General features: G+C 46.5%; 5 protein-coding genes across 6 annotated transcripts in view; 3 read left to right on the top strand and 2 right to left on the bottom strand.

Annotated features, from left to right (window-relative positions):
• The first annotated feature begins 18557 nt into the window (after window positions 1–18557).
• Window positions 18558–19655, top strand: LOC125505989 (early nodulin-like protein 17). Its single transcript, XM_087521779.1, has 2 exons — window positions 18558–18874; window positions 19072–19655. Exons 1-2 carry the CDS (start codon window positions 18706–18708, stop codon window positions 19398–19400), a joined length of 498 nt encoding a protein of 165 aa, XP_087377905.1. The 5' UTR covers window positions 18558–18705; the 3' UTR covers window positions 19401–19655.
• Window positions 19656–23002: 3347 nt separating this feature from the next.
• On the bottom strand, window positions 23003–26680 carry LOC125510652 (Ankyrin repeat family protein). The gene is made up of 5 exons (XM_087521778.1): window positions 26364–26680; window positions 26121–26259; window positions 24883–25007; window positions 24294–24440; window positions 23003–23518 (listed from the first exon to the last, which is right to left on the bottom strand). The coding sequence occupies exons 1-5, from the start codon at window positions 26553–26555 to the stop codon at window positions 23384–23386; spliced, it is 738 nt and encodes a 245-aa protein (XP_087377904.1). The 5' UTR covers window positions 26556–26680; the 3' UTR covers window positions 23003–23383.
• Window positions 26681–29765: 3085 nt separating this feature from the next.
• Window positions 29766–34193, top strand: LOC125528364 (beta-glucosidase 5-like). Its single transcript, XM_048692837.2, has 13 exons — window positions 29766–29998; window positions 30093–30156; window positions 30469–30527; window positions 30608–30683; window positions 30775–30846; window positions 30995–31082; window positions 31210–31468; window positions 31546–31661; window positions 31760–31974; window positions 32733–32761; window positions 32973–33075; window positions 33168–33255; window positions 33604–34193. Exons 1-13 carry the CDS (start codon window positions 29834–29836, stop codon window positions 33833–33835), a joined length of 1566 nt encoding a protein of 521 aa, XP_048548794.2. The 5' UTR covers window positions 29766–29833; the 3' UTR covers window positions 33836–34193.
• A 4965-nt stretch (window positions 34194–39158) lies between these two features.
• Window positions 39159–44530, bottom strand: DND1 (Cyclic nucleotide-regulated ion channel family protein). 2 transcript variants are annotated; one of them, XM_087521776.1, is made up of 6 exons: window positions 43511–44530; window positions 42562–42666; window positions 41665–41880; window positions 40646–40971; window positions 40233–40344; window positions 39159–40116 (listed from the first exon to the last, which is right to left on the bottom strand). In XM_087521776.1, exons 1-6 carry the CDS (start codon window positions 44216–44218, stop codon window positions 39289–39291), a joined length of 2295 nt encoding a protein of 764 aa, XP_087377902.1. In that variant the 5' UTR covers window positions 44219–44530; the 3' UTR covers window positions 39159–39288. The 2 variants fall into 2 exon arrangements, with proteins under 2 accessions (XP_087377902.1, XP_087377903.1); XM_087521777.1 differs by lacking the exon at window positions 42562–42666 and having other exon boundaries at window positions 43511–44518.
• Window positions 44531–70221: 25691 nt separating this feature from the next.
• The window catches only part of LOC147972966 (uncharacterized), an 847-nt gene continuing 91 nt past the window's right edge, over window positions 70222–70977 (top strand). Inside the window, exons 1-2 of the mRNA XM_087524517.1 lie at window positions 70222–70504; window positions 70584–70977. The exon at window positions 70584–70977 is cut by the window's right edge and continues 91 nt beyond it. Of these exons, the coding sequence (XP_087380643.1) occupies window positions 70222–70504; window positions 70584–70977 (677 nt within the window). The remainder of the gene's footprint in view (window positions 70505–70583) is intronic.

The following is a 70977-nucleotide window of genomic DNA, read 5'->3' as shown; positions in this document are numbered from 1 at the left end:
TCGGTGATTTGGATCACGACGAGTACGACTCCATCAACCCCGTTCTCTTGAACGCTTCCGCTTAGCGATCTTCAAGGGTATGAAGATGCACTCCCTCTCTCTCGTTGCTAGTATCTCCTAGATTGATCTTGGTGACACGTAGGAAATTTTTGAATTATTGCTACGTTCCCTAACAGTGGCATCATGAGCCAGGTCTATGCGTAGATTCTATGCACGAGTAGAACACAAAGCAGTTGTCGGCGATGATTTGTTCAATTTGCTTACCGTTACTAGTCTTATCTTGATCCGGCGGCATTGTGGGATGAAGCGGCCCAGACCGACCTTACACGTACGCTTACGTGAGACTGGTTCCACCGACTGACATGTACTTGATGCATAAGGTGGCTGGTGAGTGTCTGTCTCTCCCACTTTAGTCGGATCGGATTCGATGAAAAGGGTCCTTATGAAGGGTAAATAGCAATTGGCATATCACCGTTGTGGTTTTGCATAGGTAAGAAACGTTCTTGCTAGAAACCCATAGCAGCCACGTAAAACATGCAACAACAATTAGAGGACGTCTAACTTGTTTTTGCAGGGTTTGCTATGTGATGTGATATGGCCAAAAGGATGTGACGAATGATATATGTGATGTATGAGATTGATCATGTTCTTGTAATAGGAATCACGACTTGCATGTCGATGAGTATGACAACCGGCAGGAGCCATATGAGTTGTCTTAATTTATTTATGACCTGCGTGTCAATGAAACACCATGTAATTACTTTACTTTATTGCTAACTGTTAGCCATAGTAGTAGAAGTAATAGTTGGCGAGGCAACTTTATGAAGACACAATGATGGAGATCATGGTGTCATGCCGGTGACGATGGTGTTCATGCCGCGCCTCGAAGATGGAGATCAAAGGCGCAAGATGATATTGGCCATATCATGTCACTTTATGATTTGCATGTGATGTTTGTCATGTTTTTACATCTTATTTTCTTAGAACGACGGTAGCATAAATAAGATGATCCCTCGTTAAAATATCAAGAATTGTGTTCCCCCTAATTGTGCACCGTTGCTAAGGTCCGTTGTTCCGAAGCACCACATGATGATCGGGTGTGATAGGTTCTAACGTTCGCATACAACAGGTGTAAGCCAGATTTACACACGCAATACACTTAGGTTAACTTGACGAGCCTAGCATGTACAGACATGGCCTCGGAACACGGAAGACCGAAAGGTCGAACATGAGTCGTATAGTGGATACGATCAACATGAAGATGTTCACCGATGATGACTAGTTCGTCTCACGTGATGATCGGACACGGCCTAGTTGACTCGGATCATGTATCACTTAGATGACTAGAGGGATGTCTATCTAAGTGGGAGTTCATTAAATAACCAGATGAACTTAATTATCATGAACATAGTCAAAAGGTCTTTGCAAATTATGTCGTAGCTTACACTTTAGTTCTACTGTTTTAGATATGTTCCTAGAGAAAATTTAGTTGAGAGTTGACAGTAGCAATTATGCGGACTGGGTCCGTGAACTGAGGATTGTCCTCATTGCTGCACAGAAGGGCTATGTCCTTAATGCACCGCTCAGTGTGTTGAACCTCGAGCGTCGTCTGTAGATGTTGGGAAACATCTGACATACACGTTTTGATGACTACGTGATAGTTCAGTGTGTAATACTAACGGTTTAGAATTATGGCACCAAAGACGTTTTGAAACGTCGCAGAACATATGAGATGTTCCAAAGACTAAAATTGGAATTTCAGACTAGTGCCACCGTCAAGAGGTATGAGACCTCTGACAAGTTTCTTAAGTCTGCAAACTAAGGGGAAAAAGCTCAATCGTTGATCATGTGCTCAGATTGTCTGAGTACTACAATCGTTTGAATTGAGTGGGAGTTAATCTTCCAGATGGGATAGTGATGGTTCTCCATAGTCACTGCCACCAAGCTATTGGAGCTTCGTGATGAACTATAACACATCAGGGATAGACATGATGATCCTTGAGCAACTCGCGATGTTTGACACCGCGAAAGTAGAAATCAAGTAGGAGCATCAATTGTTGATGGTTAAACCACTAGTTTCAAGAAGGGCAAGGGAAAGAAGGGATACTTCATGAAACGGCAAATCAGTTGCTGCTCTGGTGAAGAAACCCAAGGTTGAACCCATACCCGAGACTAAGTGCTTCTACAATGAGGGGAACGGTCAGTGAAGCAGAACTACCCTAGATACTTGGTAGATGAGAAGGCTGGCAAGATCGACAGAAGTATTTTGGATATACGTTATATTAATGTGTACTTTACTAGTACTCCTAGTAGCACCAGGGCAATAAATACCGGTTCGGTTGCTAAGTGTTAGTAACTCGAAATAAAAGGCTACGGAGACTAGCTAAAGGTGAGATGATGATATGTTGGAAGTGTTTCCAAGGTTGATGTGATCAAACATCGCACGCTCCCTCTACCATCGAGATTGGTGTTAAACCTAAATAATTGTTATTTGGTGTTTGCATTGAGCATAGACATGATTGGATTATGTTTATCGCAATATGGTTATTCATTTAAGGAGAATAATGGCTACTCTGTTTATTTGAATAATGCCTTCAATGGTCTTGCACCTAAAATGAATGGTTCATTGAATCTCGATCGTAGTGATACACATGTTCATGCCAAAAGATATAAGATAGTAATGATAGTACCACATACTTGTGGCACTGCCATTTGAGTCATGATGGCATAAAACGCATGAAGAAGCTCCATGTTGATGGATCTTTGGACTCACTTGTTTTTGAAAAGATTGAGACATGCGAACCATGTCTATTGGTAGATATGCATGAAGAAACTCCATACAGATGGATCATTTGGACTCACTTGTTTTTTGAATCACTTGAGACATGCAAATCACACCACCTGGGCAAGATGACTGAAAGACCTCGTTTTCAGTAAGATGGAACAAGAAAGCAACTTGTTGGAAGTAATACATTTTGATGTGTGCAGTCCAATGAGTGCTGAGGCACGCAGTGGATATCGTTATGTTCTTACTTCACAGATGATTTGAGTAGATGTTGAGTATATTTACTTGATGAAACACAAGTCTGGATTATTGAAAGGTTTAAGTAATTTCAGAGTGAAGTTGAAGATCGTCGTGACAAGAGGATAAAATGTCTATGATATGATCATAGAGATGAATATCTGAGTTACAAGTTTGGCACACAATTAAGACATTGTGGAAATTGTTTCACAACCAATACCGCCTGGAACACCATAGTGTGATGGTGTGTCCGAACATCATAACTGCACCCTATTGGATATGGTGCATACCATGATGTCTCTTATCGAATTACCACTATCATTTATGGGTTAGGAATTAGAGACAACCACATTCAATTTAAATAGGGCACCACACAATTCCATTGAGACGACACCGTATGAACTATGGTTTAGAGAAACCTGAGCTGTCGTTTCTTAAAAGTTTGGGGCTGCGGCGCTTATGTGAAAAAGTTTCAGGCTGATAAGCTCGAACCCAAAGCGGATAAATGCATCTTCATAGAATACCCAAAAATAGTTGAGTATACCTCCTATTTCAGATCCGGAAGCAAAAGTGATTGTTTCTAAAAACGGGTCCTTTCTCGAGGAAAAGTTTCTCTTGAAAGAATTGAGTGGGAGGATGGTGGAGACTTGATGAGGTTATTGAACCGTCACTTCAACTAGTGTGTAGTAGGGCACAGGAAGTTGTTCCTGTGGCACCTACACCAATTGAAGTGGAAGCTTATGATAGTGATCATGAAACTTTGGATCAAGTCACTACCAAACCTCATAGGTCGACAAGGATGCATACTACTTCAGAGTGGTACGTAATCATGTCTTGGAAGTCATGTTGCTAGACAACAATGAACCTACGAGCTATGGAGAAGCGATGGTGGGCCCGGATTCCGACGAATGGCTCGAGGCCATAAAATTCAAGAGAGGATCCATGTATAAAAGAAAGTATAGACTTTGAAAGAACCACTTGATGGTCGTAAGGCTATTGGGTGCAGATGGATTTTAAAAGGAAGACACACAATGATGGTAAGTGTCACCATTAAGAAAGCTCGACTTGTCGTTAAGATGTTTCCCGACAAGTTCAAGGAGTTGACTACGATGAGACTTTCTCACTCGTAGCGAGGCTAAGAGTCTGTTGGAATTATGTTAGCAGTTACTGTATTATTTATGAAATCTTGCAGATAGGATGTAAAAAAACATTGTTTCCTCTACATTTTTCTTGAGGAAAGGTTGTATGTGATACAACCAGAAGGTTTTGTCAATCCTGAAAGATGCTAACAAGTATGCAAAGCTCCAGCAATCCTTCTAAGGACTGGAGTAAGCATCTTGGAGTTGGAATGTACACTTTGATGAGATGATCAAAGATTTTGGGTTTATACAAAGTTTATGAGAAACTTGTATTTCCAAAGAAGTGAGTGGGAGCACTATAGAATTTTTGATGAGTATATGTTGTTAACATATTGTTGATCAGAAATGATGTAGAATTTCTGGAAAGCATGCAGGGTTATTTGAAAAGTGTTTTTCAATGGAAAACCTGGATTAAGCTACTTGAACATTGAGCATCAAGATCTATAAGGATAGATCAAAAACGCTTAATGTTACTTTCAAATGAATACATACCGTGACAAGATTTTGAAGGAGTTCAAAATAGATCAGCAAAGAAGGAGTTCTTAGCTGTGTTACAAGGTGTGAATATTGAGTAAGACTCAAGACCTGACCACGGCAGAAGAGAGAGAAAGGACGAAGGTCGTCCCCTATGCTTTAGACGTAGGCTCTACAGTATGCTATGCTGTGTACCGCACCTGAAGTGTGCCTTGCCATGAGTCAGTCAAGGGGTACAAGAGTGATCCAGGAATGGATCACATGACAGCAGTTGAACTTATCCTTAGTAACTAGTGTACTAAGGAATTTTCTCGATTATGGAGGTGGTAAAAGAGTTTGTCGTAAAGGGTTACGTCGATACAAACTTTGACACTAATCCGGATGACTCTGAGTAGTAAACCGGATTCGTATAGTAGAGCAGTTATTTGGAATAGCTCAAAGTAGCGCGTGGTAGCTGCATCTACAAGATGACATAGAGATTTCAAAGCACACATGGATCTGAAAGGTTTAGACCCATTGACTAATAAACCTCTCTCACAAGCAAGATATGGACAAACCCTATGGGTGTTGGATTCATTACAATCACATGCTGATGTGAACTAGATTATTGACTCTAGTGCAAGTGGGAGACTGTTGGAAATATGCCCTAGAGGCAATAATAAAATGGTTATTATTGTATTTCCTTGTTCATGATAATTGTCTATTGTTCATGCTATAATTGTATTAACCGGAAACCGTAATACATGTGTGAATACATAGACCACAACATGTCCCTAGTAAGCCTCTAGTTGACTAGCTCGTTGATTAATAGATGGTCATGGTTTCCTGACCATGGACATTGGATGTCATTGATAACGGGATCACATCATTAGGAGAATGATGTGATGGACAAGACCCAATCCTAAGCATAGCGCAAGATCGTGTAGTTCGTCTGCTAAAGCTTTTCTAATGTCAAGTATCTTTTCCTTAGACCATGAGATTGTGCAACTCCCGGATACTGTAGGAATACTTTGGGTGTGCCAAATGTCACAACGTAACTGGGTGACTATAAAGGTGCACTACGGGTATCTCCGAAAGTGTCTGTTGGGTTGGCACGAATCGAGACTGGGATTTGTCACTCCGTATGACGGAGAGGTATCTCTGGGCCCACTTGGTAAGACATCATCGTAATGAGCCCAATGTGACTAAGGGTTGGTCAAGGGATGATGTGTTATGGAATGAGTAAAGTGACTTGCCGGTAACGAGATTGAACGAGGTATTGGGATATCGACGATCGAATCTCGAGTAAGTAACGTACTGATTGATAAAGGGAATTGTATACGGGATTGCTTGAATCCTCGATATCGTGGTTCATCCGATGAGATCATCGTGGGACATGTGGGAGCCAACATCGGTATCCAGATCCCGCTGTTGGTTATTGGCCGGAGAGTTGTCTCGGTCATGTCTGCATGGTTCCCGAACCCGTAGGGTCTACACACTTAAGGTTCGATGACGCTAGGGTTATTAGGAAGACTTGTATGTGATTACCGAATGTTGTTCAGAGTCCCGGATGAGATCCCGAACATCACGAGGAGTTCCAGAATGGTTTGGAGGTGAAGATTTATATGTGGGAAGTTGTCATACGGTCACCGGAAAGGTTCGGGGGCATATCGGTATTGTACCGGGGCCATCGGAGGGGTTCCGGGGATCCACCGGGAGGGGCCACCTCTCCCGGAGGGCCTTATGGGCTGTAAGGGGAAGGGAACCAGCCCCAAGTGGGTTGGGGCCCCAACCCCCCAAGGGCCCATGCCCCTTGGCTTGGGGGGCAAGCCCCCTCCCCCTTGGTCGCCGCCCCCCCTCTAGATCTCATCTAGAGGGGGCCGCCCCCCTTCTCCCTTCCCCTATAAATAGAGGGGCAAGGGGAGGGTTGCACACCACATCCAAGGCGCAGCCCCTCCCCTCCCCAACACCTCTCCTCCTCCGTGTGAGCTTGGCGAAGCCCTAGCGAAGCCCTGCCGGAGAACTGCCACTCCATCACCACCACATCGTCGTGCTGCTGTTGGAGCTCTCTTCCTCAACCTCTCCCTCCTCCTTGCTGGATCAAGGCGCGGGAGACGTCTCCATTCCGTACGTGTGTTGAACGCGGAGGTGCCGTCCGTTCGGCGCTAGGATCATCGGTGATTTGGATCACGACGAGTACGACTCCATCAACCCCGTTCTCTTGAACGCTTCCGCCTAGCGATCTTCAAGGGTATGAAGATGCACTCCCTCTCTCTAGTTGCTAGTATCTCATAGATTGATCTTGGTGACACGTAGGAAAATTTTGAATTATTGCTACGTTCCCTAACAATTAAAGGTATAAGAAGTTTCCTTGGTCATGCCAATTTTATAGGAGGTTCATTAAGGACTTCTCTAAAATTTCTCGGCCTCTGACTAATCTCTTACAAAAATATGTTCATTTTGTCTTTGATGATGATTGTGTAGAAGCATTTGAAATACTTAAGAAAGCTTTGATTTTTGCACCTATTGTTCAGCCACCTGATTGGAATTTACCATTTGAAATCATGTGTGATGCTAGTGATTATGCTATAGGGGTTGTTCTAGTACAAAGAGTTGATAAGAAATTAAATGTTATTCAATATGCTAGTAAAACTCTAAACAGTGCTCAGAGAAACTATGCTACTACTGAAAAAGAATTTTTAGCAGTTGCATTTGCATGTGATAAGTTCAGACCTTATATTGTTGATTATAAAGTAACTATTCACACTGATCATGTTGCTATTAAATATCTTATGGAAAAGAAAGATGCTAAACCTAGACTTATTAGATGGGTTCTCTTCCTACAAGAATTTGATTTGCATATTATTGAAAGAAAGGGAGCTGAGAACCCCGTTGCAGACAACTTGTCTAGGTTAGAGAATGTTCTTGATGACCCACTACCTATTGATGATAGCTTTCCTGATGAACAATTAGCTGTCATAAATACTTCTCGTACTGCTCCATGGTATGCTGATTATGCTAATTATATTGTTGCTAAGTTTATACCACCTAGTTTCACATACGAGCAAACGAAAAAGTTATTCTATGATTTAAGGCATTACTTTTGGGATGACCCACATCTTTATAAAGAAGGAATAGATGGTGTTATTAGACGTTGTGTACCTGAGCATGAACAGGAACAGATCCTATGCAAGTCTCACTCCAAGGCTTATGGAGGACTCCATGCTGGAGATAGAACTGCACATAAGGTATTGCAATCCGGTTTTTATTGGCCTACTCTCTTCAGGGATGCCCGTAAGTTTGTCTTGTCTTGTGATGAATGTCAAAGAATTGGTAATATTAGTAGACGTCAAGAAATGCCAATGAATTATTCACTTGTTATTAGAACCATTTGATGTTGACCGTTTCCTTCCTCTAATGGGTACACACATATTTTAGTTGCTATTGATTACGTTACTAAGTGGGTAGAAGCTATTCCAACTAGTAGTGCTGATCATAACACCTCTATTAAGATGCTTAAAGAAGTTATTTTTTCCGAGGTTTGGAGTCCCTAGATGCTTGATGACTGATGGTGGTTCACATTTTATCCATGGTGCTTTTCGTAAAATGCTTGCTAAGTATGATGTTAACCATGGAATTGCATCTCCTTATCACCCACAATCTAGTGGTCAAGTAGAATTGAGTAATAGAGAGCTTAAATTAATTTTGAAAAAGACTGTTAATAGATCTAGAAAGAATTGGTCCAAGAAACTTGATGATGCATTATGGACTTATAGAACTGCATATAAAAATCTTATGGGCATGTCTCCGTATAAAATGGTTTATGGTAAAGCATGTCACTTACCTCTCGAACTAGAACACAAGGCATATTGGGCCATTAAAGAGCTCAATTATGATTTCAAACTTGTTGGTGAGAAGAGGTTATTTGACATTAGCTCACTTCATGAATGGAGAACCCAGGCCTATGAGAATGCCAATTTGTTTAAAGAAAAAGTTAAAAGATTGCATGACAAAAGGATACAAAAGCATGAGTTTAATGTAGGTGATTATGTTTTGCTATACAACTCTCGTTTAAGATTTTTTTGCAGGCAAACTCCTCTCAAAATGGGAAGGTCCTTACATTATCGAGGAGGTCTATCGTTTCGGTGCCATAAAAATCAACAACTTCGAAGGCACAAATCCGAGGATGGTGAACGGTCAAAGAATCAAACACTATATCTCAGGTAATCCTATAAATGTTGAAACTAATGTTATTGAAACCGTAACCTCGGAGGAATACATAAGGGACACTTTCTAGAACGTTTCAGACTCCGAAAAGGAATGGGTACGTGGTACGGTAAGTAAACCGACTCCAAAACAGTTCTAATGACAATTTTTCTCCGTTTTGGAATATTTAAGAAAATAGAAAAATAAGAAGTAGTCCAGAAAGGACACGAGGCTTCCACAAGGGTGGAGGGCGCGCCCTACCCCCTGGGCGCGCCCACTGCCTCGTGGGCACCATGTGTGCCTTCCGGACTCCGTTTTCTTGCACGATACTTCTTTTGGTCGGTAAAAATTCATTATATAATCTCCCGAAGGTTTTGACCACCGTATCATGCAAATATCCTCTGTCTTTGTTTCGAGCTACTTTTCTGACAGATCTAGATCGCCATGGCTTCTTCAAGTGCCCCAAGGACAAGTTCTTTGAGAAGGTCATCAACCCCTACCTTGCGGAGGTGCTGCAACACCCTCAAACCATTGAGATGCGTGAGGGGTTGATGCACATCCGCGATGTGGAGGGACCGAGGAGGACCAGAAGCGTGGAGACAAGACTCGAAGCAATGGAGCAACAAGTTTTCAAGTGCCAGGAGATGGTGGAACGTGGACTCGACTCCAATCATATAATGATCATGGAGTTCACTAACAACCACAAGCTGGATGACAAGAACATTGGGGAGGCCATCTTCAAGCTTCACGAGAAAATCGAGCGCCTCCAAGCCCAGATCTATGACCTGCAAAACCAAAACTGTGAGTATGAATATAGATTCAAGAGGATGAGTTTGGCTATAGATTTGAGGATCCCGGAGACTCGATCATCCTTCTATGATGGTGAGCCTATGCCTTGGAAGATGGACGACAAGCCCACATCATCACCACCTCCAAGGAAGGAGGCATAAACACATGGGTATGGGCACTCCCCTTGGCAACTGCCAAGCTTGGGGGAGTGCCCCGGTATCGTATCACCATTACTTTTATCTTTACCATTTGTCTTAGTTCGATCCTTTTGGTAATATCTTGATTTAGTAGAATAAAAGTTTTAGTATGATCGAGTTTTGAGTTTTGCTTTATGATCCTTCTATGTAATCGAGTCCGTGAGCTATATATAATAAAGATTAGTGTTGAGTCAAGGGCTTGGTTATCTTTCTATGATCTTGAGGGAATAAAAGAAAAGAATAAAAAGAAATAAAGAGATCATATGGATCTTATGGAGAGTAATGACTTCACATATAAAGAGTAGGATGAATAAAAGTTGTTGAGAGTTGACAAACATAGTTTTGGTTATCGTTGCAATTAATAGGAAGTAATAAAGAAAGAGAGGTTTTCACATATAAATATACTATCTTGGACATATTTTATGATTGTGAGCACTCATTAAAATATGACATGCTAAAGAGTTGAGGTTGGACAAGTAAGACAACGTAATGGGTTATGTTTTCTTACATCTGAGATAAATTATATTGTCATGGATCATCCAACATGTTGAGCTTGCCTTTCCCTCTCATGCTAGCCAAATTCTATGCACCAAGTAGAGATACTACTTGTGCTTCCGAATATCCTTAAACCCAGTTTTGCCATGAGAGTCCACCATATCTACCTATGGATTGAGTAACATCCTTCAAGTAAGTTGTCATCGTTGCAAGCAATAAAAATTACTCTCTAAATATGTATGATTTATTAGTGCGGAGAAAATAAGCTTTATACGATCTTGTGATGTGGAAGAAATAAAAGCGACGGACTGCATAATACAGGTCCATATCACAAGTGGAAATATAAAGTGACGTTCTTTCGCATTAAGATTTTGTGCATCCAACCATAAAAGCACATGACAACCTCTGCTTCCCTTTGCGAAGGGCCTATCTTTTATTCTTGTCTTATACTTCATGCAAAGAGTCACAATGATCTTCACCTTTCCTTTTTACATTTTATCCTTTGGCAAGCACAATGTGTTGGAAAGATCCAGATATATATAGCTAATTGGATGTGAGTTTTCATGAACTATTATTGTTGACATTACCCTTGAGGTAAAAGGTTGGGAGGCAAAACTATAAGCCCCTATCTTTCTCTGTGTCCTACTAAAACTTCATAACCATAAATATCACGTGAGTGTTAGAAATTGTGAAAGACTAAAAGATGGTTGAGTATGTGGACTTGCTGAAAAGCTCTTATTGACTCTTTCTATGTTATGATAAATTGCAATTTCCTCAATGACTGAGATTATAGTTTGTTAGTTTTCAATGAAGTTTATGATTCATACTTGAAATTATGATTGAATTGTTACTTTAATATAAGAGATCATATAACAATATATATGTATGATGCTATTATAATAATGATCATGATGCCCTCATGTCTGTATTTTATTTTATCGACACCTCTATCTCTAAAACATGTGGACATATTTTTCGATATCGGCTTTCACTTGAGGACAAGCGAGGTCTAAGCTTGGGGGAGTTGATACGTCCATTTTGCATCATGCTTCTATATAAATATTTATTGCATTTTGGGCTGTTATTACACATTATATCACAATACTTATGCCTATTCTCTCTTATTTTACAAGGTTTACATGAAGAGGGGGAATGCCGACAGCTGGAATTCTGGGCTGGAAAAGGTGCAAATATTGGAGACCTATTCTGCACAACTCCAAAAGTCCTGAAACTTCACGGGAGCACGTTTCAGAATATATAAAAAATATTGGGCGAAAGAAGTACCAGAGGGGGGCCACCCACCGTCCACGAGGGTGGGGGCGCGCCCTACCCCCTGAGCGCGCCCCCTGCCTCATGGGCCCCCTGGTGGCCCTCTGATATCCATATTTGGCTATATGGAGTCTTTCATCGAGGAAAAAAATCATAAGCTAGCTCACGGGACGAAACTCCGCCTCCACGAGGCGGAACCTTGGCAGAACCAATCTAGGGCTCCGGCGGAGCTGTTCTGCCGGGGAAACTTCCCTTCGGGAGGGGGAAATCATCACCATCGTCATCATCATCGATCCTCTCATCGGGAGGGGGTCAATCTCCATAAACATCTTCACCAGCACCATCTCATCTCAAACCCTAGTTCATCTCTTGTATTCAATCTTTGTCCCAAAGCCTCAGATTGGTACATGTGGGTTGCTAGTAGTGTTGATTACTCCTTGTAGTTGATGCTAGTTGGTTTATTTGGTGGAAGATCATATGTTCAGATCCATTATGCATATTAATACCCCTCTGATTATGAACATGAATATGATTTGTGAGTAGTTATGTTTGTTCCTGAGGACATGGGAGAAGTCTTGCTATAAGTTGTCATGTGAATTTGGTATTCGTTCGATATTTTGATGAGATGTATGTTGTCTTTCCTCTAGTGGTGTCATGTGAACATCGACTACATGACACTTCACCATTGTTTGGGCCTAGAGGAGGGCATTGGGAAGTAATAAGTAGATGATGGGTTGCTAGAGTGACAGAAGCTTAAACCCTAGTTTATGTGTTGCTTCATAAGGGGCTAATTTGGATCCATATGTTTCATGCTATGGTTAGGTTTACCTTAATACTTATGTTGTAGTTGCGGATGCTTGCAATAGGGGTTAATCATAAGTGGGATGCTTGTCCAAGTAAGGACAGTACCCAAGCACCGGTCCACCCACATATCAAATTATCAAAGTACCGAACGCGAATCATATGAACGTGATGAAAACTAGCTTGGCGATAATTCCCATGTGTCCTCGGAAGCGCTTTCCTTTATATAAGAGTTTGTCCAGGCTTGTCCTTTGCTAAAAAAGGATTGGGTCATCTTGCTGCACCTTATTTACTTTCATTACTTGTTACCCGTTACAAATTACCTTATCACAAAACTATCTGTTACCGATAATTTCAGTGCTTGTAGAAAATACCTTGCTGAAAACCGCTTATCATTTCCTTCTGCTCCTCGTTGGGTTCGACACTCTTACTTATCGAAAATGTTACGATAGAACCCCTACACTTGTGGGTCATCAGTAGCACACAAAGTGTTCCTCCGGTATTCGGGAGTTGCATGATCTCATAGTCATAGGAACATGTATAGTTATGGAGAAAGCAATAGCAACAAACTAAACGATCATCGTGCTAAGCTAACAGATGGGTAAAGTCAATCACATCATTCTCTAATGATGTGATCCTGTTAATCAAATGACAACTCATGTCTATGGTTAGGAAACATAACTATCATTGATTCAAGGAGCTAGTCAAGTAGAGGCAAACTAGTGACACGTTGTTTGTCTATGTATTCACACATGTACTAAGTTTCCAGTTAATACAATTCTAGCATGAATAATAAACATTTATCATGATATAAGGAAATATAAATAACGACTTTATTATTGCCTCTATGGCATATTTCCTTCAGTCTCCCACTTGCACTAGAGTCAATAATCTAGATTACATGGAGTCTTGGTGTTGATCATGTTTTGCTCGTGAGAGAGGCTTAGTCAACTGGTCTGCAACATTCTGATCCGTATGTATCTTGCAAATCTCTATGTCTCCCTCCTTGAATTGATCGTGGATGGAATTGAAGTGTCTCTTGATGTGCTTGGTTCTCTTGTGAAATCTGGATTCCTTTGCCAAGGCAATTGCACCAGTATTGTCACAAAAGATTTTCATCGGACCCGATGCACTATGTATGACACCTAGATCGGATATGAACTCCTTCATCCAGACTCCTTCATTTGCTGCTTCCGAAGCAGCTATGTATTCCGCTTCACACGTAGATCCCACCACGATGCTCTACTTGGAACTGCACCAACTGATAGCTCCACCATTCAATAAAAACACGTATCTGGTTTGTGACTTAGAGTCATCCGGATCAGTGTCAAAGCTTGCATCGACGTAACCGTTTACGACGAGCTCTTTGTCACCTCCATATACGAGAAACATATCCTTAGTCCTTTTCAGGTATTTCAGGATGTTCTTGACCGCTGTCCAGTGATCCACTCCTGGATTACTTTGGTACCTCCCTGCTAAACTAATAGCAAGGCACACATCAGGTTCGGTACACAACATTGCATACATAATAGAGCCTATGGCTGAAGCATAGGGAACACCTTTCATTTTCTCTCTATCTTCTGAAGTGGTCGGGCATTGAGTCTGACTCAACTTCACACCTTGTAACACAGGCAAGAACCCTTTCTTTGCATGATCCATTTTGAACTTTTTCAAAACTTTATCAAGGTATGTGCTTTGTGAAAGTCCAATCAAGTGTCTTGATCTATCTCTATAGATCTTGATGCCCGATATATAAGAAGCTTCACCGAGGTCCTTCATTGAAAAATTCTTATTCAAGTATCCTTTTATGCTATTCAGAAATTCAGTATCATTTCCGATCAACAATATGTCATCTACATATAATATCAAAAATGCTACGGAGCTCCCACTCACTTTCTTGTAAATATAGGCTTCTCCAAAAGTCTATATAAAACCATATGCTTTGATCACACTATCAAAGCGTATATTCCAACTCCGAGAGGCTTGCACCAGTCCATAAATGGATCGTTGGATCTTGCACACTTTGTTAGCACCTTTTGGATCGACAAAACCTTCTAGTTGCATCATATACAACTCTTCTTTAAGGTATCCATTAAGGAATGCAGTTTTGACATCCATTTGCCAAATTTCATAATCATAAAATGCAGCAATTGCTAACATGATTCAGACGGACTTAAGCATCACTACAGGTGAGAAGGTCTCATCGTAGTCAACACCTTGAACTTGTCGAAAACCTTTTGCAACAAGTCGAGCTTTGTAGACAGTAACATTACGCCAGTCTTCTTCTTGAAGATCCATTTATTCTCTATGGCCTGCCGATCATCGGGCAAGTCAACCAAAGTCCACACTTTGTTCTCATACATGGATCCCATCTCAGATTTCATGGCCTCAAGCCATTTTGCGGAATTTGGGCTCATCATTGCTTCCTCATAGTTTGCAGGTTCGTCATGGTCAAGTAACATGACTTCTAGAACAGGATTACCGTACCACTCTGGTGCGGATCTTACTCTGGTTGACCTACGAGGTTCGGTAGTAACTTGATCAGAAGTTTCATGATCATCATCATTAGCTTCCTCACTTACTAGTGTAGGAATCACTGGAACTGATTTCAGTGATGAACTACTTTCCAATAAGGGAGAACGTACAATTACCTCATCAAGTTCTACTTTCCTCCCACTCACTTCTTTCGAGAGAAACTCCTTCTCTAGAAAGAATCCATTCTTAGCAACGAATATCTTGCCTTCGGATCTGTGATAGAAGGTGTACCCAACAATCTCCTTTGGGTATCCTATGAAGACACATTTCTCTGATTTGGGTTCGAGCTTATCAGGTTGAAGCTTCTTCACATAAGCATCGCAGCCCCAAACTTTAAGAAACGACAACTTGGGTTTCTTGCCAAACCACAGTTCATAAGGTGTCGTCTCAACGGATTTAGATGGTGCCCTATTTAACGTGAATGCAGCTGTCTCTAAAGCATAACCCCAAAATGATAGCGGTAAATCAGTGAGACATCATAGATCGCACAATATCTAGTAAAGTACGATTACGACATTCGGACACACCATTACGATGTGGTGTTCCAGGTGGCGTGAGTTGTGAAACTATTCCACATTGTTTCAAATGAAGTCCAAACTCATAACTCAAATATTCACCACTATGATCATATCGTAGAAACTTGATTTTCTTGTTATGATGATTTTCCACTTCACTCTGAAATTCTTTGAACTTTTCAAATGTTTCAGACTTATGTTTCATTAGGTAGATATACCCATATCTGCTCAAATCATCTGTGAAGGTGAGAAAATAACGATATCCGCCGCGAGCTTCAATGTTCATTGGACCACATACATCAGTATGTATGATTTCCAATAACTCTGTTGCTCACTCCACTGTTCCGGAGAACGGAGTTTTAGTCATCTTGCCCATGAGGCATGGTTCACAAGTACCAAGTGATTCATAATCAAGTGATTCTAGAAGTCCATCAGAATGGAGTTTTTTCATGCGCTTTACACCAATATGACCTAAACGGCAGTGCCACAAATAAGTTGCACTATCATTATCAACTCTGCATCTTTTGGCTTCAATACTATGAACATGTGTATCACTACTATCAAGATTTAGTAAAAATAGACCACTCATCAAGGGTGCATGACCATAAAAGATATTACTCATATAAATAGAACAACCATTATTCTCCGATTTAAATGAATAATCGTCTCGCATCAAACAAGATCCAGATATAATTTTCATGCTTAACGCTGGCACCAAATAACAATTATTTAGGTCTAAAACTAATCCTGAAGGTAGATGTAGAGGTAGCGTGCCGACGGCGATCACATCGACTTTGGAACCATTTCCCATGTGCATCATCACCTCGTCCTTAGCCAATACTCGCTTAATCCGTAGCCCCTATTTCGAGTTGCAAATGTTAGCAACTGAACCAGTATCAAATACCCAGACACTACTGCGAGCATTAGTAAGGTACACATCAATAACATGTATATCAAATATACCTTTCACTTTGCCATCCTTCTTCTCTGCCAAATACTTGGGGCAGTTCTGCTTCTAGTGACCAGTTCCTTTGTAGTAGAAGCACTCAGTCTCAGGCTTAGGTCCAGACTTGGGTTTCTTCACTTGAACATATGCCTCATAGACGGGCCAGATCTAGCATGCCCGCCTCACCAGCACCTCATGTGCTGCACCTCCGTCATGCCCTAGAGCTCTGCACGCCAGCGACGTCCACGCGCAGCCTCGGGCCTCCCGACGCGTCGAACCAGTGCCCAGACGCACGCCATTGCGACCTGGCCAGCCAGACGCACCCAGGGCAGCCACATGAGCTATCTGACAGCGACCAACATGCCCTGGCCGCCAGCTCATGCCCCGCGTCATGCCCATGCAAAGCACATGTGCCGGGCATCGACCTCGCGACCCACGCCGGCCCAGCGTGAGCTCAACGTCCCGCACTGTTGTTGCCCTAGCGAGTGGGAAAAAAGGCCCCGTCGCTGTCGACGCCACGTGAGCTTTGCCCGATAATGCCCTTCGGTGGCGGCGAGGGAGAAAGGCCACGGAAGGTCTACGAGTGGTGGCGCTAGGGTTTGCTCTCGGGCCGCTCACGGAGCGACATCGAGAACGCGTTATTTTGTCCATGATTTAACCCCACGCGACGGGAATAGTTCAGTTAACTGAATGTTCACTCCAATACAAATTTCGGCATAAATTAAACATCAAAATTAGCACTAATTTTAAGCATGGATTAAACATTGTTTAAGCAGTGCACTGAACAGACACAAAACACTATACATGACCATTAAATAAAATTTCCGCAATATGTTTGCCGGAGCATTTTCCGACAGATCCCTCGATAGGGTACTATGGCTAGGCGGTATACTGAGGGGAAACCATAGAAGATTTACTCGGATTCAGGGCGTCAAAGTGGAGGTATATCCCTGCCTCCTACTCATTTGTATTGATTGGGTAACTATATTGTTATTGTTTATACCCACTAGCCTAGCCCCAACTTATATGGGCAACAGGGGCTAGGTTTACATGATCATACACTTTTAGGGTTACGAAGGAGTCCTCTTGGAAGGCAGCTTGTTTGTCGTGTACTCTCATGTCCTTCGGGTCTTCATTTTCTATGGGCCCATAGGTCGGTACGACTGCCCAGGGCATAAACCGGCCTAGGGGGCCGACCTGTTTGGACTGGCCTTTGGTACGACGAGGCACTCTTGAGCTGTAACATCGTCAATTTTCATAGAAGTTGCGTGTAGGAATAGCAATTCTGAATATTTTATATATTTGGCTTGTTTTGTATTTTGTGAACCTTCAAACTAAATATCGATCCTATTTGAAAATGAATGGACCGTTAGTTTCAAACAGGATGAGTTCTTTTGTATTCTGTTACTACTTGAAGTTACTTGATTTTGGTTAGTCAAAACACGTATTATAACCTGTCAACATGCGGTTGGATGGTTAGAAGAACAGTGACATTCTCAGTCCATCAAGGTTCAAGTCACCGGTGCTCGTATTTTTCTGAATTTATTTCAGGCCTTTCGGTGATGCACGTTCAGTGGGAGAAGATCTTTCTGTCGACTATGAAGACGTCTGTGACGACTTCGTCAATTTTAAAATAATGTCCCGGCTCAGTCTTTCAAAGATGCTCATAGGCGTATGATGTGCGTATGTGCGTTCATAAGGATGAGCTTATGTATGAGCGTCTGCGTCCGTAATGTATACAATGTGTAGAAGAAAATCAGCAAATCGAATCGACTTTCGAAATACGCTGGGATGGCCGCCATGCCTATCAAGCGTCCAGACCACTCCACCAGTGGCTACCTACCCTACCATGCGCAGGCTCCGTGTTGCGATGTTGCAAACCGACGCCGGCGGGCACACGCTCCCGCCCCAAAGTCAGTCACCACAGGCGAACGCACCACGGTAGATCTAGATCCCACGGGCGCACGGCCCCTCCAACCACGGATGCGCGCGCACCGGCCCGGCGACCGTGCGCCGAGACCGCGCCGCGCCGTGCGCAGGCACCACCCGACCGCACGGCGGCGACCCACCACCGCAGGATCCGCGAACGGGCGGCCACGATGGCGTCTCCCCGGCACACCGCCTCCAGAGTTCCAGACTCCTGCCTGGACCCCGCTCCCACGTGCCCCCTCTCCTCTTTTTAAGACCGCGGTCAGGCCGGCCACCGTCCCATCCCATCCCACCACCTTCCTCCTCTGCCCCCGCCCCCGCCCAGCGCGTTCCATTTTGAAGCAGGAAACAGCAGCGCGCACATCTCACTGTCCCTGGTTCGTCGTCCGACGAGGAAGAGGCGAGGGTGATGGAGCGGCGGAGGGCTGCGTGGGCCGCGGTGCTGGTGGCGGTGGCCGCGTGCGCGGCGCTGCCGGCGACGACGACGGCGAACAAGATCAAAGTCAACTGGCTGCCCAACACCAACTACTCCGGCTGGGAGCAGGAGCACGGGCCCTTCTACAAGGGCGACTGGCTCGGTACGTACTCTTTACGCCTTGGAGCTCGAGCTGGAGCCCAGCCGCCGCCAGCAGATCTGGTCGCCGGAGCGCGGCCGCGGAAGGAAATGCGAGGCCTTTCTTTCTTTCTTTCTTTCTCCGCCGCCGTATTACTCTAATCTCCGGCCGGCCGGCTGGCTGACTGACTGACTGACTCGGGGCGTCTTGTGCACATGCAGTGTTCTACTACACGGCGGGGCAGGCGGACGTGGTGGAGGTGAACGAGTCCGGGTACAACCGGTGCGACGCCAGCAACGCCATCTACAACTACAGCAAGGGCCGCAGCTTCGCCTTCGAGCTCAACGAGACCAAGACCTACTACTTCATCTGCAGCTTCGGCTACTGCCCCGGCGGGATGCGGCTGGCCATCAAGTCCCAGAACCTGCCGCCGCCGTCGCCGCCGCCCTCCGCGCAGCACCACCGCTCCGCCGCGCTCGCCGGGCCGCGCGCCGGGGTCGCCCTCTACGCCGCCGTCGCCGTCCTCGCCGCGCTCCTCAGGGCGGTCTAGTTTAGCCGATCCGGTGCTGGTTCTGAGCTCGTTTGTTTGTTGGATTGGTTCGGAGTTTCCCCATTTCTTCATTTCTTTGGTGCGTGTGTGCTAGGAGAGCTGAGTGGTAGTGCCACGGGCGTTCGTTCTTGGTTGATTATTAGCGGTGTGGATTTGCGGAACCAAATGGTTACCGGCGGATTGATTTATCAAGTGTGAAGAGTGCACTGGACTGGAGAGGAGAAACTGTTTCGATGCTACTGATGATTTGTTTAACTTTGTGTTCATCGGTTGCTCTGTGGAGAAGTAGTAGGAGTACTTTTTTTGGATGCTATTTAGGCCTCTATCTTTTTTGGATGCTATTTAGGCCTCTATCTCAAATCCTATGAATAGGAATAGGAAAAGAGATACGCTTTGAGGTCTTTTTTGATTCATAAGATAGGATTATCGTAGGAATAGGAATAGGAATTTTGTAGAAAATGAGATGGCATGTATCTTAAATCCTATGAGTAGGAATAAGAAACGAGATGTCGTTTGGTTGACACCAAAAGAATTTTTTCATTAAAAGTAGGCTCATTTTTATTTTTTTATGAAATGTGAAAGATAGGAACCAATCTTGCGTAGGAATAGGAATCTATTCCTATGAACCAAAGGGCTCTAAAAGAAAAAAATTCTATAAAAATCCTATCCTCTAGAATTTTTATAAAATTCCTCCAAATCAAAGGAGGCCTGATTCACATAATAGAATTTTTTTTTATTGAGTCTAGCCTAATGTTTATTTTCCTATGAAATGTGGAGGATAGGAAGAATTTCTTCATAAGAATATGATTTCATTCCTACAAACTAAAGGACTCTAAAAGAATTTTTTCTATAAAAATACTATCCTATAAAATTCCTACAAAATTTCTCTAAACCAAAGGGCTCTGTAGTGGTTTCGGCACGGCTGGCCCGTACCACCAGCCGGGATTTGCGCGCGTAAACAAAATTGCACATGCCGTGCGAGAAACGCTGCCGCATTTGGATAGGTCGCCGAGGCAGCACCGTGCAGAAAACGCTCGTCGAGTGCCGAAATTTCAACTCTGGACGACCGAACCAGCGCTGGTATGCGGCAATATGTGACTGATTATCATGTGATGGTTAGGATTTAGCTGCTACTGGGACCTATAGTCCAGTAGTCCTATCATGCGCTAACCGCCTGTCTTAAATAAGAAGCTCCCCACAGATCGGCCAGTGACTGGCCGGCAGAAGCCAGGGCACTAGCGGCGGCACGGTGCGAACCAGCCAAGCTAGCGGCAGGAGATCACATGCGTTCGCGTTGGATACCACATGACCCGGTTTCAATGCGGATCGCAGGGGACAGAGGATCCACCAGTTCCACATTTGTTTACGTCGCCACCCGTGCTTGCCCGTCTTCATTTGTGGGCTGGGCAATGGAGCATGGCGGAGCGTCTACGACACGGACTTGCGTTGCTCATTAACTCCTACCTACGGTCTTATATAGGAAATGTGGACAAACCAAGGCACCAGATGGTTAGAGCAACTCCAACAGGCAGACTCAAACGGACGGCGATTTCGTCCACTTTTTGTCCGTTTGAGTCGGCACCTGCGCCCAACGCTGGCCTGTAACCCATTTAGACGGCGTCAAAAAAAATGAACACATGCATATTTAAAAAAAAAGAAACTACATTAATTAAACATTAAAGCCGGCCACGAAGGCCGGTGAGAGTCCACGCGTCCACATTTGCATAAAAAACAACCTAAACTACGAGGAGGCGCGCTGCTCTAGGCGTCGTCGTCGTCCTCGAGGTCCGTGAGGTTGATGAGCGTCGGCGCCGACTCGGCCCAGGCGATCGCCGTGTTCCAGAGCGCTGCCATGTTGGGCTGTGCCGGCGCAGGCAGTGCCAGAGCGGGGGGCTGTGCGGCCGCCTGTGCAGCCACGGCCTGGCGCCTCCTCCTCGAGGTCGCGCTCGAGCATCTCCTCGTACTCGCCTTGCCGGCACTCCTCTGCCAGCCGGCGCTGGCGCCACATCTCGAGGTAGGCCTGCTCCTGCGCCGGCGTCGCCTCCAGCCAGACCGGTGGCGCGGACACCCACTCGCGCACCACTCCATTCCAGGAGAAGCGCGCGATGGGCTCGGGCTCCGGCTGCGGTAGCGGCAACGGCTTGATGGGGGACGGCGGGGCCACCGGCGGCACCATGCTGTCGCCCGTCGCGGAGAGGGCAAGGGCCTGCGCCATTGCCGCCTCGTAGCGGGCCTCCTCTTCTGCCTCCGCCGCCTCCGCTCTCGTCGTTCGTCCTCTTCGCTCTCACGGTAGACGGCCGCAAGGGCCGCCTGGTAGGCGTCCTCCGCTGCCTGGTCCTCCTCGCGGATGACCTGCGGCGTTGGCCTCCGGTCGACCTCGCGCACGCCCCGGCAACTCGCCTCCTCGTGCTCGAAGGCGAACCACCTCGCCCAGTTGGGCGTTGCGTAGGCGGAGTCGAGGCGCTGCTCCGCCGTCAGCAGCGCCCGCCGGCGCCGCACCTCCTCCGCGTGAGCACGAGCCGACCGCGGCACCGCCTGCACTGGGATCCTATCTGGATCCAGATGCCAGTCGTGCGGCAGCGTCACGTCGGGATACGGCAGCGGCTGGCGGTTCTGCCAGTGCCACTCCGCCTGGTGCACTGGCACGCTGACGCGCTGCCTCTGCCGGTGAGGCGCCGGCGGGGGTGGGAGAAACTCGGGGGGGGGGGGGGAAGGGGTGCCGGGGGACTTGCCCTTGGCCTTGCTGCCGTTGGCGCCGGAGAAGAGGCCCATCGTCGTTGTGGCTGCGATGGCTAGGGTTTGTCGACGACAAGGGAGCAAGGGTGGGCAGATGGGGACGGCGAGTTTGGATGAGGACGGCCCCGCCGCACAGTCGGCTTAAAAAAGGACGAACGCCGTCGCTGACACGTGGGCCCGTCGTCATAAATTAATCTAGCCGCGTGGGCAGCGGGTAGTTGGACGGCCGCCATGTGGGGACACGACGGATAGCGAGAAGGCGCGTGAAGCGTCCGTTCGGCGTCCGCGCCGACGCATTTGGTGCGCAAATTTGGGCCGCAAATGCGTCGGCGCGGACGTGATTTGGGTTTGAGTCGGCGCGTTGGGCCACCACTTTTGTCCGCGCCGACCCAAACGGACGCAGGCGGACGAAATGGGTCGGTCCTTTGGAGTTGCTTTTAGTAGGGACACTGGTAGACGTAGCAGAACGAGCTCTATAGAGTGTGTCTTGGCAATACAAGACGAAGGGTGCCATGCAAAAAAAAAAAAAAAACAAGACGAAGGGTGGATGCAGCAGCTATGCACGCCACGCCATAATGAAGAAGATTATTAGTAGCCGTACTACTAATTATGGGGAACACGACGCTCATGGCGCTGCGCAGATTACGGTCATTGGATGCCACCATCATTGGCTTAATGACAAAATCCTTGCTCCAGCTTTAACACGCAGGCTTCCAGTTCATCTGTCACTTGGTTGACAAGCTACGTTTTCATAGTCCGAAAGAAGCTACCAAAACATAGTTTTAGCAGGATAGTTTTGGCAGGGGACGGCACACAAAACATAAATAAGGGACTGGAATATTCGGTGACACAATGAGCACACAAAATTAGAGTAGCTGGAAACTACTGATAAACGTATGGTAAAGAAACACATACAGACCAAGTTCACATCTACTGAATGCAGGTGTCGCATAATACATATAATTCGCATCCTTTTAACACTGCCTAAGAAGTTCAGTTGGCAGAAGAGAACCAAGTTTTCATTTTTGCCCTGAACTATCACAGTCATCAGTAAGTCATCTGAAGAAAACGCAAAGGCAGAACATCCAAGTCAACACGAGAATCATTAACCACGAACAAAAAGTCTGGCTGGTCAATCTGATTTTGGAGGGAAACAGCTCATACTTATATCACGAGGTACACAACGACGGTTTTTCTGTTCCAGATGTTCTCCCATCTATCTTTTACCTTAGGGCAGCAAAACATCCTCAGCCTTCGAGCATTGCCTTGGCTGCATCAATCAGTGCAGGCCTGAAGCTATCAGAGGCCCGGCCAAGGACAGTGTAGCCCTCCTTGTCTTCAATGTCAACATCGGCACCATGTCTGATCAGCAGAAGGGCAACCTAAAATAGCGATTGTAACACAAGAATCAGCGATACAAGTAATCCACATCTATTTACAAAGGATATCAGAGAACAATTGACCAATGCAGATGGAAATTTTTTAAACGAATCAACTCGTGGAGATGTCAGGATTATTCCTTGACTTATGAAACTCAATGGGCTGCTAATGAACTAAGTAGTCTACATAGTTGAACACCAAGTAGGTGAAAATATTAACATCATTGTCCTCAACTTTTAACTAGTAGTACAACTTAAGTGAGCAGTTAAGGTGTACCTACGATGCAGCACATAAAAATATACACAGAAGCTGCAAGCCACCAATCATTTGAAAGAGCATCAATATAACCTATGAATACAATGAGGTGGTGCATCATTATAACACAATAATCAGCAATAGAAGTAACCCACATCCATTTACGAAGGAAATCAGAGGACAATTAATCAATGTACATGGAAATTCTGAAACAAATCAAAACTTGTGGGCATGTCAGGATTATTCAGACTTTCAAACAAACCAACAAGGGTGACCTTTGAACAAATCAACATGGGCCGCTAATGAACTAAGTAGTTTAATTAGTTGAGCTCCAATTCAGTGGAAATACCAACATCATTGTCCTGAACTTTTAACTACAACTTAAGTGAACAGTCAAAGGTGCACCTACCATCCAACACATAAACATATATATAGAAGCTCCAAGCCTCTAACCATTTGAAAGAGCATGAACGTAACCTATGAATACAATGAGGTGGTGCATGAAAGCAAAGGAAATATTACCCCTCTGTCCTCGCATATGACGGCATGCATTAGAGGTGATTGTCCTAGCTTGTCAACTGCATCAATATCTGCGCCTTCTTCAAGCAGGTATTCACACAGCTCAGCATTTCCAGTACTCGCAGCTCTATGCAGGGGTGTGCAGCCAAACTGACAAGATAGTAGTTCAATGTTTTACATGTTTGCCAAATTACTTCAAACACAACTGCACTGATAATGTACAAAGCAGTGGACAAATGTAACAGTTAATACTTTAAGTTAACATAATATTTGTAGATATAGATGGTTGTCTACACCATAGTCAACTTATATGCCCGAATGGCATCCAGAGGACAGCAATTTCTTGCAAAAGTAAATTTCTACAAATTTTTTTTTTAAAAAAATTACACTGTAAACATTTCAGCTTTCTCATACAATTTCATTTGCAGTTTTATATTCATAGATCATATCACAACCCTCCCGGTAAAAATATTTCATTCTCTTCATGGGCTTGAGGTGGTTGTACAACCAGCCATAAGCACTTAAATTACATGGAACCAGATTTGAGAGTCCATCCATGGTATTCCTTCTAGATCATTAGAAGTTTACAAACCTTATCTTTCTTGTTGACATTTGCACGATGAGCTATCAGCGTTTCAGCAATGTTAAGCCTTCCTTTACTAGCAGCATAGTGAAGAGCAGTTCGGCCAGCATCAGTAGTCAAATCAACATTTGCACCTGGCATATATTAAATTTATAACTCTAGTTATGTCTGTTACCAGGAACTCACAGAAAGGTGAAGATTAGACTATTGCGATATCAAATTCATACAGATGAATGGAGCGTAAACTCATTTAAGAACAGCAAGCATAGCATAATGCTTATAACAGAAGACATATCTACAGCAGGGAGGTTTTTTTTTTACAAAAGTAGCAGGATAGCTGATAATTTCATCACAATATACTGCAAATAAAGAACGAACAAGAAAAATGACAAACTGGTGTGGCTTCTTCAACCCCCTCCCCCCCCCCCCCCCCCCCCCCCCCCCCCCGCCCCCAACAAAAAAAACAGAAATGTAGGCACATATGGTCGTCTTACAGAAAGGATTTTCAAACAACATTTGATACCTAGTTAGGCCAATGTGTTATGCAGTGCCACAGACATCAGATAGAGCCACCTTTTTTCAGAAGGATTAAACTTTGCTAGGAAACTTATTCAGAAATGAAGATGTATAACATTCTGCTCCACATCAGTCCTATTCTTGCCATGCATATCAGCTCTATTTTATCTTCCTACATATATAAACTAAAGTGTCATATGATAGAAGAAGTATTGAATAAGAACTAAGAACAGGACATCAGCGATGTGTAGTAAAATTCATGGCAAAGTTTGCCTGAGAGAAAAAAGCAAAGCAGAAATAATGAGTTCTTATCACCACAATACCCTGCTGCAATCATTCTAGCTGTTCAAGTTACGTTGCATCCAAATACTGTATGAAACATGGCAAAGTCAACAGTTCCAAAATTGACGACCCTGTCAAATTCACCTTTATCAGCTGCACAGGAAGTTGAGCATATTCAAACAAAATCATGGAACCATCGGTCATCTAGGATAAATCAGTCAGGCAACGACAAATCGACCAAATTGCCCTATTAAGAACAAACATTTCCAGGAGCAATACCTGCTAATTAAGTGTAAGCTTGCTAATTATCGCACTAGGCAGAAATAACCCGTACAGGCAGTGTCATCAGAAGATATCAACCCATCATCCTACACCAATTTCACCAACTAATTGCAGAAGCTTGCACAAACAGCACAGTTTCACGCAAGTACAACGCCAGGGACTCGTACCGTGACCGAGCAGGATGTCGATGATCTGGGCGTTGCCGCTGCTGGCCACCGAGTGAATCGGCGCCCACCCTTCCTCGTCCTTCCCGTTCACGGCGCTGGCCAAGGCGTCGCCCCCCGCAGCCACAAGCGCGGCGACGGCCTAAAACATCAAACAGCCCCCCAAAGCCAAAAGGGGTCAGAACCCTAAACCCGGAGGGCGAGCAGATTTGGGGGCTAATCGCGCGGGGAAGCGGCGGCGCTTGCCTCGGGGCGGCCGGAGGAGGCGGCGACGTGGACGAGGGAGCGGCCGTCCTCGTTGCGGAGGGAGAGTGCTGCGGCGAGGTCGGCGGGGGCGAGGGAGGCGAAGACGCTGGCGTCCCCGGACTCCGCGGCGAGGAAGAGCTCCTTCTCCGACGGCTTCTCTCCGCCGGCGTCGACCTCCATTGCCGCGGCCATCTGGTGCGCGTGCTGCTCCGGCGAGTAAGCGAAGCTTGCGAATTCTGAGTTGGGTCGTCTCTCTCAGAGGTTCCGCAGTGCCGCTTCGGGTTGTTTGTGTGTGTCAATCTGAGTTCTTACGCCTTCCTCAAGAAAGAAAGTGAAAGCCGGGCCCGTCAAAAAAAAGAAAGAAAGTGAAAGCCGGGACTGGGTCGGGTGGGCTAGGCCCAAGGGGATTCTCGCTGCACAGCTGGCCCAGACGTACAACCGTGTGGGCTGCTGGAACGCATTTCCGGTGTATATGGTCCCTTTTCTGGATTCGGGCTGAAGTAGGTTATTATTATTATTATTATCATTATTACGAGCTAAATGCATGTGTAATTGCTAAAAAAACTAAACGTCCGTGCGTTGCAATGTAATAATAAATAAATAGAAGTACTAACTAACGTTGTTTTCTGTATGAGCATGTCATTAGAGAGCAATGTGTGTGTGATGTCTCACATGTCACAATAAAAATCTGGATTTTCTCTTGATGTCTTGCCATAGAGGGTGACCAACACACACCGTCATGTTCTTCTTTCTCCTAGCCGCGTGTCTCCTACATCCCCGCTTTCAAGCATGAAATATTAGTAAACCCCACAGATACCAAAACCATTAATAAACGTACTAAGCAACCAAACTGGATAAACTTTTAGTGAAGTCATTATTTTAATTCATGTGATGAGATAATTAGTGTATATCAATTTCCATGGGCATATTTGTAGCAAAGTTTAGTAGTTTAGTATGTTTATTAATTGTTTTTCATCTGGATTTTCTCCATGCGTGTTGCACGTGGAAAGAGAAAGAAAATGATAAACCCAAAAGATGTAAATAAATCAAGTGGAAACAGAAAAAAATTAAAAAATGTACAAATCATCATCTAAAATCAGATAGGGTGGCTGCTAGAGGAGATTTAGCTAATTCTTATTTATACGAGTTAAGAAATTCAAAATAATGGGTTTGTTGAAATTGATTTGGGTTGAGCAGGGCATTTTGGAGGCCGAGCACCATGGAGGCCTTGATTTTGAACTTTTTAAAATTTAAGCTTTTTAGTTAAAAAATTCCTACTCCCTCTGTTTCAAAATAGATGACTCAACTTTGTACTAACTTTGTACTAAAGTTAGTATAAAGTTGAGTCATCTATTTTGGAATGAAGGGAGTAAAACATATACACGTATACAAGGATGTGATGTACTCCCTTGGTTCGGAATTACTTGTCACAAAAATGAATGTATCTAGACGTATTTTATTTCTAGATACATCTATTTCCGAGACAAGTAATTCCGAACGAAGGAAGTATATGTGTATGAAGATTCATGACAAAATACAAGCTGCACAAAAAGTTTTATGATGTAATAACCTGAATTACGATATGGAAAATTCATGGAAGCGAGAAGTATGATGTATGTACATTATATCTCTGGAGATATATGTATTTTGTTCAATTTTTTTGAAACGCAGAAGTATGATATTTTCTTAATTAAGGCATCCATGGGGCTCAACCTTCATTTGGCATTTTTTTAAAAACAAGAAAAACTTTCAATCTATTCATTTTCAATCATGGTAGTACAACGAACACTAGAAATAACAAATATTACATCCAGATCTGTAGACCACCAAGCGACGACTACAAGTACTGAAGCGAGCCGAAGGCGCGCCGCCGTCATCGCCCCTCCCTTACCGGAGCCAGACAAAACTTGTTGTAGTAAACAGTTGAGAAGTCGTCGTGCTAAGGCCCTGTAAGACCAGCGCACCAGAACAGTAACCGCCGCCGATGAAGAGTAGCATAGATTGAAAGGATCCAACCTAAACACACGCGAACGTAGATGAACGATGAACAGATATGAGCAGATCCACTAGAGACAAATCCATCGGACACGCATCTCCATAAGCCCACCGACGATTTTAGATGCACAATCGGAATGGGGGCTAGGCAAGGATAACCTTATCCCATCTTCAGGAAGCCATCTGTCTCGCCTTTTCAAACAGGACACAAACCCTAACAAAATTTAAAGAAAAATCTAAAAACGGAGCCCTCCCGCTGGTAAGGGCCGAGATAACCGCACCCCTATGGTCCTAAAGCCACCCGAGACGAGTTGGACCGGCGACAGCGCCGACGGGAGGCGAAGAGACCCTAAGTTTTATTGGGGAGAGGAGCCTGGAGGCGGCGGCTGCAACTTTGGCATTTTCAATTTTGTGCTGCCTTATGAAAGAAGGAGGTGTATATGCAGACCTCAAGCTGTTCAAGTTCAACAACCGTCACGGCTCCTAACAAAAGGCACTTGACACGAATCAATATGTGGTTAGATGGTTAGAAGGACAGTGGTATTTGCAGTACACAAAGGTGCAAATATTGATGCTCGTATTTATTCTAAATTTATTTCAAGATTTTCGATGGTAATATGTTTTTTGGGAGCAGACGCTCAGTGTGCGTGTGTGCATTTATAGAGAGAATGTATGCGCGTATATATAGACGCATTCGTAGAGGAAAGGTATGCGCGTATATATGTAAGCGCTTGCGTTTAAAAAAACAAAACAAAAGGGACTCGACTATTTCCGTCGACTCGCCGGGCCATTGAATCGTCGTCTCGCCTCCGGCGGAGAGGTCACAAGCTACCACGGTAGGGACGGAGACCCCGTCGCATTCTTGTTTCCTCTGCACGCGTTTCCATTATCTGCAGGCGTGCTAGCGGAAGCGACTGCCAGTGGCTGTTCATTGTCAACTGGCCGTTTCCGCAGTTCCATGAGCGCGCGAGAACCTGGAGAAGAGGGACATATGCCGATGCTGGTGCCTGGTGGTCACCATCCATCCTACTGCTATGCCTGCTCTTAGTTTTTTTATGCACAACTATTCCTGCTCAATTCGGGGAATTCTAATTTCTAATAACGCGGTGGGTCTTTTATTAATCTGTGGCAACTACTCATACTGATCTGTGTTTGTTTATCCATCGGATACATGATGCATTTGTCCAAATTCTATTAACATGGCTCGTGGAGCGCTGAAGGGGCGGTTGAACGCAACCAGTTCAGCGAGCCGATCACTGAAAGAGAAAAGAAATGCCATGTGCATTCCAATAAAGGTTTCCACTGACTGAACGTGCAGGCGCACGCTGTAGCTGCACATATCATATCCACACCAGGTCTGAAGGCAGAGAAATGTTGTTTAATCTGGTTGATTCCACGAAGGTAAGGTTGGGGTTGCTGTTGAGATCATTCCCCTTTCTGATACATAAACCTTCTCCGAAGTGAACGAATCAGCTATGCACAGAAGAACACAGCCACAAATGGGTGGTGCCTCTGCTTCCTTCTTCTACCTCTTGTTGTCCCTCCTCTGGGTTCAGGATGCGGCCGCGACTGGTCTTGGCTCCACAAGAAGTGATTTCCCACAGGAGTTCGTCTTTGGAGCTGGAACCTCAGCATACCAAGTAAGCAATCTTATCTTGTTCGGGCTGAGAGTTCTGGCATGCTTAGTTCGTCGTCCGTTTGATCAATTTTGATGTCTGTTTATTTTGCCTGCAGTATGAGGGCGCTGTTGCTGAGGATGGCAGGAGCCCGAGCAGTTGGGACACTTTCACCCACGCAGGTTGGTTGCTACATGTCTCTTTGTGAAATTTGCCTCTGGTTTTCCGGTGCTGCATTTTGGTTTAGCCCGACCATGGATATTCCCAATGAGTAACAAATAGCACCTCGAGCAGTTTGTGATCAGTTTTCCTTATTAATGCGTCGAGTGGATATCTGGGACGAGTGCCCTCTTGGTGGAGCATAACTAAATTCAGAGAAATTATTGGCAATAGCCAAGACCAGAACTTAATGTGGTTGACCAATCACATTTAGGCCAATTTTTTTTGAGGAAATATTTAGGCCAATTTTGACAGCTAGAATTTTTATCTTGCAGGCAAAATGCCAGACAAAAGCACGGGTGATGTTGCTGCAGATGGGTACCACAAATACATGGTAAGAGGGGCCTTGCAAAATCTTGAACGTTTCTCTGCCTTAGTAATTCTGAAAGAAATTTGGCTTATCTGATTTTGCAGGAGGATGTCAAGCGCATGTATGAGACAGGCCTAGAGGCCTATAGGTTTTCCATCTCCTGGTCAAGGCTCATTCCAAGTACAAAAATTATCATGACCTTCATCAGAACAAATTGCTTTAATTAGTTTTCTAATTGATCTCATTGTTTCTGGAAATTTCGGGTTTGTAGATGGACGCGGAGCTGTCAATCCCAAAGGGCTACAATACTACAATAACCTCATTGATGAGCTAGTGAATCATGGCAAGTATTTTTATTAGATCCTTGGGCATATTAAATGTTTAACTGCAATCAATTGTTGGATTCATACTTCATATAATCGATGTTCCTTCTCAACAAATGCATGCAAATAAAAGTTTGAACCCTCTGGTCTCCGTGGTATTTATCCCAGGAATTCAAGTCCACATCACACTTCACCATCTAGATCTCCCCCAGATTCTTGAAGACGAGTATGGTGGATGGTTAAGTCCCAGAATCATGTAAGTGTATATATGATTTCACTACCAAACAGATAACTCTACCACAGTGGCGATTTTATATGCCATTGGCATATGCAGATGACATAATCATTTGTTCTATTCATATTTTCAAATCTGAAAAATGCAGCGAAGATTTCACAGCATATGCAGATGTTTGCTTCGGGGAGTTTGGAGATAGAGTTGCATCTTGGACGACGGTGAATGAGCCAAACATTGGCATATTGGCCTCTTATGATGTTGGTACATTCCCTCCTGGCCGTTGCTCAGATCCATTTGGAGCGACAAAGTGCACCGCCGGGGACTCTACTGTGGAACCATACATAGCAGCTCATAATACCCTTATGGCTCATGCATCGGCTGTCAGTCTGTACAGAAAGAAATATCAAGTGAGTGGATGATCTTGTACTTGAAAAGTTTTGGTGATGCTTAGGCTCATAAAAACTAAGGAACCTTTTGGACGTAGGCCATGCAAAAAGGAGTTGTTGGCATAAGTATCTACTCTTTCTGGAGTTATCCATTGACAAATTCCACTGTGGATTTAGCTGCAACCCGGAGATGCAAAGATTTCTTCTTCGGCTGGTATGATCGATATTGTACCTCAATTTTGTCACTGGAAGCATTTAAATTAACCTGCATAATACGTGCATTGTTGAGATCTTAAGTGCGGTACTTGGCAGGATACTAGATCCATTGGTGTTTGGGGACTACCCAGAAGTAATGAAGAAGATTGTTGGCTCTCGCCTTCCACCCTTCACGGAAGTTCAGTCTGAACTTATCAAGGGTTCTTTAGATTTTATTGGAATAAATCACTACTACTCTCTCTACGTGAATGATCGCCCTCTAGAAACAGGCGTTCGAGACTACAGCGCAGACATGTCAGTTATTTTCAGGGGTAAGTATCTTTGTTGATTAACTGCTCATAGTTATGTACTGTGTGGACGTGCAATTTGATTGGTTTTTTAGAGTTTCTTTTTCTAGGACATTCATTCTTCTTCTAATGGTTAATTAATCAGTTGCGCTCGAAATTGTGTGCAATAGTAGGCTTACTATTCATTTTTGTAGCAACGGTCACACAAGCAAACAAGGAGATTCCTTTTTTCGCGAATACGGCGTATCATTCCATTGATAGAAGAGAGAAAGAGTACATTGTTGGTAGCCCTAAAAGCCGTACACTAGAAGGCGGCATTAGGGCAACCGGTGAGCCAGGGAGAGGGGGTTGCTCAGCCCCAGGGTACAGAAGTCAGGTTACAGGAAGGATCCTATCTAATCCTTGGGCGCCGGTTCTAGCCCAGCATCGAGCCTCGTCCTTGATCGTGGCAAGGAGGTTGCCACTGGAAGGTTGCAGGCCATCGAAGACGATGCTGTTCCGGTGCTTCCAGATGGCCTAGGCTATTATGATGACCAGAAAAAGGCTAGCCAAGCTACTGTGAAACGATGTCTTGCTAATGCTAATTGCTAAGACGGCAAGCAACATTTCCAGATTCACCAATGACGTAAATTGGGTATTTCTCTGAGTGCGGTCTTGAATCATCCCTGGAAACACGTTTAATTAGTGCGTATTATGCGTTTCAAAGCATGTTTTTGCACACCAATGTAACAGAAAAGAGTTGAACGTACTGTTTTAACCAGTGACCCCTTTGTATGCTGCAGGTTCTAGGACAGACCCACCATCTGGTCAGGTAAAAAGAACACCATGTCATCAATGTGTTTTGCAAAGAAGCTACTAATGTTTAGCTAAAAATGCAACTATTCTGGTCATTAAATGTACATCCGTTGAATTATGTTATGTGTTTCTGAACTTCTTCAAGAGATTAGAAAGAAACACCCACTTAAAAACTGGTATCATAAGCTTGATAGTAACTGTCAGAGGTAATCTGTATTGGAGTGCAGGGCCCCCCAACAAGTGTTCCAAGTGATCCCAAAGGGCTGCAACTTCAACTGGAGTACCTGAAAGAAACCTACGGGAGCCTTCCGGTCTATGTCCAAGAGAATGGCAAGCAGAATTCCCAACCAGAAGCATGCCACTGTTGAAGAAGAAAGGTGCATCGTTGCTCTTGCTCATGTAGTCATGTGGTTTTGTTTCAGGTGTGGGATCTGCCGATGACAGCCTAGACGACACCGATAGGGTCGGTTTCCTGGGCAGCTACATGGAAAGCACATTAAACGCGATGAGGTGTGTCGAGATTACATACATACCCCGTTTTTTCATCATTGACTTTCAAAAAGCTCTGCCTGCTTATGCAGAGGCCGGGTGTGTGTTCATTTTTTGAACAGAAAGGCCCCCTCCCCCATTTTATTAAAACGGAGCAAAGCATTGGTGTGTGTTCTTTGTGTTTTATCCACTTAATGCATTATTTTGAATCAATAAAATCCATCTTTTGCCGGGAAAAAAATATCAACAACAACGGAACTTGTAAGTTAAAATTTCCATATTACGGTTCCGGGGACAAAGGGAAAACATTAGTTCCACCATGCATTACAACTGCGTGCGTGATGCTCTGCTTGTTTGTTTGTTGTGCAGGAACGGAGCCGACGTGAGAGGCTACTTTGCCTGGGCATTCATGGACCTGTTCGAGCTCCTGGCCGGGTACCAGTCGAGGTACGGGCTGCACCGCGTCGACTTCGCCGACGAGAGGCGGCCGCGGCAGGCCAGGCTCTCGGCTCGCTGGTACTCCAGCTTCCTCAAGCGCAACGGAACCACTGCACTCGTTTCTACGACGGCGGAGAAGCAGGAGCTGAGGGCCGTGTCCTGAATTGCTAATCTGGAGCAACCGTGCCTGCCTCCCTGCCTGCTGCGGGACTGGGAGAGATGAGGCGCGCGCTTGCCCGTATGCCTGTACAGATTCCGGTCAGAATGTCTGCTTCTTGTGTGAGCTATCGAAGAAAGGAACCCTCGAATTGTATTTTTGCATTTTCCTCCTCGCCGGCGTAACCCGGTCTCCGGTCGCCGGGACAGTTTCTCCTGTAGAAGGTAGCCTGGCGTATGATAGTACTCCCTCCATCCTTTTTAGTCTGCATATTTTTTTGTCTGAAGTCAAAGTATATTTAATTTGACAAACTTATACAAATAAGTACCAACATTCATAAAACCAAATAATATCATTAGATCCATTATGGGATGTAGCTTCATAATATATATATATATATAATGTTGATATAATTTAATACAAATTTGATCAAAACTTGTAAAGTTTGACTCAACATAAATTTTGTATGCAGAGTAAAAAGAAACAGAGGGGTACTAGTATTACCCTCGTAAGTGTACACAAGTCAAAACTCAACTGAAAGGTTGTGAACTGTGAATCTGGGGAGTTCGTCTCATGACTGATTATCGACATTCATCACGAGTTGCTAGACTGGCGGTCGGGGACGATGTAACTGGTAGGGCAACCCGGGTGTCGATAAGAGCAATTTTTATTTGTGAACCATACAGGAAATCGGCATGTCGATCCATTAAGAGAGAAAAGATACATCGTCATAGAAGACGTCACCCAAACAAAAGAGCTTAACGGGTTAAGAGCGTCTCTAACCAACCCCTTCTAATTTAGAGAAGTAAACAACCGAGTATCTTTAACTCTTTATAAGTTAATAAGGATTTAAAGGATGGTCGTTTCTAGCCGATCCCTTATATTAACTCCTTATAAGTTAATAAGGATTTAAAGGGAACAAATGCACACTATTTCATCAATCATTTGAATGATTCAAATTTAACGTACAAAATAAATCAACCATGAACATGCATACAGTTGCACAGATCGAGCAATTCAAATTAAAACATGCATAGAATTCAACCAAAAGGTACCACATCGATCAAGTTTGATCCAAAATCACCATAACATAGCATGTCTTATATGTGGATCGAACTGAACCAAACACATGCAACACGAACTCAAACACCATCATCACCAAAGAAATCATGACCACCTCCAAGGACACCACCATCCTCACGGCCACCACCATAAACATGATCACCCCCACTATCCATACGGCCACCAGCACCATTCCGAAAAGAGACCTCTGTTTGGTTCATGATCGTTCTTCGGCCTTCTTCTCTTTCACAAGCCTCTCCTCCTCGAGTGCAAGCCTATGCTCTCCCGCCTTCAACTTCCTCTCTTCGGGCGCCAACTTCGACCTCCATTTCTCATTATCCAAAGACTCGAGCTCGTTCCACCTTGCCGCTTTCTCTTCTTTGCGTTCGGCCGTCAATGCTTTCTTGGTCTCAACCATGGCCACAAGCTCTTCCTTGTAGGTTCCACTGAAGGCTCCTCTCTTGTTTCCTCTCTTTTGCAATCCTGTTACCATCCGACCTCTTGTTGGGATTCTCATCCTCCTCGTCATCAGCTTCAACGGATATGCTAATCATTGACCTCCTCGGTGTGGTCTAGGAGCTCCTACCCACTTCTCGTTGTTGGTAAGTTCTTTGTAGCAATGGTGCAATATGAAGTCCTTGCCACCGTTCTTCTTCTTGTGTTGCTTTTTTCTCTTAAACACAGTACAGACGCAAGCGCTCATACACTCACCCCTATGAATGCACACACGCACACCCTACCTCTATGAGCACCTTCGAGAGACTGAGCCGGCATATCATCTTGAGATTTATGAAGTCACCGTAGGCACCTTGTCGTCAACGGGAACGTCTCCTCCCACTGAAAGCGCATCGACGGAAATCCTAAAATAAGGCCCATACACCGAGATTTGGACCCCATTCGGTGGCGCATGGTTGACTTGAGCAATACAACTGGACTATCAGTTGCATTGCTCTTGGATGGTACTGCAATGGTGCCTAAGAGAGCCTTGGGTGCGCTTTGATGGGACTTTCACGATGGTGCTATAGTACTCTTCAATCCGACCCCAAAACTCTTCTTTTGATTGAGTTGTGCTAGCCGATGCATCAAACGACACATTCATCGAGCAATATATTCATATTGGCAATAATTGTGTGTCCTCGACCTTGATGGTGCCTTCATGCTTGATTGTGTCTCCATGGGATCATCGACCTCCTCTTCCTCCACTTTGGACTCATAATCCTCCTCGGCCTCTTCTTGTTGAGCAAACATAGAATCTTTGTTGCGGGGATCATGAAGGTCAAGAATGTGTGACTCCTCCAAAGATGACAAGAATTCAGTCGCACTCATCTCCACCGCAACATCGACAACATCACCCTACGGCCGCAAATAATCACCAATGCATCAGGCGAAATGAAAAGACATAATTTTTTTTTACCTTGATGGCATTTCATGGAGCACTTGGTGGCCACGGACCTTGGCGGGAGCAACGGCAGACGGACGTGCCAGGCGAGCGGGCATAGGGGTGGCCAGAGACGAACATGACCAAGACAATGCCTCGAAGGCGGATGCAACACTCACAAGCGTCGTCGTTGTTTGCAACGGCCTCCACGCAGGGGTTCTCCCTGGCTATATCCATAGCCTTAGAAAACCGTCGGAGCAGCACCATCCGGAAGGGAGGAAGCAAGCCAACGGCTTGGGCATCCGATGTGAGGAGGAGAGATGCCTCTCATTGCCATCAAGGATGGAGATGTCGTTGTGGCCTTGGCCACCACCAGCAATTGCGAGGACGAGGATACCCTGTCGTAGGCTAGCTTACCTTTGAGTTACTGGCACATGGGTCCCATAGAGCATGGGGCCCACCTGTCAGTGACTCAAAGGCAGGGTATGGCAGGGATTTCTAAGTCAGAGGATCCACGTCCCAACACCCTTGCCGCTCCAGATCTGGAGTCCACCGCAAAATAGTTTTTACATTGTACTCAACACTACATATCTAATAAGTTTTTTTTGTGTGAAAAATATCTAAGAAGTTGATGTTATTTAAGACTAATTGTTGAAATTATGACGACGTTCAGACCAAATTATACTATATATAGTGTAAATTTTCACAAATTTTGAACCGTGCCACCCAAGGATTGAGATTCTAGGTCTGCCACTGCTGCTAGAAACGGCACTCGGAGGCGAAGACCGGTGCTGAAGACGATGGCCACGCAACGTCTTTGCTCGTAGCAGCTATGGAACCGTGTGCAGGAATGCAGGAATCGTGCCATCAATGACATGAACCGCGATTTGCACCTGGAAGGACCCTGCTCGCTCCCGTGTCGCTTGTAGGGCGACACCGGGGCGCCCCAACCCTAGTCGCCACAGATCCCCACCACCACAACCTCGCCGCCGTCGCCGGCGACGGCTGCCGGCAGCGGCGAAGGTGGCTCCTCATAGCAGATGGCGCATCTCCCATCCAAATCCAAGTTCGTTCGCGTGTGCTTCTCCGCCCCTCCACCCCATCTCCGCCTTCGCTCGTGGTGGCTGTCAGGTGGCCTCCCGCCGCCGGCCGCTCGGTCTGCGGGCACTCGGCTACCTGCACGGCCCACATTCCTCCCCCTCGCCGCTTCGAGCCTCGGTGGCCGCTGTCGGGCCTGCTCCCCGCGCTCAGATCGAGTCGCTCGAGACGGTCGCGTCATCACCTGGATCTGTCCATCCCTCCGTCCACGACCACAACCCCTGCGCCCTCCTCCACCACCGACTTCCCCCACTTACGCTTCGCTCCACGGGGAGCACCGACGGCGCCGCTCTGCGTGGAGCTCCGCAGATCTGCATCTTCCGGGCGCGGTCGGGCCTCCATCGGCTGTGCGCTGGACCTGTTCCGCGCTGGGGTGGCCCTCGACTGGTCACCTGGCTCCTGTGCGACATGCTCTTGCACGCCCAGATGCGCCATCGCCAGGTTCTCCCCAGATCCTCTAATCCAAAAATGCACCCACCCCTCCCATCCATTGGCTCTGTTGCGTGATGGATTTGGTGTGGTGTCTGCGCAAGACCTTGGTCTGCTCTGTCTCCGGGAGAAATCCTTTCTCTAGCTCCTTGCTAGCAGCAGCAACGGCGACTCATTCTCGGTGCCGCTTCCCTTCTTGGAGGCACTGCTGTGGAGCCCCAGTGCAGCTGTGGGTTCGGGCGAAAGCCCTGCGATGATGGCGCCCGTGGGCGTCATTCAACCTTCCTGAAGGCGTCGCGCAAGAATCCATGCGTCAATCCGCTCATCTCCGCCCTGTCCATCCCGTACTGCCGTCGACATTGCATCTTCGTCACGCCCTTTGCCATGATCCATTTGCCCCTGCCCAATGTCTGGTGGGTTGTCCATATTGCTCTGCATGCTCAAGTCCCCCATGGCTACCGTTGTGGTGCGACGAGATTCATGCTCATGACTCCGTGACATCCCCCCTCCAACCCATCTGACCCCTGCCCTTCGGTGGTGCGTCTTCCTGTTGTCATGCCTGCTCAAGACCCTCCAATGGCTGTCGCTGTGTTGCTTCCTCTTGGAGCCCTTCGCCACCATTCATCCGCCTTTGACCATCATTTTGTGTGTCATCCATGTTGCTGTGTTTTTCTTCATGTGTTTTCTCTTCGGCTGTCCTTCGTGTGGCCTCCGTCTTGTTGCTATGCATGCTCAAGACCCTCCCATGGTTGCCGTTGTGCTGCGGCGAGCCTCGGGCTCTTGGTGTTGTCTCGGTTCACTTTTGCTCAGTGACGACGCAATGATGCCTCCCCAACCTGCTAATCGTCTCGACCACCCGTGGCGGATCTCCCAGTCAAGGTTCGTGTTAAGGTTTGGCACTCGTTGATTATGGATGATCCTCTGTTGTACCGTGGGGCTCGATACGCACGCCGGTGTGGTGCGTTAGGTTGTTTGCAGATTGGTATTGTGATCCATCAACGGCACCCCACATCTACTTGTGTCTCTCATGGTGTTGGTCTTTCTACCTGCTAGCTAGGTCGTGCCTTCTTCTGGGCGTCATTTTTTCCCTTTCTGTAACCTTGTTACATGTATGATTTTTGAAACGAGGTCTAACTTGTTTATGTTTTCGATCCGGTTTTTCTTATAAATTGGATCAACCAAAGCTTAAGGGGCGACTCTTGGCTTTGGCAGCTTTTTGAGCAATATATTCATGTCGGGATCTCCCCCCCCCCCCCCCCCACCCCCCCTCCCCAGAAATCCTCCGCGCCTTCACCTATAATGATTAATGGGGACGTCCCATGTTTTGCTTGCGAACAATCCTGCCTGCAAGATCGATCGGCAAAACCAACCAAGTACCACCTCCACCTCCATTATTGTACTGATCTCATCATCCTTAATAAATGGCGAGCCTTGCCAGCTACAACGTGACAGATACACATTGTACAAACCATGGTCCCGATCGGTCCCGAGCCTACTCGAGGTGGTCGTGCGGCCTGAGCGACATGAACATGGCCGCGTAATGGCGCAGCCGGCGGTCCCCGTCCTCGGGCCCCGCCGCGCCGGCCGGCGGCGGCGGGAGCACCGCCGTCGCCATCACCCTCGCCCTGTACCGCCGCCACGCGAGCTGCACGTTGACGGCCGCCCACGTCCGCCAGTTGGACGAGTAGTACCGCGCGGTGCGCTTGAGCTTGTCGTTGGCGAACTTGTACCGGAAGTGCTCCGTGATGTACCGCAGGTCCGGCGCGTCGAGGCAGAAGGCCTGCGCCGCCTCCACGCACTCGAACGTGGCGGACGACGCCGGCAGCCGGTCCACGAACGGCCGCCGCAGGCACCACGACAGCAGCTCGTCGCCCAGGAAGCTCCCCGCCCCCAGCACGCACTCCGCCACCACGCCCTTGGTCAGCGGCTGCGTGCTCCGCAGCCGCCCCTGCAGGATGAACACCATGCGCTGCACCGGGTCGCCCTCCCGGATCACCTTCTCGCCGCCGCAGAACACCAGGGGCCGCAGCCGGTCGCAGATGTTGTCCAGGATCAGCTCGTCCATGCCGTGGAACAGGGGCACCTGCTTCACCAGCTCCAGGCACAGGTACCGCTTGATGTCCCGCCGGAGGCCCTCCGGCAGGTCCTTGATCATCTCCATCTCCTCGTCGCCGGTGATGGCCGCCCACCGCTCCCGCTCGTACTTCCGGACCCGCTGCCGCAGCCGGGACGGCAGCTGCCGCCGCCTCATCCACCACTCCATGTCCCGGAACCGCAGCTGCATCTTCCGCTTCCTCGCCAGCACGGCGTGCAAGAATACCTGCAGCAAAAATGCACCATTGCTTGTTACTGATACTCCCTGAAGTAGCTGAAGCTAGCTATAAACTGCAGTAAAAATGAACTGAACGATTGCCAAAGATTGGCGGCACTTCACACCTGTATGTTTCCGATCAGCAGCGTGAAGAGCATCAGCCCACTGAGTACATTGATGATGCTGAATATCACCTCAAGCCAGTTGCTCGTCGGCTCAAGATCATTGCCAAAAGTACTGCCAATAGTTTCAGACGAACTGTGTGAGACAATAAGCGAGTAGAGGTGGTGATAGAGCAATATATTAATTATCTTTTGTCTTCATAAGGGAACAATTAATAAACCTACACGTGCACACAACAACCATATAATAGAACCATTGTTTTTCTGAACGAAGAAACTGAGCAAATAGAATGATAACCGGAATGACAGCCGAGCCGACTACCGAACATTCAGATATCGAAGTTTCAGGGAGGAAAACACTTCCTATCTCAGAAATGGATGATATTACTTATTTAACATAATACTATATAAATTACCTGAGGGTCATGAGGCCCCAGAATATGGGATAGAGAATTTTGACAGCAAGTGAATTGCTCGAGATAACAGGAAGGGCTCCCTTGTAGATTCCATAAGCAAAGGCGCCATTGCCACTTAGACAGGCCGGCACATTTTGTTGGCTGAAAGAAGTTAAGTTCGTATCGCATGCTAATGCAGTCATGTCTGATGACCAAGGGAAGTGAAAGCACATCTCCTTGGAGCAAGCCAGTGACATCAAATTGCAGTTGTTGTTTATCTCGCATTCCGATTGTAGGCAGGAGGCAACACGCTGAATCGCGAGAACGTACCAACACCCACCTGCAATCTGGAAATGACATAAACTTGATAAGTGACCAACATCCTATAATTATAAGCAGGCATGGTCCAACCAATTAGCATAAACTATGGCTTCATGAGAAACTCCACAAAGTAAATGTTTTTAAGCAGGCCAACAGATTACATATGAGCATTTTCTAGGTGGTTAAGTTCAAGTTTTTCTCTTACACAAACTTTGTGTTGAAACCATTGTGCTATTTAATGCCCATCTTACTATCGTTTTATTTATTTTGCATGTTGATCTTTCGACCAACAGCCTGCTTTTATGTAATACAGTATAAAAGAAAATCAGCATTCAGCACCAGCATGATGCATGTAATTGCCTGAACAGGTTTCCTGTTCAGCAATAATACGGACAGCGGTATTTCATTTAATATAAACAGTGCATCCACCGATTCGAATTTTCCATTATCATCAGCAACAGTTTGGTACTTCCCCTTGAAACAATTATTGTTTCATAAGCAATTTAAGCAGGACTGTTTGCAGATATTCTGAACCAACCCTTGATTTTCTCAGAAAAGAATACTGCGGTGTGGTGTAAATGCAGAAAGACCATTGACCAAACTAACAGCCACAAATCGTTGGTTGCAATAAATAGCACCACATAAAAGTACTCTGGGATTCCTTATCCATGATTTTGTTATATATTCTCGAATTACTCAATGGAAGAGGGAGTACTCACATGAGAGGCAATGAAATAGGCAAATAGATTCAGACCAAATCCCCACCATACTGTTCCAAAGATGTAACCTGTCACCTTCTGCATTTTCCTCATGATATATATACTATGGTACACCTTGGGGAGAAATTGCAATACGAATATGAGCAGCAGTATCGTCATGATAACTTTAACTTGCTCTTCTCTGATTAACTTTGGTATAACCAGCCAGAAGATGATCTGCACAATATCATGGATCAGTTAGTTGAAAATAAAAGCAATGTAAAAGAGTTCAGAATTCTCCAAGTTTCTATATATTGCTACTTTTTCACCACACACATACAGACTCAATGGAAGTATTGCCGCACAGAAAAGAATGTGTTCGAATTCTATCTTCGGTAGCTTATGGTAGTTTCTCTATTGGCCTTCAAGAATAAATCTTCAACACATAGCTAATATGTTACGATAACTAGAATCTACTGCACCATGACCATAAGCATATTTTCTCAACACCCCACTTTCAGAACGCAAACTTTCTGACAATACATTTTTATTTACGAAAGAAAAAACTTGCCGGTCACTCTGTGCTTGCTTATTTTCCGTATTTCATGAAGGTAAGCAAGTAAAGACAAAGAATATGCCTAATTCCACCAGGCAGATTATTCAGCGGTCCTTTTACACAATAACTTCTCTTCACCTTTCATGCATACCGTCACATAAATAATGAAAAAGACAGAACTCAAAATTAAAAAAAAACAAGAGACAGAAATAACATTTTGTGGCCATGGCTGATCCAAATAGGCAGATACTACTCCACGTCGAACGCCCCGCGTAAAAATTGACAACATCAATTATGCAAAATGGGAATGAACATGCACTCAATATTACACGACAAAAACCAAGAATGACCGGGCGATCGACCTGGACGACAAAGACCGGTAAATAATCAATCAGCGAAAAATGAGTCAGTTGCAGGAACACCAGCCACACGAGAGGGAGTGGTGAAATGAGATCTCCGCCACTACACTGCATGAGAAATCACAGTTTTAGACTTCTACCCCCTCTCCGTCCGAAAATACTTGTAGGAGAAATAAATAAAAATAGATGTAACTAGAAGTAAAATACAGCCATCTCCCCGACAAATATTTTCGGACGGAGAGAGTACTAAATAACCTCCTTGCTGCAAGCTTAAACGTGCAAACAAGTCGCCCCTACCATGAGCGCGGCGCATGCAGATCAGGACGCATAATTGAAGCGTCATTGTCCTTGTTATTTCCCTCCATCAATGATCGTCGCCTCCCGATCGCATCCACGGTCATATTCTGATTGACGCCAATCATTTCGGGTTGGCGCCATCCCGCTAACCATCCGTACTTATTATTCCGTAAGCGCAAGCGCATCGGTCTCTGTCGTCCCGCTGCTAGTCGCTAGTTTTGATCGGAATTCTCTTCTCTTCTAGGGCCAGGGCCATTCTAGTAGGCTGGTGGGGGCTGGAGCGTCGCTGCCAGTAGACACATGGACTCGTACGTACCAAGGCATAGGTGGCAACCTGCAAATTCACACATGAACTGGCTGCTGGGCACTGTTGTACGTGCCATGTAGGAGTACTCGTCTGTGCCCTACTCCTAACATTTCCGACAAGGACGTTGTGATCTGTCTCGTCCAAGAACCAGAACCAGACATGGGGCGACGCCCATTGTTCTGCCGCATTTCATTTCCCACCTACTTGGGCGCGGCATGTCGCTCTACTGGTTGGTTTGAGGATTCAGAGCTTGATTTCCATGGTGGAAAATGGTGGTGAATCGAGGTTGACTTGGAGGTCATACGTACACAGGTGGGCAACTGAGCTGAGGTAGAGTGGCTGACGGACCTGGGGGATGGGGAGGATGACGAAGAGGTCGAAGCAGAGGCCCTTGAGGGAGCGGGCGTAGTGCGCGGCGATGGCTCGCGGGTCCCAGACCAGCTTGCCGCAGCCGACGACGAGCGACTCGCGGGAGACGTAGGCGAGGCGGAACTGGACGAGGACGTGGGCGAGGTGGGCCACGTCGGCGCAGGTGCGCAGCGCGGTGACGGCGGCGGCGAGCCCGGCGTCCATGTACATGCAGGGCCGCCCCGCGCGGCCGATGGAGAGCGCGTAGAAGAAGAGCGGGTCCACGGCCAGCGCGGCGGCTCGGCCCAGCAGGATCCAGCGGTTCCAGCGCTGCACGCGCTTGCTCCGCGGGTCCAGCACCGGCCCGAACAGCCACCGCGCGGCCGCGACGGCGGCCGCCCCCGGGAGGGGCTGCGCCCGCAGCTGCTGCGCCTGCACGGGCACTAGCGAGGAGCCGGCGTCGGCGTCCCAGCCCGGCGAGTGCACCTGGTCGCACGTCGTGGAGTGGAACGCCGGCACCCCCGGCTGCGTGCACGCGTAGCACTCCCCCGGAGGCCCCGCCGGCGCCGGCCGCCTGCCGCTCGACGGCCCGCCAGCCCCTCCGGCCTGCGGCTGCGACTCCTCATCCCCGCTGTGCTCGGCGGCGCCCGAGCCCAGGCCCAGCGTCCTCGCGAAGAGGGAGCGGAGGGAGGAGAGCGATGGAGGCATGTCCCATGAACGGTGCTGCCAACCATGAAACGACCGACCGTCGAGCGAGCTATGGGCTATGGCTGCTGGCGGGGGAAGGAGCGAGGCGCGTGTATAAAGGGGGTCTGGGCTGTGCTGGAGGTCGAAGAGAGAGGAGCTGGGGTGGATCGACCGACTAGGATTACGATGCGGCGAGCGAGGCGGGGAGGAGATTGGAGCGGCGCAGGTGGCGTACAACTGTCTCTGGGCCCTATACGTGTCAGCGTGGGGTCGTAGCTAGGCGCCTACGCCGTCGTCGTCGTGCACCGATCGGTCGAGCCGTACCCGTACTGGCTCGCTCCACCTACCCAGCCTCTCTCTCTCTCTCTTCTGCTCGGGACGGGAGGCTCGAAAAGGAAGCGTCGTTTGTATCGCAGTCTGGTCTGCTCGGTGGCGTACAACTTTGATACTGTACAAAATCGTCACGCAATCATGGATTGGATGGATTAGATGAATAGACAGTATTGACGACCAATTTGGATAGTTAGAAGAACAGTGGTATCCCAACTCATCAGGGTTAAGTTTTGGTGTTTGCATTTATTCTGAATTTACTTCAGAATTTCCGGTGATGTCCGTTCAGCAGGAGAAAACATCCCCGTCGACTACGAGGCGTCTACGGCGAGTTCGTTAAATCTCAAGATGATGTGTCAGCATAGTCTCTCGGAGGTGTTCATAAGGATAAAATGTGCGTGTGTGCGTTCATAAAGGTAAATATATGCACGTATATATGAGCACAAATGAATAGACAATATTGCTACAGGACCGCTACTATATTCAGTTGTGCTGTGCGTGCCGCAGTGCCGTCGCCTGCCATGCGCTCGGTTTAGGTGGGGGGAGGGGGGATAAAACCTTTTCTGAGACATGCATGTAAAATGTTTCGAGGAAGAATCTAAGAAATCCTCCTATTCATTAGGGGCGTGTTTGGTTGCCCGCATCGAGCCCAACCAGGCCCGCGCGGGAAGGGAGAGGCCTGTTTGGTTGCCTGATTTTTCTGTTGGGCCTGCATCGCACGCTCCTCAAAGCAGCCCAGAGCTTGGCTTGTTGGAAACCCTCGGATCGACAGTTTCTCGCGAGCCAGGCTCAGTGCGGCGCGAGGTCGCACGGGCGGGAGCGAGGCGAGGGCGAGGGGGGATGGCGGGAGATGGAAATCTGGCGCGCCGTCCCGGCGCCAAATTAGCCTCATCCCCCTTTCACTCGCTCACCCATAGCCACTGCCCCCTATCTTCCCTACTGCCTCACCACCGGCGGCGGCTGCGATTTCAGATCCGCGCTATAGGCGGCAGCGAAAGAGGCGGCGACGTTTGCGGCGGATCTGGTGCTGCCCTTGCTGTTGGCCACCGTCTGTGCCATGGCTCCCTCTACGCCGTCCTCATCTCCAATGCCGGTAAGCAGCCACCCCTTTGTTAGCTCAGTGGTTAGGCCGTTAAGCTAGGTGTAGGATCGATTTCCCACTGAACGAAACGTCGATGTCGACTAGGTTATGGACACACGGATGAGGCTGATAATCCAGGCAGCAGCACTGATTAGTGTGATTAGGGCATGGGTCATGTTCATGCACCAGAGAGCTGTTCGTCGTGCTGGGAGACCTTTGCTCCGCTATGGTCCATTGTTTCCCTGGGAACAGGAGAGGATCCAAAATCTGAACTACATCTACAACTGCAATGACGTCGAGGCTCTGTGGATGCTTAGAATGAAAAGAGCACCATTTGCCAGGCTTCTCGAGACCTTCAGGAGCAGAGTGCTGTTACAAGATAGCATCAACACCAGTGTCGAAGAGCAAGTGGCGATGTTCCTCCATGTTGTTGGCCATAACCAGAGGTTCAGGGTCATTCACAACACGTTTAGGAGGTCAATGGAGACCATCTCTATGTACTTCAAAAGCAGGTGCTTTATGCTGTTGGGGAGCTTAGAGGAGAGCTGATCAGGAGACCATCTGGCCAGACACCACCCAAGATTCATGGAAGCCCAAGATGGTATCCATACTTCAAGGTGAGCATTGACAATATACACTTTTCGTGGCTTGATATGCTTGTATTATTCGAGTTGAGAACTAACACGGGCTTGTGATGCAATTTTCAGGATTGCATTGGGGCAATAGACGGTACTCATGTCACTGCTAGAGTTTCTAAGTCACAGTCTGCAGCATGCAGGGGGAGGAAGCACTACACAAGCCAGAATGTGCTTGCTGCTGTTGACTTTGATATGAAGTTCACATATGTGCTGGCTGGCTGGGAGGGGTTAGCGCATGATGCTAACATTCTCACTGACAGCATGAGTCGACCTAATGGGATCAACATCCCCGACGGCAAGTTCTACCTTGGAGATGCTGGCTATGCATGTCAGCCGGGTATTCTTCCACCCTTCAGGAAAACAAGGTACCATCTCAACGAGTTCTCTGGTAGGAACTATCCTAGGACCGCACATGAGCTGTTTAATCTCAAAAACTCCAGCCTTAGAGTAACTGTTGAGAGGGCATTTGGAGCTCTGAAGAATAGGTTTAAGATCCTGGATCAGAAGCCATTCCACCCATACCCCACTCAGGTTAAGCTAGTTCTTGCTTGTTGCATTCTGCATAACTGGATTCTCTAGTGGGGCTTTGATGAACACGTGCCCGAGGAGGAAGATGTCGAGCCTAACGATGTTGTTAGCTCCGGCCATGGTGTGGAGGCATTTGACAATGACGCTTGGAAGAACAAAAGGTTGGAGTGGGCAAAGGTGATGTGGCTTAACAAAGATCAGTGCAGGATTTGAAGAAGATGGAAGAAGAACAAGAAGCAGCAGCAGTAGTAGAAGAAGCAGAAGCAGAAGCAAAAGAAGAGGAGAGGAAGAGGAAGATCTGGTAGCACCGATGAACTATCCCCTATTTAGCCAATGACTCTTAATAATTTGAACTGTCATTTGATAGTAGTTAGGATGAACTGTCATTTGTTTAAGTAGATGGTGCTACATGTTCAGATTCTATGTGGTAAGCTCACTACTAGTTACAAGTGGTGACAACACCTTATGCAGGTTGCAACCAAACACCATGTCATATGTGCGCCTAATGCAATGCGGGCAACCAAACGCTCACTACAGGAATCAGCTATTTTGCCGTCTGCCACGGCGGACGGCAAAGGCATGAACGGCGGATGGCAAAGGCCTTTGCCGTCAGCCGCGGACGGCAAAAGGCTCCGGCAAAGTAGGCTACGGTAAACAGCTACTTTGCCGTCTGCTTCCTGGCGGCTGACGGCAAAGGCCCTTTGCCGTCTGCGGCGGACGGCAAAGAGAGCGGACGGCAATAATTGCGCTGTCAGTCCGTTAAGTGGCTAACGGCAGGCCTTTGCCGTCCGCCGCTGACGGCAAAATTTCTAGTGTCTTTGCCGTCCGCCGTATGATGTCATCTACACGTCACTACATATCAGGTTCTTTCCCGTCTGCCACTGATGGCAAAGTGCAGGTTCTTTGCCGTCTGCCACTGATGGCAAAGTGCAGGTTCTTTGCCGTCTGCCACTGTAGGCAAACTGACCAAATGGGTCAGCTCCCAGGAAGCACAGCTGGATGCCACGTGTCTTCTTTGATGTCGTACTTGTCAAATGAACGGACCTTATAGTCAAAACCATTAGCGACTTGTCTCAATTCGGCGTCCATAGACTCTGAATTAGCCTACAAGTTTAATATGAAAGGATTGTTGCATTATGCACAAATTAGCGAATGAAATGAAATTGTCTAATAGAAATTACCGTTTGTTTGAACCAAGAGATGAAACCGGGATAGCCACCTCCTTGCTTTGCGAGAAGCTCATACTCTTTGACGGAATCCTTTTGGATCTCCGCTCCATACGAGAATATGGCGACGTATCGACTGTATGACATATCCAGGAATAAGAGTAGTTCAAAGGAAATAGAAGTTGCGAAACAATGTACCGAGAACTTACTCGATGTACGGCCGCACTTGTATCAGGTTGTTGAAGATATACAACGAAATGGTCCGCCATTCTTCGTTATCCAAAGATACTGGATGTGAAACACTAGTTGGTGCGAGATTCCCTTTGAATAGGCTGAGGTTGGATCCACCCTTTTTAGGCTCGTCAGCATTGTACCGAGGCTTCGGATTATGCAAATGACGATTTTTGGCTTCGTAGTGCGCTGTTACGAAGTTTGCCGCCTCCTCTGTGATGAATGCCTCAGCCATCGATGCTTCAATTCTACGTTTATTTTTACATTTTTCTCGAAGCGTCTTCTGCATCCTCTCAGTTGGGTAGCACCAACGATTTTGCACGGGCCCCCCCAATCTTGCCTCGGTCGGGAGATGCAAAATCAAATGCTGCATTGGATTAAAGAAGCCCAGTGGAAAGATCTTCTCTAACTTGCAGATCAACTCCGGCGCCAACTCTTCCATTTCTTCTAGCACGCCAGGCGATAGTTCTTTCGCACAAAGAACACGGAAGAAATAGCTGAGTTCTGCCAGTACTAGCCATTCATCCTCAGGGATGAAGCCACGCAACATCACCGGCATTACCCGCTCAATCCATATGTGCCAATCATGACTCTTGAGACCAAATATCTTCAGTTTATCAAGATTCGCTCCCCTCTTTAGATTCACTGCATACCCATCGGGGAACATCAACTTCTGTTGCACCCACAAGAGAATTTCCCTCATAGCTGGCCTTCCAAGATTGAACCATGCCTTTGGCTTCGTCCAGTTCTGCTTTCCTTTTGGTTCTTTCATGTTTTGTAACGGCCTATCACATAGCGCCTCCAGATCGACTCTAGCCTTAGTATTATCCTTTGACTTCCCATCTATGCCGAACAATGTACCAAAAAGTGCCTCGGCGATATTCTTCTCAGTGTGCATCACGTCGATGTTGTGTGGGCAAAGGAGGTCTTTGAAGTAAGGCAGATCCCATAAGCATGTTTTGTGAGTCCACGCGTGCTTAGTATTATACCCCTTGAAGTACCCTGGACGTTGTGGATCTGGCTCGAGAGCGTTTAACTGATCCAGAGTCTGTTGGCCTGTCAATGCAGGTGGTGCAGAGTTTTTGACAACTCTACCCCTGATGAAGTTCTTCTTGTCTTTCCTGAACTTATGGCGAGGATCCAGGAACTGTCTATGCATGTCGAAGCAAGAAAACTTGCGACCGGCCTGAAGCCAACGGAACTCAAGAGCTCCCTTGCATGTGGGGCACGGGAACCTTCCATGCACACACCAGCCAACGAATAGCGCATACGCCGGCAAGTCATGCGTCGAGTACATGTACCAGACATGCATTATGAAGTTCCGTTTGCTAAAGGCGTCGTATGTCTTGAACCCATTATCCCAGGCTTCTTGCAATTCGTCCTTAAGTGGCTGCATGTACACATTCATATTTTTGCCCGGATAGTTGGGTCCTGGAATTATCAACGTCAGGAAAATGTTCTTTCTTTGCATAATCTGTCTGGGGGGGGGGGAGATTGAGTGGAAAGACAAATACGGGCCAACAACTGTATTGGGCTGCCGTCATACCAAACACACTGAACCCATCCGTCCTGATGCCGACTCGAGGATGCCTCGAATCTGCCGCTTTGTCAGCATGTAATTCATCAAACTTTTTCCACGCAACACCATCCGATGTGTGTACCATCATCAGATTCCCATCTGCATCTAGTTCGGTTCTTTTGCCTGTTTTGTGCCATGTCATCTGTCTGGCCGTCTCGTCGACCATGAAAAGACGTTGAAGTCTTGGTACGATTGGCATATACCGAAGAACACTAACGGGGATTTTGGTCTATGTCTTCTCACCCATACCGTTGTCTACCACAATATACCTGGAAGACTTGCAAATGGGACAATAGTTCAAGTCTGCATAGTCAAGCCTAAATAAGGCACATCCTTTCTCACAGGCATGTATCTTCTCATAGGGCATCTTCAGTGCACGGAGGATTTTGTCCGACTGGTACAGGTTTGCAGGCATTACATGGCCTTTGGGTAGAAAGCGTCCAAATACTGTCATAATTGCGTCATAGCATTCTCCGCCCAAGTTGAACTGAGCCTTCAGAGCCATTACTTGTGAGATGGCATCCAACTGACAAAGCTCAGTGTGCTCGTGGAGCGGACGTTTCGAAGACTCCAACATTTCATTGAAGGCCTTTGCAGATTCCTCCATCTCCTCGTCCGAATCCCGAGCATCATCATAGCCTTGCACCATGTTTTCCATCCCGGTACCATGCTCGTCGGTGCGAGGACGTTCCACCTCAGCTCGGTCACGTTGGGCAGACTCACCATGAAATGTCCACACCGTATAATCGGGCGTAAAACCACTCTTCTGCAGGTGTTTGCCCATTTCAGCCTCTGTCTTCTTTTCCCAATTGCCGCACCGGAAACAGGGGCACCAGGTTTTCTTTTGGCCATTTGCAAATGCGGCTTGCACAAACCCCTTAGTTTTTGTGAACCATTCAGCGCTCCATTTGTTCTGACCAGTGTGACCGGTATACATCCACGCACGGTCACTCATCTTGACTTTCAGAGCTACTGGACACACAACAATTATATATGTAATTCACCATGTATATATTCATCAGTTGATCTACTTTGTCAATTTTATTACGTCCATGCAACCTACACTCTAATAGGTAATGATAGGTCCTAATCCCACCCGTGTATGTGTAGATTGGGTTCATTTTCCCATGCTATGCTCCGGATCCGACGCAAAATTTCGGCAAAACCTCCCCGCTGTTCTCCTGATACACGTCTCTGCAATAAACAGAGAGGATGTGTACCCGGAGAACAACAGGGGAGGCACTGACGAAATATATGTGTCGGATCCGGAGCAAAGCATATGAGAAAACGAACCCAATCTACACATACTCGGGCTGTCCATGGATAGCGTTGGACAATTCGAAAGAATCAAGGTTATAAATATGCAAATGCATGCATATTTATAACTATGACGCTTTCGAACGGGAGACACATATTGGTTACGCATACTGATGATTCAAGACACATATATAGCTAGCTATCAAGTTTCATCGGAATAGATCAAATAATTAATGGGGGATGAGGACTTGTCATTTGTGCTCACCCACGAACGAAGGGGCAGAGCTCGTCAAACGCACAGCGAGGTCGCCGAACACCAAACCTCGCAGCGATGAAACAACTGCACATTTAAAACTACACGATCAACACAATTATATATGATGTTTTTCATAACAAAATCGAAAAATATATGACCTAACTAATAATTCACAAATATATAACCCCGTCGGCCTCTGGAAGGCCAAAGAGCACCTTTTCGGGAGGTTTAGGGGGTCGGGGTGTCATGTCGGTGTCGGGGTGCTGTTTCGGGGTTAGGGTGTCGTGTCGGGGTCGGGGTGTCGGGGTGTGGTGTCGTGGTCTGTGTGTCGGGGTGTGGTGTCGGGGTCGGGGTGTCGGGGTCAGGGTGTCGGGGTCAGGTGTCGGGGTCAGGGTGTCGGGGTCAGGTGTCGGGGTGTGGTGTCGGGGTGTCGGGGTCAGTGGTCGGGGTGTTTCCTTCTATCCTTCTTCTTCTTTCCTTCTCTTCTTCTTCTTTTTTCTTCTTCTTTCCTTTCTTCTTCTTCTTCTATCCTTCTTCTTCTCTCCTTTCTTCTTCTTCTTCTTCTTCTTCTTCTTCTTCTTCTTCTTCTTCTTTCCTTTCTTCTTCTTTCCTTTCTTCTTCTTCTTCTTCTTTTTTCTACTTCTTTTACTTTTTTCTTTTCTTCTATTCTTCTTCTTCTACTTCTTCTACTTCTTTTTCATCTTTTTTCTACTTCTTTTCTTTTCTTCTTTTTCATCTTTTTTCCACTTCTTCTTCTTTTCTTCTACATATTCTTTTTTCTAACACTAACACTAAATTTTCTTCTTTTCTAACACTAAATCTAACACTAACACTAACACTAACACTAACAATTAAACAAGAATTACACAGCAAAAAAAAGAAAAACAGAAAAAAAAACTCACCGGAGCAGGAGGCGACGCTGGCGCCGGGGCGGTGGGTGGGTGGGGGGGGCGGCGGGGCTCCGGGGCAGTGGGATGGCCGGGCGGCGGGGGCGGGGGCGGCGCCGGGCGGGAGGGGCGGGGGCGGGGGCGGGAGGGGTGGGGGCAGCGCCGGGCGGCGGGACGATGGGGGCGGTGGCGGGTGGGGGAGGGAGTGGGGGCGGGTGGGGGAGGGGGTGGGGGCGGCGGCGGCGCCGGGCAGCGGGGGGCGGTGGCGGGGGCGGCGAGGGCGGGGGCGGGGGCGGGGGTGGGGGCGGGGGCGGAGGAGGTCGAGGGAGAGAGATGAGTAACGGGCGGGGGAGGGGGCTCGGCCGTTAGTTAGGTTAGTTAGGGTAGCCTTTGCCGTCCGCCCTCCTTTGCCGTCCGCTTTTGTTCATATTTGCCGTCTGCGGCGGACGGCAAAGCGGGGGGACGTTAAGTATTTTTTAACCAGCTCCTCAGTGGGCCCCCCTCCCTCTTTGCCATCTGCTAGCGGACGGCAAAGATTCTTTGCCGTCAGCTAGCGGACGACAAAGAACAGGCTAATGGCAAAGGCTTTCTTTGCCATCAGCCAGTTCTTTGCCGTCAGCTTTCGGGTAGCTGATGGCAAAGAGCTTCTTTGCCGTCTGCTAGCTGACGGCAAAGAGCTGGCAGATGGCAAAGTAGCTGATTCCAGTAGTGCGCTGGGTCAAAAATGGTTGTCTTATGCAACTAGGGGCATGCAAGCAACCAAACTATGTGCATCTGGTTTTTTTGGCATGCATCCCCTCAAACTGGCTCAATAGAGCCAGGCTCGCCAGGCCTGGCTGAATCGGCAAAGTAACCAAACACTCCCTAGATTCGGGGGCTGCATCATTATTTGGACCCCCAAAGTTAGTATACGAGCTGCATCCAACGACCCTCAACTATACCGACAACGTAAAACAAACCTCCGTTGTACAAACGACCATGGGTTATCTGCTAGGCTAATGGTTATCGTTTTTCCTTTTGACATCTCTCGCTCCTGGCGGCTGGAACCCTAGCCGCCGCCATGAGAGTCCAATCTTCCAGCGCTGTTCTCCAGTGACTCCCCTCCGCCGGTGACCTTGGTCGTCGGTGGTGAGGGGGGTCGCCGGATCCATGTGTGTGGATTGTTTTTACTCTCTCGTAGTCTAGGTTTTTAGGATGTTCATCCTCTTTGTCGTGGTTCTAAGTCTGACAGTAGAATAGGCGGTAGGAATGTAGAGGCAAGATCCTAGCTACGGTGAGATTGTGCACGCAAGATGTACGAGTTCAGGCCCTTCGCGGTGGAAGTAACATCCCTACGTCTCGGTGCCCGGAGGCTCGATCGATTGGATTATGCGTGAAGTTACAGGGGGTGCGCACCCTTGTCCCAGAGGAGGGGGTGGCTTATATAGAGTGTGTCAGGACCCCATCCATTCCCCGTTACACAGAGTTCAATGTACATAAAGAGGGGACGTTACTTGTAACGTCAGCATTAAAGTGATATAAATGATCCTTAAGACTACGGAGTGAATGCCTGACCGTTGCTATCCGGGGTGACTTTAGGCCTTCTGTACTCCGAGTGGTTTCTTGTATGGTCGATTGATGATATACTGGTCGAATGGAATTGGGATATCCGAGTGGAGATGTTGGTCGAGTGGGCATGCACTCAGGCGATTCTAGTCGGTAGAATTTGATGTCCTTTGATTGTCTTTGACTGTAGGGCAGTGTCCTTGGGAGGGGTGCTTAGATCAGGTCTATTGCCCTACCCTAGGCACATGGCATCGTCATTAGCCCCCGAATGGTTCTGGGTTCGAGTGGAAATGGAGTTGAAGATGGTTCCGACCCAATCATCATGTTGTGGAATCATTTTACTGGATTGGTGAACCATGCAACAGCTTCGACTTCATTTTCAGTCGCCTTGAGCCATTCAGAGGTTGTCGAGTGAATTTCTGCTGATAACTTTCGACTGCTGGTGTTGCATAAAATCTCTGGCATGATCGACTGCTCTATTGTTTCCGGATCTTGCGGGATTCGAAATTTGGGGAAGCGTGCGAGGCGGAGAGGGCCGTAGTAATTGGAGCAGATTAGGCAGGGGCACCTCGATCCCCGTGCCACCTTTTTCACCATGTACTGCACGCGCGCCTGTTGCGGGATTTGACAGGATCGTCTGTGTTCACAAGTCAGTCACTCGGGAATGGGGCCATATAAGGCGTCGGAGCCGATGCTTTCGCACTGTGTGCCCCATTCTCCCGCTTCTTCCTCTGCTCCCCATTACTTCCACCTCTGCTCTTGGCGCCGCCGCCCAGCCCGAGCTCGATCAGCCGCAATGGGGAAGGACAAGACCGCTGCTCTGGAGCACGCAAAGAAGGCGACGACGAAAGTGAAGGGGAAGAAGACGAGCCGGGGCGGGTCGTCGTCGAGATCTGCTCTGCCGCCCGGCTGGATTCAGGGCGACTGGATCCAGTCGACGATCCAGAAAGAAGATATGGAGGATCTGGTTGATGGGGGGTTGATCGCCCATGAGTCTTGGCAGCTTCCGGAGGACGAGACCGAGCCGCGACCGCAAGAGGGTGAGTGCGTCCTTCTTGCGACCCATGTTGACCGCGGTTTTTTTTGCCTCCCCATCCTTTTTTCCGGTGTTTTCTGAACTTCTTTGGAGCCCAACTTCATCACTTTTCTCCCAACACCATCACATACCTTGCCGCGTACGTGTCCATGTGTGAACACTTTCTGGGTTGTCGACCGCACTGGGGCCTCTTCAAACACATTTCACCTGCCGTTCTCAGTCGGTTAAAAAGGCCAATCCGAGTGATGAGAGGACACAAGTGATCCACATGTGTGGAGGTTTAGGGATCCAGACGAGGAACAAAAGCACTTTCCCTGCCATGATTCTTCTCGAGTCAGTCAGAGGATGGCAGTCGACCTCTTTCTATTGTGAGGACCAACCGACTGCAGGTCAGTCGACTGGCCTTCCCCCCTTTCCATGGGGCGAGTCGAGAAGCCTTCTCTCTTGAGAGTGACTCCAGCTGAGAAAGCGAAGGTTAATATGTTGGTTGAGCGAGTAGTCCAACTTGTCCGTGACGATGTGACTGGTATTGACCTGTTAGAAGCATTTCTCAATCGACGCATCCAGCCACTCCAAGCCCGTGACCATCCAATGTGGATGTACTCGGGTGTTGAAGACATCATTCGGATCCATCCGGAGGAAGTCGACGAGGAGACGGTGGCGCTGTGGCTGCAAGGCGTTACTGGCAATAAAGACAACCCCAGGGGGTCTAGGAGGGTTCCTCCACTCGACAACACCACCGAACCTGACAAGGTCTTATTCTTTCCTTCCGAGTGTATTTTGCTCTGATATATGTTTGCTCTTGAAACTGATTGATATCCACTCGACCCCGTGTCTTGTAGATCTACACTGAGATGTACTCGATGCCCAACGGAGAGCAGGAGGACGAGGGAGAGGCGAGTGGAGGAGATAGTGACGAGTGGCATTCTGACGGAAGGGGAGACGAGGAGAGCGAGGACCTGAGTAGTGGTGAAGAGGTCGACTCCCCTCCTCGCACGAAAAGGCACTCCAAGCAGAGGCAGGACCTAGCCAGTGTCCGTGGCAAAGCGAATCCCCCGACTGCACAAACCTCCAAGCACACTCGGACGTCATCTCCTGTGCCGACAGAGAAAGCTCCTAAGCAGCCCAAAGTCATGACGTCAAAGCCTCGGAAGGCCCTGCCCAAGATTAAAGTGGTTGTCCCCGTCGCTTCTGGGTAACTACTGAGCTCGACCTTTTAGTTTTTGCATGACTCAAACCTTGGTCGACTCACTTTCTTGTTTTGACCGAGTGAATTCTGAAATTTGCAGTGCTGCCTCTGGAACTTCTATTTACCGAGATGACGATGATGAGGAGATGGAAGACGTAGTCACCTCCCACACATGTATAACTCTCGCCATTTTGTCTTTACTTAATCAGCTATTTTGGTGGTCGACTGAATCCTTGCAATTGACTGTTTTGCAGCTGCACCTAATGTTATCGAACTCTCGGACGACGAGGAAGATGTGTGCTACCTCTTGAGCACTGCGTTGGATTTCCCCGAAGAGGAGAGGATGATGCAGCAAAGTAGCGTAAGTATTTCTCTCAGTTTTTGAGAACCAAGGTATCAATCCAGTAGGAGGCTACGCTCGAGTCCCTTGTACCTACACAAAAACAATAGCTCAACGCAACCAACGCGCTTAGGGGTTGTCAATCCCTTCACGGTCACTTACGAAAGTGAGATCTGATAGAGATGATAGATAATATTTTTGGTATTTTTGGTATAATGATGCAAAGTGAAAAGTAAAAGCAAAGCAATAATAAATTGATGGAGATTGATATGATGAGAAAGAGACCCGGGGGCCATAGGTTTCACTAGTGGCTTCTCTCAAGAGCATAAGTATTCTACGGTGGGTGAACAAATTACTGTTGAGCAATTGACAGAATTGAGCATAGTTATGAGAATATCTAGGTATGATCATGTATATAGGCATCACGTCCGAGACAAGTAGACCGACTCCTGCCTGCATCTACTACTATTATTCCACTCATCGACCGCTATCCAGCATGCATCTAGAGTATTAAGTTAAAAACAGAGTAACGCCTTAAGCAAGATGACATGATGTAGAGGGATAGTTTCATGCAATATGATAAAAAACCCATCTTGTTATCCTCGATGGCAACAATACCATACGTGCCTTGCTGCCCCTTCTGTCACTGGGAAAGGACACTGCAAGATCGAACCCAAAGCTAAGCACTTCTCCCATGGCAAGAAAAAACCAATCTAGTAGGCCAAACCAAACTGATAATTCGAAGAGACTTGCAAAGATAACCAATCATACATAAAAGAATTCAGTGAAGATTCAAATATTATTCATAGATAAACTGGATCATAAACCCACAATTCATCGGTCTCAACAAACACACCGCAAAAAGAAGATTACATCGAATAGATCTCCACAAGAGAGGGGGAGAACATTGTATTGAGATCCAAAAAGAGAGAAGAAGCCATCTAGCTACTAACTATGGACCCGTAGGTCTGAAGTAAACTACTCACACTTCATCGGAGAGGCTTGGATGATGATCTAGAAGCCCTCCGTGATTGATTCCCCTTCCGGCGGAGCTCTGGAACAGGCCCCAAGATGGGATCAAATGGATACAGAAAGTTGCGGTGGTGGAATTAGGTTTTTGCCTCTCTCCTCGATCGTTTGGGGGTATGTAGGTATATATAGGAGGAAGAAGTACATCGGTGGAGCTTCGAGGGGCCCACGAGGCAGGGGCGCGCGCCCTAGGGGGGCGCCCCCCACCCTCGTGACCACCTCGTGGCTTTCTTAACGGGGGGTCCAAGTCTCCTGGATCTTATCTGATGAGAAAATCATGTTTCCGAAGATTTCATTCCGTTTGGATTCCATTTGATATTCTGTTTCTCCGAAACACTGAAATAGGCAAAAAAACATCAATTCTGGGCTAGGCCTCCGGTTAATAGGTTAGTCCCAAAAATAATATAAAAGTGGGAAATAAAGCCCAATATAGTCCAAAACAGTAGATAATATAGCATGGAGCAATAAAAAATTATAGATACGTTGGAGACGTATCAAGCATCCCCAAGCTTAATTCATGCTCGTCCTCGAGTAGGTAAATGATAAAAAGATAATTTTTGATGCGGAGTGCTACTTGGCATAATTTTAATGTAATTCTTCTTAATTGTTGTATGAATATTCAGATCCGAAAGATTCAAGACAAAAGTTCATATTGACATAAAAATGATAATACTTCAAGCATACTAACTAAGCAATTATGTCTTCTCACAATAACATGGCCAAAGAAAGTTCATCCCTACAAAATCATATAGTTTAGTCATGTTTCATTTTCGTCACACAAGAATGCTCTCATCATGCACAACCCCGATGACAAGCCAAGCAATTGTTTCATACTTTAGTAATCTCAAACCTATAAACTTTCACGCAATACATGAGCGCGAGCCATGGACATAGCACTATGGGTGGAATAGAATATAATGAAAGGGGTTATGTGGAGAAGACAAAAAAGGAGAAAGTCTCACACCAAAGAGGCTAATCAATGGGCTATGGAGATGCCCACCGATTGATGTTAATGCAAGGAGTAGGGATTGCCATGCAACGGATGCACTGGAGCTATAAATGTATGAAAGCTCAACAAAAGAAACTAGTGGGTGTGCATCCAACTTGCTTGCTCACGAAGACCTAGGGCACTTGAGGAGGCCCATTGTTGGAATATACAAGCCAAGTTCTATAATGAAAAATTCCCACTAGTATATGAAAGTGATAACATGAGAGACTCACTACTATGAAGATCATGGTGCTACTTTGAAGCACAAGTGTGGTAAAAGGATAGTAACATTGTCCCTTCTCTCTTTTTCTCTCTTTTTTGAGGACCTTTTCTCTCATATTTATGGCCTTTCTTTTTTTGGGCCTTCTCTTTTTTATGGCCTTTCTTTTTTTTATTCCTCACTTGGGACAATGCTCTAATAATGATGATCATCACACTTCTATTTATTTACAACTCAATGATTACAACTTGATACTAGAACAAAGATGACTCTATATGAATGCCTCCGACGGTGTACCGGGATATGCAATGAATCAAGAGTGACATGTATGAAAGAATTATGAACGGTGGCTTTGCCACAAATACGATGTCAACTACATGATCATGCAAAGCAATATGAAAATGATGATGCGTGTCATAATAAACGGAACGGTGGAAAGTTGCATGGCAATATATCTCGGAATGGCTATGGAAATCCCATAATAGGTAGGTATGGTGGCTGTTTTGAGGAAGATATAAGGAGGTTTATGTGTGAAAGAGCGTATCATATCACGGGGTTTGGATGCACCGGCGAAGTTTGCGCCAACTCTCAATGTGAGAAAGGGAAATGCACGGTACCGAAGAGGCTAGCAAGGATGGAAGGGGGAGAGTGCGTATAATCCACCGACTCCTGCCTGCATCTACTACTATTACTCCACTCATCGACCGCTATCCAGCATGCATCTAGAGTATTAAGTTAAAAACAGAGTAACGCCTAAAGCAAGATGACATGATGTAGAGGGATAGTTTCATGCAATATGATAAAAAAAACCATCTTGTTATCCTCGATGGCAACAATACAATATGTGCCTTGCTGCCCCTTCTTTCACTGGGAAAGGACACCGCAAGATCGAACCCAAAGCTAAGCACTTCTCCCATGGCAAGAAAAACTAATCTAGTAGGCCAAACCAAAATGATAATTCGAAGAGACTTGCAAAGATAACCAATCATACATAAAAGAATTCAGTGAAGATTCAAATATTATTCATAGATAAACTGGATCATAAACCCACAATTCATCGGTCTCAACAAACACACCGCAAAAAGAAGATTACATCGAATAGATCTCCACAAGAGAGGGGGAGAACATTGTATTGAGATCCAAAAAGAGAGAAGAAGCCATCTAGCTACTAACTATGGACCCGTAGGTCTGAAGTAAACTACTCACACTTCATCGGGGAGGCTTGGATGATGATGTAGAAGCCCTCCGTGATCGATTCCCCTTCCGGCGGAGCTCCGGAACAGGCCCCAAGATGGGATCTCGTGGATACAGAAATTTGTGGCGGTGGAATTAGGTTTTTGGCTCCGTCCTCGATCGTTTGGGGGTACGTAGGTATATATAGGAGGAAGAAGTACGTCGGTGGAGCTTCGAGGGGCCCACGTGGCAGGGGGGCGCGCCCCCCCCCCCACCCTCGTGACTGAAGGAAATATGCCCTAGAGGCAATAATAAAGTTATTATTTATTTCCTTATATCATGATAAATGTTTATTATTCATGCTAGAATTGTATTAACTGGAAACATAATACATGTGTGAATACATAGACAAACCGAGTGTCACTAGTATGGCTCTACTTGACTAGCTCGTTGATCAAAGATGGTTATGTTTCCTAGCCATAGACATGAGTTGTCATTTGATTAACGGGATGACAATTATTAGGAGAATGATGTGATTGACTTGACCCATTCCGCTAGCTTAGCACTTGATCGTTTAGTTTGTTGCTATTGCTTTCTTCATGACTTATACATGTTCCTATGACTATGAGATTATGCAACTCCCGAATACCGGAGGAACACTTTGTGTGCTACCAAATGTCACCACGTAACTGGGTGATTATAAAGGTGCTCTACGGGTGTCTCCGATGGTACTTGTTGAGTTGGCATAGATCAAGATTAGGATTTGTCACTCTGATTGTCGGAGAGGTATCTCTGGGCCCTCTCGATAATGCACATCACTATAAGCCTTGCAAGCAATGTAACTGATGATTTAGTTGCGGGATGATGCATTACGGAACGAGTAAAGAGACTTTCCGGTAACGAGATTGAACTAGGTATTGAGATACCGACGATCGAATCTCGGGCAAGTAACATACCGATGACAAAGGGAACAACGTATGTTGTTATGCGGTTTGACCGATAAAGATCTTCGTAGAATATGTAGGAACCAACATGAGCATCCAGGTTCCGCTATTGGTTATTGACCAGAGATGTGTCTCGGTCATGTCTACATAGTTCTCGAACCCGTAGGGTCCGCACGCTTAAAGTTCGGTGACGATCGTAAATAGGGTTTTTGTGTTTTGATGTACCGAAGGTTGTTCGGAGTCCCGGATGTGATCACGGACATGACGAGGAGTCTCGAAATGGTCGAGACATAAAGATTGATATATTGGAAGCCTATATTTGGATATCGGAATCGTTCTGGGTGAAATCGGGATTTTACCGGAGTACCAGGGGGTTACCGGAACCCCCCGAGGGGTTAATGGGCCTACATGGGCCCAAAGGGAGAAGAGGATGGCCGGCCAGGGCAGGCCGCGTGCCCCCTCCTCCCTAGTCTGAATAGGACAAGGAAGGGGGGGACGGCGCCCCCCTTTCCTCTTTCCCCCTTCCCCTTTCCTTCTCCAACAAGGCAAGAGGGGGGAGTCCTACTCCCGGTGGGAGTAGGACTCCTCTAGGCGCACCCCTAGGGGCCGGCCGCACCTCCCCCCTCCCTCATTTATATACGGGGGCAAGGGGGCACTCCATTACACACAAGTTGATCTTCGTGATCGTTCCTTAGCCGTGTGCGGTGCCCCCTTCCACCATATTCCACCTTGGTCATATCGTAGCGGTGCTTAGGCGAAGCCCTGCGTCGGTAGAACATCATCACCGTCATCACGCCGTCGTGCTGATGAAACTCTCCCTCAACACTCGGCTGGATCGGAGCTCGAGGGACGTCACCGAGTTGAACGTGTGCAGAACTCGGAGGTGCCGTACGTTCGGTACTTGGATCGGTCAGATCGGGAAGACGAACGACTACTTCCTCTACGTTGTGTCAACGCTTCCATTGCCGGTCTACGAGGGTACGTAGACAACACTCTCCCCTCTCGTTGCTATGCATCACCATGATCTTGCGTGTGCGTAGGAATTTTTTTTAAATTACTACGTTCCCCAACAGTGGCATCCGAGCCAGGTTTTATGCGTTGATGTTATATGCACGAGTAGAACACAAGTGAGTTGTGGGCGATATAAGTCATACTGCTTACCAGCATGTCATACTTTGGTTCGGCGGTATTGTTGGATGAAGCGGCCCGGACCGACATTACGCGTACGCTTACACGAGACTAGTTCTACCGACGTGCTTTGCACACAGGTGGCTGGCGGGTGTCAGTTTCTCCAACTTTAGTTGAACCGAATGTGGCTACGCCCGGTCCTTGCGAAGGTTAAAACAACACCAACTTGACAAACTATCGTTGTGGTTTTGATGCGTAGGTAAGAATAGTTCTTGCTAAGCCCGTACCAGCCACGTAAAACTTGCAACAACAAAGTAGAGGACGTCTAACTTGTTTTTGCAGGGCTTGTTGTGATGTGATATGGTCAAGACATGATGCTAAACTTATTGTATGAGATTATCATGTTTTGTAACCGAGTTATCGGCAACTGGCAGGAGCCATATGGTTATCGCTTTATTGTATGCAATGCAATCGTGTTGTAATGCTTTACTTTATCACTAAGCGGTAGCGATAGTCGTGGAAGCATAAGATTGGCGAGACGACAACGATGCTACGATGGAGATCAAGGTGTCGCGCCGGTGACGATGGTGATCATGACGGTGCTTCGGAGATGGAGATCACAAGCACAAGATGATGATGGCCATATCATATCACTTATATTGATTGCATGTGATGTTTATCTTTTATGCATCTTATCTTGCTTTGATTGACTGTAGCATTATAAGATGATCTCTCACTAAATTTCAAGATAAAAGTGTTCTCCCTGAGTATGCACCGTTGCCAAAGTTCGTCGTGCCCAAACACCACGTGATGATCGGGTGTGATAAGCTCTACGTCCATCTACAACGGGTGCAAGCCAGTTTTGCACATGCAGAATACTTGGGTTAAACTTGACGAGCCTAGCATATGCAGATATGGCCTCGGAACACTGAGACCGAAAGGTCGAGCGTGAATCATATAGTAGATATGATCAACATATTGATGTTCACCATTGAAAGCTACTCCATTTCACGTGATGATCGGTTATGGTTTAGTTGATTTGGATCACGTGATCACTTAGAAGATTAGAGGGATGTCTTTCTAAGTGGGAGTTCTTAAGTAATATGATTAATTGAACTTAAATTTATCATGAACTTAGTACCTGATAGTATCTTGCTTTTCTATGTTTGATTGTAGATAGATGGCCCGTGATGTTGTTCCGTTGAATTTTAATGCGTTCCTTGAGAAAGCAAAGTTGAAAAATGATGGTACCAATTACACGGTCTGGGTCCGTAACTTGAGGATTATCCTCATTGCTGCACAGAATAATTACGTCCTAGAAGCACCGCTGGGTGCCAGGCCTGCTGCTGGAGCAACACCAGATGTTATGAACGTCTGGCAGAGCAAAGCTGATGACTACTCGATAGTTCAGTGTGCCATGCTTTACAACTTAGAATCGGGACTTCAACGACGTTTTGAACGTCATGGAGCATATGAGATGTTCCAGGAGTTGAAGTTAATATTTCAAGCAAATGCCTGTATTGAGAGATATGAAGTCTCCAATAAGTTCTATAGCTGCAAGATGGAGGAGAATAGTTCTGTCAGTGAACATATACTCATGTCTGGGTATCATAATCACTTGACTCAACTGGGAGTTAATCTTCCTGTTGATGGTGTCATCGACAGAGTTCTTCAATCACCGCCACCAAGCTACAAGAGCTTCGTGATGAACTATAACATGCAAGGGATGGATAAGATGATTCCCGAGCTCTTCGCAATGCTAAAGGCTGCGGAGGTAGAAATCAAGAAGGAGCATCAAGTGTTGATGGTCAACAAGACCGCCAGTTTCAAGAAAAAGGGCAAAGGGAAGAAGAAGGGGAACTTCAAGAAGAACAGCAAGCAAGTTGCTGCTCAGGAGAAGAAACCCAAATCTGGGCCTAAGCCTGAAACTGAGTGCTTCTACTGCAAGCAGACTGGACACTCGAAGCGGAACTACCCCAAGTATTTGGCGGATAAGAAGGATGGCAAGGTGAACAAAGGTATATGTGATATACATGTTATTGATGTGTACCTTACTAGAGCTCGCAGTAGCACCCGGGTATTTGATACTGGTTCTGTTGCTAATATTTGCAACTCGAAACAGGGACTACGGATTAAGCGAACACTGGCAAAGGACGAGGTGACGATGCGCGTGGGAAATGGTTCCAAAGTCGATGTGATCGCAGACGACACGCTACCTCTACATCTACCTTCGGGATTAGTATTAGACCTAAATAATTGTTATTTGGTGCTAGCGCTGAGCATGAACATTATATCTGGATCTTGTTTGATGCAAGACGGTTATTCATTTAAATCAGAGAATAATGGTTGTTCTATTTATATGAGTAATATCTTTTATGGTCATGCACCCTTGAAGAGTAGTCTATTTTTGACGAATCTCGATAGTAGTGATACACATATTCATAATGTTGAAGCCAAAAGATGCAGAGTTGATAATGATAGTGCAACTTATTTGTGGCACTGCCGTTTAGGTCATATCGGTATAAAGCGCATGAAGAAACTCCATACTGATGGACTTTTGGAATCACTTGATTATGAATCACTTGGTACTTGCAAACCGTGCCTCATGGGCAAGATGACTAAAATGCCGTTCTCCGGTACTATGGAGAGAGCAACAGATTTGTTGGAAATCATACACACAGATGTATGTGGTCCGATAAATGTTGAGGCTCGTGGCGGACATCGTTATTTTCTCACCTTCACAGATGATTTAAGCAGATATGGGTATATCTACTTAATGAAACATAAGTCTGAAACATTTGAAAAGTTCAAAGAATTTCAGAGTGAAGTTGAAAATCATCGTAACAAGAAAATAAAGTTTCTATGATCTGATCGTGGAGGAGAATATTTGAGTTACGAGTTTGGTCTACATTTGAAACAATGCGGAATAGTTTCGCAACTCACGCCACCCAGAACACCACAGCGTAATGGTGTGTCCGAACGTCGTAATCGTACTTTATTAGATATGGTGCGATCTATGATGTCTCTTACTGATTTACCACTATCGTTTTGGGGTTATGCTTTAGAGACGGCTGCATTCACGTTAAATAGGGCACCATCGAAATCCGTTGAGACGATGCCTTATGAACTATGGTTTGGCAAGAAACCAAAGTTGTTGTTTTTGAAAGTTTGGGGCTGCGATGCTTATGTGAAAAAGCTTCAACCTGATAAGCTCGAACCCAAATCGGAGAAATGTGTCTTCATAGGATACCCAAAGGAGACTGCTGGGTACACCTTCTATCACAGATCCGAAGGCAAGACATTCGTTGCTAAGAATGGATCCTTTCTAGAGAAGGAGTTTCTCTCGAAAGAAGTGAGTGGGAGGACAGTAGAACTTGATGAGGTAACTGTACCTGCTCCCTTATTGGAAAGTAGTACATCACAGAAACCGGTTTCTGTGACACCTATACCAACTAGTGAGGAAGCTAATGATAATGATCATGAAACTTCAGATCAAGTTACTACCGAACCTCGTAGATCAACCAGAGTAAGATCCGCACCAGAGTGGTATGGTAATCCTGTTCTTGAAGTCATGCTACTAGATCATGATGAACCTATGAACCATGAAGAAGCGATGGTGAGCCCAGATTCCGCAAAATGGCTAGAAGCCATGAAATCGGAGATGGGATCCATGTATGAGAACAAAGTGTGGACTTTGGTTGACTTGCCCGTTGATCGGCAAGCAATTGAGAATAAATGGATCTTCAAGAAGAAGACTGACGCTGACGGTAATGTTACTGTCTACTAAGCTCGACTTGTTGCGCAATGTTTTCGACAAGTTCAAGGGATTGACTATGATGAGACCTTCTCACCCACAGCGATGCTTAAGTCTGTCCGAATCATGTTAGCGATTGCCGCATTTTATGATTATGAAATTTGGCAGATGGATGTCAAAACTGCATTCCTGAATGGATTTCTGGAAGAAGAGTTATATATGATGCAACCGTAAGGTTTTGTCGATCCAAAGGGAGCTAACAAAGTGTGCAAGCCCCAGCGATCCATTTGTGGACTGGTGCAAGCCTCTCGGAGTTGGAATAAACGCTTTGATAGTGTGATCAAAGCATTTGGTTTTGTACAGACTTTTGGAGAAGCCTGTATTTACAAGAAAGTGGGTGGGAGCTCTGTAGCATTTCTGATATTATATGTGGATGACATATTACTGATTGGAAATGATATAGAATTTCTGGATAGCATAAAGGGATACTTGAATAAGAGTTTTTCAATGAAAGACCTCGGTGAAGCTGCTTACATATTGGGCATTAAGATCTATAGAGATAGATCAAGACGCTTAATTGGACTTTCACAAAGCACATACCTTGACAAAGTTTTGAAGAAGTTCAAAATGGATCAAGCAAACAAAGGGTTCTTGCCTGTGTTACAAGGTGTGAACTTGAGTAAGACTCAATGTCCGACCACCGCAGAAGATAGAGAGAAAATAAAAGATGTTCCCTATGCTTCAGCCATAGGCTCTATCATGTATGCAATGTTGTGTACCAGACCTGATGTGTGCCTTGCTATAAGTCTAGCAGGGAGGTACCAAAGTAATCCAGGAGTGGATCACTGGACAACGGTCAAGAACATCCTGAAGTACCTGAAAAGGACTAAGGATATGTTTCTCGTATATGGAGGTGACAAAGAGCTCATCGTAAATGGTTTCATAGATGCAAGCTTTGACACTAATCCGAACAATTCTAAATCGCAAACCGGATACGTGTTTATATTGAACGGTGGAGCTGTCAGTTGGTGCAGTTCTAAACAAAGTGTCGTGGCGGGATCTACATGTGAAGCGGAGTACATAGCTGCTTCGGAAGCAGCAAATGAAGGGGTCTGGATGAAGGAGTTCATATCCGATCTAGGTGTCATACCTAGTGCATCAGGTCCAATGAAAATCTTTTGTGACAATACTGGTGCAATTGCCTTGGCGAAGGAATGCAAATTTCACAAGAGAACCAAACACATCAAGAGACGCTTCAATTCCATTCGGGATTTAGTCCAAGTGGGAGACATAGAAATTTGCAAGATACATACGGATCTGAATGTTGCAGACCCGCTGACTAAGCCTCTTCCACGAGCAAAACATGATCAGCACCAAGGCTCCATGGGTGTTAGAATCATACCTGTGTAATCTAGATTATTGACTCTAGTGCAAGTGGGAGACTGAAGGAAATATGCCCTAGAGGCAATAATAAAGTTATTATTTATTTCCTTATATCATGATAAATGTTTATTATTCATGCTTGAATTGTATTAACCGGAAACATAATACATGTGTGAATACATAGACAAACAGAGTGTCACTAGTATGCCTCTACTTGACTAGCTCGTTGATCAAAGATGGTTATGTTTCCTAGCCATAGACATGAGTTGTCATTTGATTAACGGGATCACAATCATTAGGAGAATGATGTGATTTACTTGACCCATTCCGTTAGCTTAGCACTTGATCGTTTAGTTTGTTGCTATTGCTTTCTTCATAACTTATACATGTTCTTATGACTATGAGATTATGCAACTCCTGTTTACCGGAGGAACACTTTGTGTGCTACCAAACGTCACAACGTAACTGGGTGATTATAAAGGTGCTCTACAGGTGTCTCCAAAGGTACTTGTTGGGTTGGCGTATTTCAAGATTAGGATTTGTCACTCTAATTGTCGGAGAGGTATCTCTGGGCCCTCTCGGTAATGCACATCACTTAAGCCTTGCAAGCATTGCAACTAATGAGTTAGTTGTAGAATGATGTATTACGGAACGAGTAAAGAGACTTGCCAGTAACGAGATTGAACTAGGTATTGGAATACCGATGATCGAATCTCGGGCAAGTAACATACCGATGACAAAGGGAACAACGTATGTTGTTATGCGGTTTGACCGATAAAGATCTTCGTAGAATATGTAGGAACCAATATGAGCATCTAGGTTCCGCTATTGGTTATTGATCGGAGACGTGTATCGATCATGTCTACATAGTTCTCGAACCCGTAGGGTCCGCACGCTTAAAGTTCGGTGATGATCGTAAATAGGGTTTTTGTGTTTTGATGTACCGAAGGTTGTTCGGAGTCCCGGATGTGATCACGGACATGACGGGGAGTCTTGAAATGGCCGAGACATAAAGATTGATATATTGGAAGCCTATATTTGGATATCGGAATCGTTCCGGGTGAAATCGGGATTTTACCGGAGTACCGGGGGGTTACCGGAACCCCCCGGGGGTTAATGGGCCTACATGGGCCCTAAGGGAGAAGAGGAGAGCCAGCCAGGGCAGGCCGCGCGCCCCTCCCCCTAGTACGAATAGGACAAGGAAGGGGGCGGCACCCCCCTTTCCTCTTTCCCCTTCCCTTTTCCTTCTCCAACAAGGCAAGAGGGGGGAGTCCTACTCCCGGTGGGAGTAGGACTCCTCCAGGCGCACCCCTAGGGGCCGGCCGCACCTCCCCCTCCCTCCTTTATATATGGGGGAAAGGGGGAACCCCATGACACACAAGTTGATCTTCGTGATCGTTCCTTAGCCGTTTGCGGTGCCCCCTTCCACCATATTCCACCTCGGTCATATCGTAGTGGTGCTTAGGCGAAGCCCTGCGTCGGTAGAACATCATCACCGTCATCACACCGTCGTGCTGAAGAAACTCTCCCTCAACACTCGGCTGGACCGGAGCTCGAGGGACGTTACTGAGTTGAACGTGTGCAGAACTCGGAGGTGCCGTACGTTCGGTACTTGGATCAGTCAGATCGGAAGACGTACGACTACTTCCTCTACGTTGTGTCAACGCTTCCGTTGCCGGTCTACGAGGGTACGTAGACAACACTCTCCCCTCTCGTTGCTATGCATCACCATGATCTTGCGTGTGCGTAGGAATTTTTTTGAAATTACTACGTTCCCCAAAAGTGACCACCTCGTGGCTTTCTTGACGGGGAATCCAAGTCTCCTGGATCTTATCTGATGAGAAAAGCACGTTTCCGAAGATTTCATTCCGTTTGGACTCCGTTTGATATTCTGTTTCTCCGAAACACCGAAATAGGCAAAAAACAGGAATTCTGGGCTGGGCCTCCGGTTAATAGGTTAGTCCCAAAAATAATATAAAAGTGGAAAATAAAGCCCAATATAGTCCAAAACAGTAGATAATATAGCATGGAGCAATCAAAAATTATAGATACGTTGGAGACGTATCAATGTGCCACAGAGACCCATGGGAAGGAGGAGCAAGACTTGAAGCAAGAAAACACCAGCTAGCATGACGCCCCAGCCGACTCCGGTGATGGAATCAGTGATTCAGCAACCGGGAGACATGAACCGTGCTTCTGTTACTTTTGATGTTCCAGTGTCGAGTGAGCGCCCTTCGTCGTCGACTGCACAAGACCCTGTTTCATCTGTCCAACACCATGCCTCGGATCCTCAGACTGCCGCGACTGAACCGTCGACTCCATTCTTCACCACTCATCATGTTCCAGAGGACCAGGAAAGCGCTGCTACTGAAGCCATATGCCAAGCAGGCCTGATGATGGAGCGAGTGAAGACAGTGCACGAGAACAACCAAGCTACCTATGATGCCAGTGCATCCCTCCGAGCCAATGTCGAGGTAAGTTGGTTTCTGACTGAACTCCTATCTTGACGCTTGTTCTGTTAGGATATGCTACCCGAAAACTTTTCCTTGTGCATCCATCTGTTAGTCTGCACTTCGCATCTGCACACCCACTGGGTGTTTCAATTTATGTTGAATAATTTTTCCAGTTGAGTCGACTAGGTTGTGTCGATTGTAGTTTTGGACTAGTGGGGGCACGCAGAGTGCACCCACTGGGTGTAGTCCCCAAGGCCGCCGTCGAATGTGTGATTCGGCGGGTGCCTTGATCAAAAATATCTTGTCCTTCAGCTCTTCCACTCGGTCTGGGCAGACCATGTCGAGTGGAACCTAAACCAGTGGGGGCACGCAGAGTGCACCCACTGGGTGTATTCCCCGAGACCGCGGTCGACTGCGGGCAGTCGGTTGGGGTCTGAGAATAACCATTGTCTTCGAAAATAGCTTTGATCTTCTTTTGTTTTTTCCTTTTCTACTTGGTCTGGGCAGACCATGTCGAGTGGAACCTGTACCAGTGGGGCACGCTAAGTGCACCCACTGGGTGTAGTCCTCGAGACTACTGTTGAATGTTTGATTCTGCAGTAGTCTTAGAATTCTTTTCACTTGGAAGTAAATAACTTTTGATTCTGTCCACTGATGTATCTTTTTGCTGACTTCAGAAATCTTGTGAGCTCATCTCCAAATTTTTTGAATTCGAGGAGAAGCATAGGCAGCTCAACCTTGACTTGGAGTTGGCCAAGCAAAACTTGCAAAAGGCCAAAGACGAGGCAGCTGGTATGGCAGGTAACAACCAGTCGACTGTCTAACTTGACCGACTCACAAGTCATCTCCACGTTCTTCTCTCTGACCCGAGTGTATATTTTCAGAGAAAATGAGGCAAGCTCTGGCACAAAAGGACCTTGATCTTGCTGCAGCACAGAAGGAGGCTCAGGAGAAAACAACACTCGCTGATGAGAAGCTGGCTTCAGTCGGGGTGCTAGAGGAAGACAACGCCAAGCTGAATATATCTCTTACCGAAGCCAACAAGGAAGTGACCCGTCTGAAGAAAGACAAAGTAGCTTTGAACGAGAAGATTGAAGGCATTTCTCGTAAGAGAAATGACCTAGAGGCTTATCTGGAGGCACTCACCAAGAAGTTATTCCTTATGCTTGAAGGTATCTTTCCTTGTACGACTGTTTTGCTATTGTCAAGTCACCATAAATCGGTCGACTCATTAGCTCTTTGTGGTTGCAGAATTATGTCAAAACTTTGAGCAAGAAACTGGGCGAATCGAGACGAGCTTGGACCCCATCAATTCCCCTGTCAATGATGAAGCTGCTATGAACGTGCTCCGACTGGAATCCCGTATTGCCAGCGTTACAGACTACCTCGCTCGCCTGAAAGTTGCGGTGTCACGGATTGGCACGGTGCTTTGGCCAAGGGAGATGCTCCAAAACGACCTTGAGTCTTTGATGAGTCACCTCAATGAGATCCCTGGTCGAGTGCAGGAATGGAAAAAGTCGTCTACTCGCTGCGGTGCTGATGTAGCTCTGTCTCTTGTACGCGTACATTGCAAGGAGGCCAAGGAAGAGAAGTTAGCAGCGATCAAAGTTGCCAACACCAAGAAACTTAACTTCCGGTCTTTTAT

This window comes from Triticum urartu, chromosome 5A (assembly GCF_056163025.1).
Source record: "Triticum urartu cultivar PI428250 chromosome 5A, HENAU_Tu73, whole genome shotgun sequence".
Lineage (NCBI taxonomy): Eukaryota > Viridiplantae > Streptophyta > Magnoliopsida > Poales > Poaceae > Triticum > Triticum urartu.
The sequence above is the reverse complement of the archived record's forward strand: the minus strand, read 5'-3'. Positions and strand labels throughout refer to the sequence as shown.

Bases quoted from the DNA above. Each gene is read 5' to 3' on its own strand.
- LOC125505989 (XM_087521779.1), top strand. From the start codon at position 18,706: ATGGAGCGGCGGAGGGCTGCGTGGGCCGCGGTGCTGGTGGCGGTGGCC. The intron at 18,875-19,071 runs GTACGTACTCTT...GTGCACATGCAG, and splicing joins CTACAAGGGCGACTGGCTCG to TGTTCTACTACACGGCGGGG.
- LOC125510652 (XM_087521778.1), bottom strand. From the start codon at position 26,555: ATGGCCGCGGCAATGGAGGTCGACGCCGGCGGAGAGAAGCCGTCGGAG. The intron at 24,441-24,882 runs GTTTGTAAACTT...CTATCTTGTCAG, and splicing joins ATGTCAACAAGAAAGATAAG to TTTGGCTGCACACCCCTGCA. The intron at 23,519-24,293 runs GTAATATTTCCT...TCGCTATTTTAG, and splicing joins TCATATGCGAGGACAGAGGG to GTTGCCCTTCTGCTGATCAG.
- LOC125528364 (XM_048692837.2), top strand. From the start codon at position 29,834: ATGCACAGAAGAACACAGCCACAAATGGGTGGTGCCTCTGCTTCCTTC. The intron at 30,157-30,468 runs GTTGGTTGCTAC...TTTATCTTGCAG, and splicing joins GGACACTTTCACCCACGCAG to GCAAAATGCCAGACAAAAGC. The intron at 33,076-33,167 runs GCAAGCAGAATT...GTTTTGTTTCAG, and splicing joins GGTCTATGTCCAAGAGAATG to GTGTGGGATCTGCCGATGAC.
- DND1 (XM_087521776.1), bottom strand. From the start codon at position 44,218: ATGCCTCCATCGCTCTCCTCCCTCCGCTCCCTCTTCGCGAGGACGCTG. The intron at 40,972-41,664 runs GTGAGTACTCCC...TGTCATTTCCAG, and splicing joins CCTATTTCATTGCCTCTCAT to ATTGCAGGTGGGTGTTGGTA. The intron at 40,117-40,232 runs GTGTGAAGTGCC...TTTTTGCTGCAG, and splicing joins TGCTGATCGGAAACATACAG to GTATTCTTGCACGCCGTGCT.